The sequence below is a fragment of the Aedes aegypti genome, unplaced genomic scaffold, assembly GCF_002204515.2.
Source record: "Aedes aegypti strain LVP_AGWG unplaced genomic scaffold, AaegL5.0 Primary Assembly AGWG_AaegL5_hic_scaff_497_PBJ_arrow, whole genome shotgun sequence".
Classification (NCBI taxonomy): Eukaryota; Metazoa; Arthropoda; class Insecta; order Diptera; family Culicidae; genus Aedes; species Aedes aegypti.
In genome coordinates, this window is record NW_018736170.1 from 1 (window position 1) to 55,569 (window position 55,569).

The following is a 55,569-nucleotide window of genomic DNA, read 5'->3' on the forward strand; positions in this document are numbered from 1 at the left end:
GGCAATTTCAACGCACTCGCGATACTGCTATGAAAATTATATGGCAGGATTTGCAGAAAGAAATCAAGAAACGTTTTGCTCAATTAAGAAACAAAAATTTTGAAAATAAAATTTCTCAATTGGACCCTGGCTCTAAGCCCTTTTGGAAATTATCTAAAATCTTGAAAAAACCTCAGAAGCCTATACCGGCATTGAAAGAGGAAAACAAATTATTACTAACTAATTGCGAAAAAGCTCAAAAACTTGCTATGCAGTTTGAAAGTGCGCACAATTTTAATTTAGGACTTACTAGTCCAATTGAAAATCAAGTTACTCAGGAGTTCGAAAATATTCTCAATCAAGAGAACGTTTTCGAAAATGCCTGGGAGACTGATTTGGAAGAAGTGAGAACTATTATTAAAAAATTCAAAAACATGAAAGTCCTGGCGAATGATGGAATTTTTCCTGACAAATGGAAAAATGCTAAGGTTGTTCCAATTTTAAAACCAGACAAAAATCCTGCAGAAGCTTCTAGCTATCGTCCAATCAGTTTGCTTTCCTCCATCAGTAAACTTTTTGAAAAGGTTATTTTGAACAGAATGATGGCCCACATCAACGAAAATTCAATTTTTGCCAATGAACAGTTCGGATTCCGCCATGGACATTCGACCACTCATCAACTTTTACGTGTAACAAATTTGATCCGTTCCAACAGAAATTGAAGGCTATTCTACTGGTCTTGCTCTTCTAGACATAGAAAAAGCATTCGACAGTGTTTGGCATGAAGGTTTGATTGTAAAATTAAAAACTTTAATTTTCCAACATACATTGTTAGAATAATTCAAGTTATCTGTCAAATCGTACACTTTCAAGGTTATTATCAGAACTCCAGATCTGAAAAGACTTTTCTGTAAGGCTGGTGTCTCAAGGCAGCATTTTTGGGACCCAATATTTTACAATATTTTCACATCTGACTTACCTGAGCTACCTCAGGGATGTCAAAAATCTTTGTTTGGATGACACCAGGCCTCTCCGCCAAAGGACGAAGCCTGCGTGTCATCTGTAGTCGATTGCAAAAAAGTTTGATATTTTTTCTTCATACTTGCAAAAATGGAAGATTTCTCCTAATGCTTCCAAAACTCAACTAATAATATTCCCACATAAACCTAAAGCTCTTTAATTTGAAACCTTCAAGTAGACATGTTGTCCAACGATGAGAGGGGTTCCAATAAATTGGTCCGATGAAGTTAAGTATCTAGGGCTCATGCTAGATAAGAATTTTAACTTTCAAAAAATCACATTGAGGCATTCAAGCCAAATGTAATAAATATGTAAAATGTCTCTATCCCCTTATTAATAGAGAAATCAAAACTTTGTCTTAAGAACAAGCTTTTGATATTCAAACAAATTTTCAGGCCAGCCATGTTGTATGCTGTACCAATATGGACTAGCTGTTGTAATACCAAGGAAGAAAGCTCTGCAGAGAATTCAAAATAAAATTTTGAAAAATGATTCTGAGGCTTCCTCCCTGGTATAGCACCAATGAGTTACATAGAATATCCAATGTTGAAACATTGGAACAAATGTCAAATACAATCATTAATAATTTCAGGCAAAATCGTTACAATCTTCTATTGCCACGATTAATCGCGTTATATGTTTAGGTTTAAGTTAGGTTAAGTATATTAAAAACGTTTTTTTTTTCTCTATAAGCAGGTGAAATCAACTCACCTGTAAAAAACTGAACTGCTACGGCAAATGAAATGTAAATGTTGTTAACAAAAGTTTAATTAAATCTTAAATTTGTTTTACCAAATTAGGATGATAGTGTTGTCAAATAACACAGAACACCTAGATATAAGAAATGGATGTAATGTTTGGAATGATACTAATAAAGAAAAAAAAAAAAAAGGCCAACTGATTGAGTACACGAGTAGCGTGATAAGGCGACCGAGGTAACGGATGTTGATGACCGTAGAATCAAAGCTGGCTGTTCTGTTGGTGCGAACAAATTAAACTTAATTGAGCCGATAAGCTAGAATCGCACGGAAGTGAGCAGCTTCACCAGACGATGCATCGAGTACTTCTTAAAGGTATGGGTGGACGAAAAAATGCCTACGAATTCTGCATACAAAGTCAATTGCTGATTCTGCATACAAATCCTGTTAAACAGACTGAGAGAAATCTCAGATCAACAGAGAGCTGGTTTTTATGAGAACCGTTTGACAACGGATTAGATGTTTAACTTGAGAATGATCTCAGATAAAATCCGAGAATATAACATGCAGACTCATCATCTGTTTTTTTTTATTTCAAGGCAGCGTACGTTTCACTGAATCAAAATGATCTATGGCAGTTAAAATCTGAACATGGTTTCCAGGCGAAACAATTAGGCTTTTATGTGTTACAAATCAAAATTTCGAATTTCAGTTCCTTCACCACATTTGAAACAACTACAGAGCACTGGAGGAGGCCTAAGTATGAATAGCCGAGACAGTGAACAATAATTCCACCAGAACGAAGTCAATGTTTCAGGTACAGATTGTGGTGCATAAAAATTAGGGGGATAAGGTAAGGATCAAACTCTACTCATAATATGATAACTCTATTCTATGACAAAAATTAAACAACTTCATATATTGCACAGCCTTCAAGAGAATATTATTTTTAGCTTCTTATTATTCAGAGAGTCAGAGCCTTGGTTCCATGACCATTTGACCGTTAGCCTGTTCCATGAACAACTCCACACTTATTAACGGAGCAATGGTGCAGGTGACCTTGTGTTTCTCCGAGATAATCGGTCTGCTCTTCTTCAGTCTCAAACCTGAGGCTAAATAAGGGTGGGAATTATAAGGATGTTGCAATTTAGTTTAAATTTTCACCCTTATGGTTTCGCATTATGCGTTTTACACAGTGTATTCAGTTGGGGCAGCAGGGACGAAAGTCCAGGGGCTTAACGAAACCACCCCCCTCCCAGGACCTCTGCGAGTTGGGGAGTTACCCAGGATGTGGTGGAGTTTACAGTGGGCTTTATGAACCTTCATAAAAAACCACAATAATCCGAATGCAACTGTGTCTCAGCGGCGTCATTCTACTCCCTACTAGCGTCGGGTGACACTGGTTTGAAACGGCGACTGGGTTAATGGCGCAGGCTGCCCCGTCCCGTAAAAACCGTGGCAGGCCTGTAGAGTACGTTCCAAATCCGTTCGCTGGTTGTTCCAACGTGCGGGAGTAGGCTCAGATGCATTACCTGACCTGCGCCGATCCGGCTCTGAACATAGTTACCCCATAAAGACTATGTCAACCCTAGCATGGCCTCCCTGCTTGCATAGTTAACCATGGAATTATAAAGGCGACAATTCCAGCGGGATGGATAGCGGCTCTTAGGGGGACCGAAAGAGATGATCAACCAAAACAAACAACTATCGGAATGTGAAGGAGAGGCTTCTGGAACCTATCAGTAACCGGCTAAGGTTCCCGCCAAGGAAGGAGGGCGACCAACATCAACTTTAGTGGAACAGTAAAGACAAAACCCTAGATACTGTGACGACGGCAGGCACTGGCCGCTCCAGAGCAATATGTGAGGTGACCAAATGGCGCGGACTAATCGAGGCCATGAATAGCAATAGGGAGTACCTAAAATGCAGGTAGCTGCTGAGCAACTTTGATGTCATCATCGAGTTTATTAAGAGCAAAAGCAATATCAGCAAAGACTTGAAAACAAGTCTACTGAAATTGCGACAATCAGTCCTAGCTGCAAAGCAGGAACTACGAGAAAGCCAAGGAACAACTTGGCAAGGTAGAAGGCGAAAAAGACACTAGGTCGTGTCAGACCGAAGTGTTTTCCTTCACAGGCAACGCGAATATATCTGATGATATTATTCGATACGCGATGCGGCAAGAGGGGACCTTCCGGGGATGAATACGTGGCGAAAGGACGTATGGTTGCTAAGAGAAAAGTGACCTACGCGGCCGTCCTCCAGGGCGGAAAAGCTGGCACGAGCCAAGCCCCGCGATCAAGCTAAGACCAAGAAAGCCAAGAAAAAGAGCCAAGGGATAACCCGAACCAGTCAGTGCATCCACAGGAACCACGGCGCAAGGTTCTAAAATATGGAGGACCAATCTGGTCAAAATCGCTTAGAACGAGCAGAAACCTAAGCGGTTGGAAAGCACGTACAGGATAATGTGCTTAAGAGTAGCAAGTGCATACCGGACGGTATCTAAAAGGCCGTGTGCATCATAGCCGGGATGGCGCCCAGCGGGCTCATCATCAAGGAAGATGTTCAATGCTTCAACCAAAAGAATACCAGAGGAGTCCCGCGACACGTGTAAAAAGGAAACGCTCAGAAGCTGGCAGCAGGAATGGGATAACTCCACTAAGGGTAGATGGACCCATCGGCTAATACAAAATGTGTCAGATTGGTATAGTAAAAAACCATGGGAAGTGAACTTCCACCTGACGCAGTTTTTGTCAGGACATGGTTGCTTTAGACATTACTTGCAAAGGTTCGGGCACTCAGAATCTCCTGCGTGCCCCAATTGTGCTGGTGTGGAGGAAACAGCGGAGCATGTCGTGTTCGATTGCCCCCGTTTCATTGTTGTGAGAGGTCGCATGCTCACTATATGCGGAGGGGACACGTCCCCCGACAATATAATAGAGAGAATGTGTGCGTATGCGAGAGCTGGAATGCAGTAACTACGGCTGTCACTCACATTATGTTAGAATTGCAGCGCCTATGGCGCGCCGACCAAGAGTTGGCTGCAGAGAATTAGCCCTGCCGAGGCTGGTCCCTTGTAACATTGTTTAAGTCGGCTAGGGAGAAGCAGTTTGCCTAGGCTACTTCTGCTACACGTGTTGTGGTATATGCACTGGTCCCTCCCGAAGAAGTACCGTAAGGTGGTTCCGGGGAGATAAGGGTCTGAGTCCAAGGGTCATGTCGATGCACGGTTCACCACTTGAGCAATTCTAAAAGAAGCAGGTCGGCGTTGGTGCGTCATCCTCAGCATTCCCTGAGTTACCTTCTCAGGGGATCTGTTTGCAGATTCCCCTCTTGTAAAAAAACACTTATTAACTGAGAGCTATCTTTGCCTGAGTTGTCATGATTACATTGCATGTCCAATAAAGTCAACGAAATTTCCATTACGAAAAGATCCTAAACCAGTTGGAAGAGCACAAACGCTGTCCGGCCATTTGGCACAAACTAACGTAACATATAGGATATAATCATCGCCATGGATTATGCCGATAAGAACCTAGAGTGTTCTAAGAGCACAAGCTCACCCTATATCCCACATTGCTCATCAACCAGGAGTTCTGATGACGATGGTCTTACCAGTAATCTCTGAATAGAACCGATAAAATTAAACACATTTTCCTGCCATGAATTCATTGGAAATTTGTGCCTCGTATGCCGTCATCATCGGTTTCCTCCTCCGATATGCCTCGTTTGCCGATGCCAGACACGTAAACGCTGTTGGTGTTACTCGATGCACGTGCTCTATTCATAGCACCGAATATGATGTCAGAATTCAGTTACCGACAGTCCTAGTCCTATCCGAAAGATATCAGTTATTTCTGTCCTCATTTAGAGCTTTACTTGAATAAGCGGAACTACGGTTGGAGCTCTCCCAGCAACTTTCCAAGTGGACAGCAGATTTTCCTCCCTCTGTCATCAACAACTTGTTGAGGATAATGAATCACTTGAATTCGAGATTTTTGCGGTAAGCTCAGAATTAATGTTCCACTGATATAAAATGCGTGAAGTTTGACGAGTTTGTTTAATATCACTGCACACATATAGATGATTGCCACATTAGCACGGTAATGATTGAAGTTTCTGACAGATATTAGTTTAAAACATCAATCTCTCGCCGTTTATTCAATCATCGCTAAACGACTGAACACGAGAAGTGTTTTAATTATGAAAAAGCATTAAATTTCATTATGAACTTTGCTTCCGTTGTCTCTCCGTGCGCAACAACAGATGATGGACTTCGGTCAATGGCAACGCGGTGACAAAGTTTTCTCATTTTCCGTTTCATTTTGTCCTAACCGCAGCGCAGTTGATGTGCCATATAGATTGTAAAAGTGCTACTAAGTGTTACACTGTTGTTCATCAAGCTCCTTTTGTGGATTCAAGTTTGATTCTGATTTTTGCTCTGTTAGTTCATTAGGTCAAATATTGATAAAATTATTGATTTCCATCGCTTATTCCTGGAAACAGCAACTTTTTCAAATTATAAGCTTTTATTAACATTTGGTCAACAACATATTACATTTCATTTGGTGTAGCAGTTCAGATCGTTTACAGATTAGTTGATTTCACCTGAGAGAAAAAACTAGAAATAACATTTTGAATTTGCTTAACATAACTTAACCTAGATATATAACGCATTAATCGTGGCAATAGAAGAATGCGACAATTTTTGTCTAAAATTATAAATTATTCTATTTGACACTTGTTCCAATGTTTCAAGAATCTATGACAAAAGGTCGAAATACAAAAGGTCGAAATGACAAAAGATCGAAAGACAAAAGGTCGAAAGGACAAAAGGTCGAAGAATAAAAAAGAAGGGACAAAAGGTCGAAAATCTGTTTTCAAAGAAGGAAAAATTTCCCACCATGCAAATCATTTTCGAGCTTTTGTCCTTTCGACCTTTTGTCCTTTCGACGTTTTGTCTTTCGACCTATTGTCCATAAACCTCCCTAAAAATTAGTTTGAAGATCAAAAGCTTGTTCTTAAGACAAAGTTTTGATTTTCTATTAATAAGAGGAAAAATACATTTTACATATTTGAGCAATTCTCGTTGAAATCAGGCCGCCATCGGCACTCATCGTTAGAATTCCAATTTTATGTCACTGATCGCTAGTTTTTGATAAAACTTAAGGGTGGTCCTTTCTGTTTTCTCAAATTGGTGGACCCTTCGTACGCCAGCTAGCTAAACAGTTTACAAAAAAGCCCATTTTTTGATAAATATAGGATATTTCTTCACGTGATATGTCTCATGTTTCGCTTGGAACACATAGCAAACTTAGTGGCATCGAATAGAAAAAGGATATAGCTTTCATTCAAAGTTAAAAAAATTTTGGCGGTCATTTTGAATTTTGTTAGAAAAATCGTTTTTTTTTTCACCATTAGCGCACCGCTTGTTTTAAATTCTGAGATCACCATCAGAAAGCTGAGGAAAAATTGCGTAAGATAGGCTACAGAAACTAGGTGAGCAATGGTATTTACCCTATGAAATGAACGATTTTCTAAATCATGTTCTACGATTTTGACGTATATGGCGAGTACAATCAATGCAAACATTATTTTTTGAACAACAAAGAAACAAGTTTTCAATCGTTAGTGTTTTATTCGAGTCAAGTGAAAAATAAGAGTATTATTTTGAGTGAAAAAATCTAGCGGCCATCTTGGATTTTGACGCCATCTTGGTTTTAAGTAGTAGAATGAGTTTTCACCTTATTAGCACTCATCATGTTGAATGTTAATGCTACCGTTACACTTACTCTTCTTCTTGTTCTTCTTTTTCCTGACATTACGTCCCTACTGGAACAGAGCCAGCCCCTCAGCTTAACTAGTTTCAAAAACAAATTATCAAATAGGATTTTTTAACGCTCATTTGCTATCTGAATGATTATTCTGCATATCTTCGATTTGAAAAACAGCATTAATTCTTTCATTTATTTGGTATAAAACCTATGATCGAAATGAACAATAAGTTGAACAGCTGAGATTAGATAAGAAATAAAGAATCTGATGGTTTTTTTAACGGAGGCCTTATAATTAAATTAATTGAGATGGTAAAAATCATTCAACTGCTAAAAACTAAGATGGCGTCTAAATGCAAGATGGCCACCATATTTCCCAACCTCAAGATGATACACCTGCGTTTCGGCGTTACGTCCACATTAGAACAAAGCCTGATTCTCATCTTTCAATTTCGCTGTTTTTTGGGCGGTATTAAAAACGATACTACATGGTTCAGAAAATCAAGGATTTTTTTTTTGCTTAAAAAATTAAGATTTCTATTCTTAATTAATGCACTTTTGGCAATGTTTTACGTTAAAACTACAGATATTACCACAAAACCTACTAATGTCCAAACGCGCAATTTATAAACTTCATTCAATGACAAAAATGCATATGGTAAAAATATGTTTGTTTATTTCAATCAATGTTATGGGACGGTATTTATTCAATAAATTTATTTATTCATTATTACTGAATTCAAAAAAAAAGATTTATCGAAGAATTATTCTGACATTATAAATCGCATACAAAAGAAAATTCCTATTTAATAGTCTGTATTTATAACTAATAAAGCTGAGTACCAGGCTCGGTTCCGGTAGGGACGTAACGTCAGGAAAATAAAGAGTAATAAGAAGAAGAGTATACGTAACCTTTTTTTAGTGGTAGCCTCTGAATTCGACAGGCTACATGTGCTATCAAGGTGAAAAATTCATTCTACTAACTAAAACCAAAATGGCGTCAAAATCCAAGATGGCCGCTAGATTTTTTCACTCAAAATAATACTCTTATTCTTCACTCGACTCGAATAAAACACCAACGATTGAAAACTTGTTTCTTTGTTGTGCAAAAAATAATGTTTTCATTGATTGCACTCGCCATATACGTCAAAATCGTAGAACATGATATAGAAAATCGTTCATTTCATAGGGTAAATACCATTGCTCACCTAGTTTCTGTAGCCTATCTTACGCAATTTTTCCTCAGCTTTCTGATGGTGATCTCAGAATTTAAAACGAGCGGTGCGCTAATGGTGAAAAAACGATTTTTCTAACAAAATTCAAAATGGCGGCAAAATTTAAAATAACCGCCAAATTTTTTTTTAACTTTTAATGAAAGCTATATCCTTTCTCTATACGTTGTCACTGGTTTGCTATTCCAAGCGAAATATGAGACATATCACGTGAAGAAATACCCTATATTTATCAAAAAATGGGCTTTTTCGCAAACTGTTTAGCTAGCTGGCGTACGAGGGATCCACCAATTTGAGAAAACAGAAAGGGCCACCCTTAAGTTTTAACGAAAACTAGCGAACATAAAATTGGAATTCTGACGATGGGTGTCGATGGCGACCTGGTTTCAGCGAGAATGGCTCATTTGTTACATTTGGCCTGAATGCCCTCAATGTGATTTTTGAAAGTTAAATTCTTATCTAGCATGAGCCCTAGATACTTAACTTCATCTGACCAATTTATTGGAACTCCTCTCATCGTGACAACATGTCTACTTGAAGGTTTCAAATAAAGAGCTTTTGGTTTATGTGGGAATATTATTAGTTGAGATTTGGAAGCATTAGGAGAAATTTTCCATTTTTGCAAGTATGAAGAAAATATATCCAAACTTTTTTGCAATCGACTACAGATGACACGCAGGCTTCGTTCTTTGGCGGAGGGGCCTATGTCATCCACAAACAAAGATTTTTGATATCCCTGAGGTAGCTCAGGTAAGTTTGATGTGAAAATATTGTATAATATTGGTACCAATATGGTGCCTTGAGGAACACTAGCTCTTACAGGAAGTCTTTCAGACCTGGAGCTCTGATAATTAACCTGAAGTGTACGATTTGACAGATAACTTTGAATTATTCTAACAATGTATGTTGGAAAATTAAAGTTTTTCAATTTTACAATCAAACCTTCATGCCAAACACTGTCGAATGCTTTTTCTATGTCTAGAAGAGCAAGACCAGTAGAGTAGCCTTCAGATTTGTTGGAACGGATCAAATTTGTTACACGTAAAAGTTGATGAGTGGTCGAATGTCCATGGCGGAATCCGAACTGTTCATTGGCAAAAATTGAATTTTCGTTGATGTGGGCCATCATTCTGTTCAAAATAACCTTTTCAAAAAGTTTACTGATGGAGGAAAGCAAACTGATTGGACGATAGCTAGAAGCTTCTGCAGGATTTTTGTCTGGTTTTAAAATTGGAACAACCTTAGCATTTTTCCATTTGTCAGGAAAATATGCTAATTGAAAACATTTGTTGAATATATCAACTTAAAATGATAAGCTATTTTCTGGAAGTTTCTTGATGAGGATGTAGAAAATTCCATCATCGCCAGGAGCTTTCATATTTTTGAATTTTTAAATAATAGTTCTCACTTCTTCCAAATCAGTCTCACAGGCATTTTCGAAAACGTTCTCTTGATTGAGAATATTTTCGAACTCCTGGGTAACTTGATTTTCAATTGGACTAGTAAGTCCTAAATTAAAATTGTGCGCACTTTCAAACTGCATAGCAAGTTTTTGAGCTTTCTCGCAATTAGTTAGTAATAATTTGTTTTCCTCTTTCAATGCCGGTATTGGCTTCTGAGCGTTTTTCAAGATTTTAGATAATTTCCAAAAGGGCTTAGAGCCAGGGTCCAATTGAGAAATTTTATTTTCAAAATTTTTGTTTCTTAAATCTGCAAAACGTTTCTTGATTTCTTTCTGCAAATCCTGCCATATAATTTTCATAGCAGAATCACGAGTGCGCTGAAATTGCCTTCTCACGTTTTTAAGACGGATCAAGAGTTTAAGATCATCGTCTATAATCACGGATTCAAATTTTGGAATTGCAATGTTCCTGGCTTCAACAATGGAATTTGTTAAAGTTTCAAGAGCATTTTCAATATCAATTTTAGTTTCTAAAGATATGTTAACATCAAGATAAGAGTCAATATATATGGAATATCCAGTTGGCTCGTAAATAATTGAAAGTGGAGCTGATAGGATTGAGAATCGCTTCATGCGATATTTGAAATGTAACAGGGACATGATCAGAATCAAAATCAGCATGAGTAATCAGTTGGCTACAAAGATGACTAGAGTCGGTTAAGACCAAGTCAATCGTAGATGGATTTCTAGAAGAGGAAAAACATGTAGGGCTATCAGGGTATTGAATTGAGAAATATCCTGAAGAGCACTCATCAAATAAAATTCTGCCGTTGGAATTACTTTGAGAATTATTCCATGACCGATGTTTGGCATTAAAGTCATCAATGACAAAAAATTTTGACTTATTGCAAGTCAATTTTCGCAAGTCAGTTTGGAGCAAATTATCTTGCTGTCCACAGCATTGAAAAGGCAAATAGGCAGCTATGAAAGTATATTTAGCAAACTGTGTTTCAACAGAAACACCTAAAGTTTCAAAAGCTTTAGTTTCAAATGACGAAAACAGTTGATGTTTTATACGCCTATAAATGATGATTGCAACTCCCCCACATGCCCCATCAAGTCGATCATTACGATAAACAAAAAGGTTAGGATCTCTTTTGAGTTTGGATCCAGGTTTTAAATAAGTTTCGGTAATAACTGCTATATGTACGTTATTAGCTGTAAGAAAATTAAACAGCTCGTCCTCTTTACCATTCAGAGAACGAGCATTCCAATTTAAAATATTTAAATTATTATTTGGATCCATTAGAAAAACGTAATCCAACAACAATTTGATTTGTAAATTTTACACCTTCTTGGACTGCTTCAGTCATAGTGGTGGCTTTGAACATTGCATCAATCATAAGATTCAATTGTTCAGTGAGAAAATTAAAATCAGAGGCAAACATATCATCTGATGCATAGGTTCCCAAACTTTTTGGTTGCGCGACCCACCTGACTGTCAATTGTAATATTTGCGACCCACCAGAGAAAAACGGCAAGAAATAAGTTTGCATTATATAATAAGACCGTGGTTTTTAAGTATTTGTATTTATGTTTGTTTCTCTTTTCCCTCCTAAAAATTAGAAAAATAATTGAACACTAAATCATAGAGCTTCAACACTCTTATGTAACAATTATTGAACTTAAAAAAGAGCTACAAAAAGTTTAACATCTCTTTATTAAAACTCTCAAATCACCAATTTTTGAATAATTGATAATCCTGCAAAGGTTCCATCTGAAAGATTACACCAGAGTTTGCAAAATTTAATGATTATGAAACAGGAGTTTTATGATTTCTGGACGAATTTTGGGGATATGAATTGTAATCAAATTATTTGTTTTTAAAATTCAGAGTACCTAATAAGGCAGGAATTGGGACATGTAATTGGAATTTTTTGATGAAGCAAAATTTCCATCGGACGATTCCATGACTCTATATCAGCTCTGAAACAAAATTTAATGGCTAACTACGATGATCTCCACAACATGATTCCCAATTTTGTTCGGTTACTCGATAGTTCCATGAGTCATTGAAGCCTCCGACATTGACATATAGAGATTTAGCTAATCTAGTTGGTGATCTATAACACCAGCATACAATCATTGAAGCTTTCTGGTTTCCAAGATCCTTGGATTGCAATAAATTGATTAAAATATGACTGATGCATTTTTTTCTTTTATGTACGTGACTGTTTGAAAGGTACATGGAAGGGGAGGGTGTTATAAAAATAAATAAGGAACAAAAAAGTTTTTTTTTACGTTATTTTTGCACTTTTTTTTTCAAATGTCCTCTGGATGACGATTTTTAACCTTAAAAACTTCAAATACCTAACAAAGGTCAAGAAAATAATGGATTTTTTCTTCCCTTTAAAATATTCGACTTTTCAAACGTGGCATAAACGAAAATTATTATTTATACCAGCCTTCGTTGTAAAATATGCATTCATTACCGAAGAACATTTGAAAATTTGGGCGAAAAATAGAATATTATATTTTTTCTCGCGACCCCCTTGATACCGGCTCACGACCCCCTGGGGGTCGCGACCCACAGTTTGGGAAACTATGATCTGATGATTTCCCATTGGAATTTTCGGTTGACGAAGAAGCGGGGTAGGAGTTACCTGTGGCGGTAGAGTTTTTTCCATTTGATTTGAAACAAGTAGAATGGGTATTCATGGAACGAATAGGGGAAGAGTTCAAATTACCTGCTGCGATATCGGCAAAGGATTTACCGTGGGTAGATACATTCGAAATTGAAAGATTCGAACGGCTACCCGACGGATTAAAATTTGTTTGTGAATGAGCATGATTATGATCTTCCTGGTGGGTATGATTCCTAATCAAGCGATCGTTAACTGAAAAATGAGCATTGTTCGATACTCTACCAGGCAAATTCCGGAAACGACCGTTATCGTAATGGATATTATCCTTCATCTGCCTGGTACGAGCCTCAACGACTCTTTTGCGTGAAGGGCATTCCCAAAAGTTAGCTTTGTGAGGTCCCTTGCAATTGGCGCATTCAATCTTTCTGGTATCTTCTTTCACAGGACAGTCGTCCTTAGCGTGAGGAGAACCTCCGCAAATCATGCACTTAGCATCCATGCGACAATTTTTTGTACCATGACCCCACTTTTGGCACCGACGGCACTGAGTGGGGTTCTGGTAATTTCCTCCAGGTTTCTGGAAATGTTCCCACGTCACACGGACATCGAACATAAGTTTAGCTTTTTCTAAAGCTTTAATATTATTTAGTTCTTTTTTGTTGAAGTGAACTAAATAATATTCTTGAGAAAGCCCTTTCCGAACAATGCCAGATTGGGTTCTCTTTTTCATAATAATTACTTGGACTGGGGAAAATCCAAGTAAATCATTTATTCCATTTTTGATCTCTTCAGGTGACTTATAATCACTTGAGAGACCTTTCAAGGCAACTTTGAACAAACGTTCAGTTTTGTCGTCATAAGTAAAAAAAATGTGCTTCTTCTCTTCAAGATGTCTGAGAAGAAGTTCACGATCTTTAATAGTTTCCGGCAAAACGCGACAGTCTCCTTTCTTTGCGATTTGGAAGGAAACCTTGATTCCCCTAATGGAGTTCAAGATCTCCTGCCTAAATCCCCCAAATTCGGAACAACTGACCACGATAGGCGGCACTCTTTGCTTCCTCACTTGAATCAAAGAGCCTGGGCAAGAGGCTGCTTCGATTTGGTGTTCGGAAAATTTGTCTAGAGCATCGAACTGATTGCTCATTTCGATACAATTATTCATTTCACCCTTGGAAGAAACTACGCATTCCGGGGAAGCGTCCTTTCTTCCATTCTTGCCACGTGTAGTGACAGTTTTAAAACCCACTTTTTTGGAAGGAAGTAGTGAATTCAGAGATTCACCCTTCCTTTTGTTTGTTGTTGATACCATGTTTAATTAATAAACGACAGAAGACGTGACCTTCGAAAGGTTTTTTCCCAAGACGGTGTCCAAGAAGGATTACCACCGCTAGCTTTCGCCAACGGGTCCAACGAAAAATCGAAGGCACGGGTCCAAACAAGGATCGTAAAGGGATCAATAGTAGAAAAAATAGTACTGAAAAGTACTGTTTAAGTAGCACTGAAAAGTACCGTTTTTAATTTTAGCACTGAAAAGTACTGTTTGTGTAGCACTGAAAAGTACTATTTTATTGCTTTAGGTAGTTTTTAAGAAAACTTCCAAGAGCAGAGAGAATTCGTTCACGCACAGCACGAAGGTACGATGCGCACTGCTTTACTAGCACTGAAAAGTACAATTTTTTAGCACTTTATGTACTGTTTTATTGCTTTAGGTTGTTCTAAAAAAAACCGCCACAAGCAGAGAGAATTTGTGTACGCACAGCAGCACGAAGGTACGATGCGCACTGCGCCAAGAAACATCTTGTTCTTTCAATCCAAAGACATTTCCCTGCTCATCAATGCGGAATCTGGCAGTACTAATCCAGCATAGATCACGTAAAGTATTTACATCAACACGAAGGCGTCTACTAGTCCACCAACACGACTCCCTCGCAAGCAACTCCGTATCGTTCATGACCGACGGCGACAATGTGGACGAAATAAGCCATGGCACTGTGTTCTGGCCGTTCTGGCGGCCAAGGTCAATCAAACAAAGTGAATAAAAGTGTAAATTAATTTTCCGAGTGATTATTCATTCCCCTTTTGCCAGCCGGAAGAATTTCAATTAACTTTCTCCAGTGGTGTGGTAGGGTTGCTGTAGTATATATCTGCGGAGCGGCAGACCTGCGCCACATTATTATGCATTCTACCACCAGTCAACCAACCATCGTACCGCCTCTCCTGAGTTCTGCACGATGGTTGCAAACAACGTGGCGACACAGAAAAGCCATCAACGATTTGTTATTCTAGCAAAGCTGGCCAGTTGTGTGCTTCCTTCTGGATGGAGTTGTACGCCTAGCTAGACAAGTGGCACGTTGACCTATTCCGTGTCACTTTATGTCAACCGTTCGACAACATTGTCGCCATTCGCACTGAAGAACCTTACCAAGAATGTTGGCCAAAGTTTGCGACAGTAAATGGTGCTCAATAGAACACTAATCTGAGTAGCCGGCTTTGTCCCAATGGGGACGTTAATTCCAAGAAGAAGAAGAATACAGTCGATTCGAAATTGAATTGATATTTTCGTTAATTTTACAAAATACATTCAAAATAGTTATTTCAATGTAAAAATAGTAGAATTTTGACACATTCCCTTCCCTTACTTTACACCTTTTGAACAATCAATAAAAAATTAAAGTTCTATCATCCTGAAACAAGTTTTCATTATTTTATTTAGTTGGTGTTACATGTGGTTTAGTGGTTTAGTGGTTTAATTGATGTTTACATGTAATTTAAAGTAAGATTTATCATTTTTTTGTGATCTAATCCACCAAGCATGCAAAATAGGACTTCAACATTTATTTCAGACTAGTGGGCCCGGCAAACTTCGTCTTGCCATCAAGTAGGCTGTTGAAAAACGCTATGGATCGCCCCATACAAAATGACAGTTCCGTTCACGCTCGTGTTTTCCGTCTTTCCCGGTGAATATCCTGGGATTTTTATACACAAAAACACGTCGGAACACTTGACGAACAAAACGGAAAAATAATCATTCAAATCGGTTGACCCGTTCGGGAGCAGCACCCTGGGACATACAAACACCACTCCATTTTTATGTATATAGATATAATTTGGTTGAAATTGCACTATAACATTTAGATTGAAACGATTTTTTTCAACAAGCTTGCAGTCTCCATACAAAACACTTCGTTTCTCTTGTATGGCAAAATACAATACTTTTCTAAAACACCAAAAAGTATCTTTTGAGCATCGATATTATTATGAACCAGGTTGATAAGTATTGTTATACATATAAAGTTTGAATTATGTGGCAAATTAAGCAAATAATTTACCATACAAGCTGGCAAACTTGCATGCAAGTTGGCTTATATAGTCAAATTTTGCATATTCAACAGCAATATCTCAAAAACTAGACGTGCTATGATATTTTTGAAAACGGCAATGGATTCAGCAACCCTTAATGAAGAAAATAGCGGTATTTTGATGCTTAAGACAAAAACGTGTTCCGCAGTGTTATCAGCCGTTAACAAGGATCCGAGGTAAGCGAACTCATCAACCACCTCAAAAGTATCCCCGTCTAACACTGCTTGCTATGCGGGCTCTGTCGCGCTTGGTTCCGCCTATCAGCATGTACTTTGTTTTTGATGCATTCACTACCAGGCCGACTATTGTCGCTTCACGTTTCAAGCAGGTGTACAGGTCTGCCAGCGTTCCAAATGTTCTGCCGAAAATATCCATATCATCCGCGAAGCAAACAAATTGGCTGGATCTTGTGAAAATCTTACCTCGGTTATTGAACCTGGATCTCCGCATGACACCTTCTAGCGCGATGTTGAACAGCAGGCACGAAAGTCCATCACCCTGTCGAAGTCCCCGGCGGGATTCGAACGAATTGGAATGTTCGCCCGAAATCTTCACGCTATTCTGCACACCGTCCATCGTTGCTCTTATTAGTCTTGTGAGCTTCCCGGGAAAGCTGTACTCGTCCATGATATTCCATAGCTCTTTGCAGTCGATGCTAGTCGTATCATAAACCGCTTTAAAATCGATGAACAGGTGATGCGTTGGGACTTGGTATTCACGGCATTTCTGGAGGATTTGCCACTCCTCCGGCAGCTGTTCCGTTTCCCAGATTCTGACAATTGTTACCCGGCCGGTTGGACGGACCTGGCTCAAATACAGAGACTCTTAGGGTCGGCGTAAGCTCGTCAAGGGTTCAAGTAAAACGCACTCATTTTCTTTAATTCTTTTATTTAACTTACTGGGTGTGGTGTGGGTGTGAGGTGTGTCGATGCGGCCAGCTGGATGTGGAGCACGTGGGGGTTGATCGGCACGTTCTATGCTGAACACGAAGTCTACGGGGCTTGGATGACTTGGGGTAGCGGTCTCCGAGTTGGAGTTGATACCGGTACCTTAACGGGTTGCGCCAGCTTCCTAGGGCGTCGGGGGTTCCAATGGTCGGCTTCAGGTATCCAACGCTACCTCGAGATGCTGCGCGTATGCGGCGGCGACGTTCGGTTGGGCCAGTCGCGCTAGGTTATGCCGAGGCGGGCGTCGATTCCGTACATTGTTGATGACGGATAGTTTTGGGCGCAGTTTCACCATCACTAGATAGTGATCATAGTCGATGTTAGCGCCACGATAGGTTCTGACGTCGGTTATATCGGAGAAGTGCCGTCCATCGATCAAAACGTGGTCGATTTGTGATTCCGTCTGCTGCGGTGATCTCCAGGTGTACCGATACGGGAGGCTGTGCTGAAAGTAGGTGCTACGAATGGCCATGTTCTTGGAGGCGGCAAAATCTATTAGTCGTAGGCCGTTCTCGTTCGTCAGCCGGAGAGCGCTGAACTTTCCAATCGTCGGTCTGAACTCTTCCTCCTGGCCAAATTTTTGGAAAATACTTGGACGAATCCACATATTGCACGGTAAATGGCTGGGCATGGCGTACAATTGGTGCCTCGCGTACCTGCAGGAATAAAATAGACCCCTTCGTATGGTCCTTAGCCTGTTGCCCAGCAACTCCTATCCTTACCTCCTCGTGGTACTGGTCGGGGTACGAGTAACCTTAGGGAAGATCGGGTAACCAACCCTGTGGGTACATTGGTCGTATACTGGTATGCCGACAGCGAAGGGGGGTTTGCTTCAGCAAACCTGAAGCGTCTGTACTATATGTTAGGATCGGCTCACAACAGCGTATGTTTCGCATGTCAGGGGCGGCTGATCATCGTCCGAGTGCCAGAGAAGGGCTCCAAGCTAAACTGCGCACTATGGTCCTTAAGGGGGAATGGTCCTCCGGAAATCTAGGGGGTTGGTTTCAGGCCCTGCAAGCCAACCGTAAAAACACATCAGCACAGGAACGTCAACGAGAGAACACGGACCAGAACAATCGGCAAAGACCACAGCGACGGAAATCGACTAGCGATTGGATACTCGGTGCCTGGAACTGCAAATTTCTCAACTTCATCAGTAGCACTTGCACACTCTCCTATGTATTGAAGATCCGCCGTTTCGGCATCAACAGCTTTTATAGTGATGGGTGATATGCAATGGCGCGTGGTCGGGTGGAGGCCGAAGGTGATAGCTACGTGGGCACAGCGGACAGTGGAAACCAACCAGCTCCCACTATGGCGGAAGTTAAGGATGTCATTCAACAGCTCAAAAACAACAAGGCCGCTGGCAAAGATGGTATCGGAGCCGAACTCATCAAAATGGGCCCGGACAGCTTGGCCGTTTGTTTGCATCGGCTGATAATCAGAATCTGGGAAACGGAACAGCTACCAGAGGAATAAAGGCGTGGCGTTATATGCCCTGTCTACAAGAAGGGCGACAAACTGGAGTGTCAACAATATCGTGCAATCACTATTCTAAACGCCGCTTACAAAGTTCCAGATTCTCTTCCGTCGTCTATTACCTACGGTAAACAAGTTCGTTGGAAGTTATCAAGCGGGTTTCATCGACGGCCACTCGACAACGGGCCAGATCTATTCCGTGCGACAAATCCTCCAGAAATCCCATGAGTGTCAGATTCCTACGCACAAACTGTTATCGATTTCAAGGCGGTATATGACAGTATTAACCGCGTAGAGCTATAGAAGATCATGGACGAGAACAGCTTTCCCGGGAAGCTCACAAGATTGATTAGAGCGACGATGGTCTGTGTGAAAAACTGCGTGAAGATCTCAAGCGAACACTTCAGTTCGTTCGAGTCTCGGCGGGGACTACGACGAGGTGATGGACTTTCGTGCCTGTTGTTCAATATTGCGCGGAATGTCATGCGGAGAGCCGGACTTAACAGTCGAGGCATGATTTTCACGAAATCGGGACAATTTGTTTGCTTCGCGGACGACATGGATGTTATTGGGAGAAAATTTGAAACGGTGGCAGATTTGTTCACCCGCCTTAAACGCGAAGCAACAAGAGTCGGGCTGGTGGTGAATGCGTCGAAAACAAAGTATATGCTGGTGGACGGAACTGAGCGCGACAGGACCCGCTTTGGAAGCAGTGTCACGATAGACGGAGATACCTTCGAGGTGGTGGACGAGTTCGTCTACCTCGGATCCTTGCTGACGGCTGACAACAATGTTAGTCGGGAAATACGAAGGCACATCATCAGTGGAAGTCGTGCCTACTACGGTCTCCGGAAGAAACTGCGGTCAAGAAAGATTCAACCCCGCACCAAATGCACGATGTACAAAACGCTCATAAGACCGGTAGTTCTCTATGGGCATGAGACGTGGACTATGCTCGAGAAGGACTTACAAGCTCTTGGGGTTGTCGAACGCCGAGTGCTAAGGACGATCTTCGGCGGCGTGCAGGAGAATGGCGTATGGCGGCGAAGGATGAACCACGAGCTCGCTCAACTCTACGGCGAACCCAGTATCGTGAAGGTAGTTAAAGCTGTAAGGATACGGTGGGCAGGGCATGTTGCAAGAATGCCGGACAACAACCCTGTAAAGATGGTGTTCGCTACGAATCCAGTCGGAACAAGAAGGCGTGGGGCGCAGCGAGCTAGGTGGATTGACCAGGTGCACCAGGACCTGGAGAACGTGGGTCACAGTCGAGGATGGAGAGAAGCGGCCATGAACCGAGTGAATTGGCGAAATATTGTTAGCGATGCTTTATGAAGATAATTGATGTAAAGCCAAATAAGTAAGTAAATATAAAGAACAGCCTATTCTTCAAAGAAGGCGAAATTTATGATTAAACCGATAGAAGATTGGACGCCAAAAATAATCGCGGCATAATATAACGAAAAGACATCAACAATTGCGTTCAGAATCATCGGTTTCCCGAATACCAGTTCCCCGAAAAGTGGTGCAATTTAAATAGAAGCTATAAGGCTATCCATGAGGACTTTCTGCGATAAGACTGACCGCCAAGGATGGAAATCTAGTGATCATGACAAAACAAATGATGCATCGTGGTTGTTCTTTATCATGCGATCATAGCAACAACGATAAACCCCTAGTCGTCAAGCCATCACAACAAACTCCGCTCCGCGAAAAATGAATCGCTCGACCTGTGAGTTGACGATCAATTGTTCGCGAATCAAAGTCATAATTTTGGAGGATTTTTCTGTTTTCACTCCACGATTTGTCTCCTAGCTTGTCGTTTTTAATCTGAAAGTCAATCGTGCATGGTATGTGAGAAAGATTATCCGTGGATTTTAAATTGATTCGCATTGATCGCAACATGTTACAATATCCGACAAACCCTTTGTCCTACGACAAACAGTTCATCGGATGCTCGATATATCTATGATTAGCGCGCGTGGTGAGGTGTTGAAATCATGTTGCAGCAAGAGCGACGGCCCTCTTGGACCATTCATATAGGCCTATTCACATGACGTCTCAAATCAGCTGATCGGGAAGCACTTTTACAGTTCTTCTATGAAAATGACAGGCCCGTGTTAGCACCGGTCCTCCACCGATGTAAACAAATGCATAGACGGATCTGTCGCATGAAAAGGCCTATACCGTGTTGTTTGTCGTTAGAGCTGATTTTTTTCCATCCTTGCTGACAGCTAAAAGTGTGCATGCAACCAAAACGGAGGGGTAAACAAAACACGCAAATGTTAACAGAGCTTAACATTTTCCTTTGTGATTGAGCTGTCACTCCGATCGGCAAACGTCAAAGTCTCATGGATTGCCTTATAATAGTCTTCAGTGGCTGGATAAAGAACTAGAAAGAACGATAAGCAATCAAAAGAAGGAGGTATAGAGCTTAGTGACATTTGAACACACGTAGACTAGCATACGCTCGTCATATACAGTTTGTTTTTGTTTTCCTCAAAGAAACTTGCACACGATTTCCAGACTCATCAAAATGCATATGGAAATATTACCCAATTTGAAAAATTTACACCTGGATTCTGGGTGTTTTTCGAAACAGATTGCATATTGTTTTCCTCGAAAGATCACAACTACATCTACACTAGGGCACCCATACCATTGGGCGTGATAACCACTATACACTTGTTGGCAAAAATACTGAGGACGGTAATATTCGAAAGAACCGCCAATTAAATGCAGAAGGGTGCATATTAGATGGTTAGTTCGTTCACCTCCAGAAATGTATAAAGTTACGACAATTTTGAGTGCCAAAAACTTTTCGGTGACGTGGGCTTATCGGGGAAACGGGATATTCAGGGAACTGGCATTCGGGGAACTGGCGTCCAGGGAAACGACATTTGGGGAAAAGTGGTTGTGCTACTACGAAGTAACTGCACTAATCGATTTATCTTTTCGTCAATAACTTGAGCAGATCAATGTTATCGATTGCCGCCCTTCTGTCAGTTGGAAACAAAAAATATCTACAATATAGCTCCAAAAAAACAGCCTATGTATAAAAGAAGGTGAAATTTATTCAAATTGTAAATCAATACTCTTTATACCTATAATTATGGTATCATGTTTAAAAAACATAGAATGTTTTAAATAAGGGTAAATTTGTGCTAAATATATCAAAATCTTCAGAGCAAAAAAATATTCCAATAGCGAAACTAAAAAGAAGTATTAATATTTGAAAGAAGGGTAATTTCTGGATAAATAATAAAGTACTATTGGCAGCAAGATTGGCAATAACTTTCCTAATATGCTTTAGTTTATTCAAGAGCATATGATTGTTGAATAAAGTGTCATTTTGTTTCAATTGACTCCAAAACAAGCCTGTTATTATCAGAAAGATTCAATATAAACGTAAAAACAAATGTCATCTTTAGAAATTCTTGCTTTCAGACTCATTATGCCAAATGACCTACCACCGGCGATGCATACCTCTAGGCAGTGGCGCGGGAAGTGGATAGGACAGGTAGGACATGTACTACGCACGAAAACACTTGGGTAGGACAGTCAAAGAATTGTCCTACACTGAACGAAATCTCCCGCCACCAATTGAATGATTTGTAATTCACATGGCTACATATATGCATATTCCTCGTTTTGAATGATTTTTAAACACTATGATGCACCCACCGACTGCTAAACAAAAATCATCCAATTTTATGATGACTTTCAGTATACATCCGAATGATAATGTGTTGATAGTTGAGCTTTAACTACCCAAATGAGTAACATGTGCCTTATGATGGATTTTCATTTCTTCCATGTCCCAAATCAAAAATCATTCAATTATAGTCTGAAACTTCTCTCGGATAGCAAACGATCCTTGACTTGAAATCATCCTTGTCAATCTAAACAAAAACATGGCGGCAGCAGCGGAACTTGGCATTTCTTCGCGGATTTCACAGATAATTGCTCATTTTGATGGAAGTATTCGGAAGTATGTTTACCTGTAATTTGTTAATTATTTTCAAGGTGTCCAAGACCCAATAATCCTGACTCGATCCTGGGACATTGAAGTGTATAATGCGGACACTTCCAGATTGCTTCAAACAGCTATATTACAGGCGGCTCATTAGTGTGTTTATTGTTAATTGATTTTATATTGCCTATTATCAAAATAAATGATGACTTGTGGAAACCACCGATGGCCGATTACTTAGTTTCAATTCGATTTTTTTTAAATCACGAAATAGAATGCAATGTGGTTTGTTTACATGAGTGTGTGATAATCATTCAATTTTAAACATATTCTTCTTCAATATAAATCATTTTTCGACTGGATGATTTTCATACGATGCTATTTGTAAACAAATGATTTGGACAGCGATGAAAATCATCTTGTTTGTGTCTGAAAATAGGTATGGGGCTGGGATGAGGCAAAAATCATTCAATTGATGGCGGGAGATTTCGTTCAGTGTACCCACGATTCAACATAACAATACACTAGACCAGCAGAAACACGATCAACGTCGTAAGGTTTTTCATTGTATACTCATGCTTTGTAAAGTATGACATGGTTTGTACATGACCTCCAAAAGTTCTGGATCGTGAGAAGAACAATTGAGAACATCTGTAAGGAAAATCATGAGATACTTTCTGTAATAGTTGCTACAAGAAACTTCTTTAACCATTAGAAAAACAAATGGAACAATCTTCTATGACATTTCTGAATTAATCAATAAATGGTTTCTTAAATATATCTACGGCCAACCCTGTATATGTTCTGGGACAAATTGCATAAGCATTTCTGGAAGTAATTCTTGGGAAGTTTCTGGAACATCAATAGGTATATAATTATCAGCAGGTTATTGTAGAATCTTTGGATAAATCATTGGGTTAATCTAATACCAGTTGCATCGTGTTATAAACAGCACGAGTGTGTTGGTGCTAGCGATTTCTGAAATCCTATCTTTCTTGATACAATCTACCAAAGCATAGCTAAATCTCTTGACGATTTTCAGAGCAATTCCTATAGAACTCCTACAGCACACTATCTAGAAGTTTTTGGTTGATTCGGAAATTCCGCAAAATTCGTAAAAATTTCTGGAAGTAATTCTAATTTAATTCCTTTGAAATTATTTGATAAAATTCCTATTGATATATCTGGCATCATACATAAAAATATTTAGAGCAGATTATGACGATTTTTCGAAAGATTTTTTTTTTTGCAATTAAGGGGAAAAGCAGTAACACGGTGTGCCAGAAACCGTTATTAACAGAAAAAAATGTCCATGAATTTGACACCTACCATTCGAAAGATATACTATTCAAGCATCTTCTCTGTGAATTTGAAAATATTTTAACGAGGGAATCGAAAGTTATCGTGATTTGAAAGTTTTGAGCTATTTTGGAAGGGAAATTCACATGCTTATAAATATTTCCCAACGGTGCATCATTATTAACTTGTAACAGCCAAGTTATCACCAGCTTTGCATTAGGCATTCAAAACATGTGATATTCAAGCACCTTCTCTGTAAATTTGAAATCATTTCGTCAAAAAAATCTGAAGTTACAGTGCTTTGTATTTTTATGATTATTTCTGTGAAGTTTAAATTAGTGCTGATTTATATGCCTTTGTTATGAAAGTGTACGTTAGTTGCAAATCAAAATGTCTATAGGACTGACCATCGGCATTCAAAAAATATAGTAGTCATTTATCTTCGGAGTTAGTTTAAGATTATTTTATCAAAAAACAACATAACTAGAGTACTTTGAAGTTTTGGAGTCATTAAGATTTTTTTTCAATCGTCTAAAATAGTGTTCGCAACACGCATTTAATAATTTCGACACATATCAATGGGTATTTTTTGTGAATTTTGTTTCATTTCTGCCCGTTTTGCGGGGCAGTGTTTCGTTATGGCCCAAATAAGCATATTGGCGAACCTGAACAATTTGAAAGTGGCACCATGTTGCTCAGTCCAGGTTGGATTATCAACTAGTGAGATCGTATTATGCTAGTGTTTTAAATAAGTTAAATATGATGGTTCACATTTTGTTCATGCCGAGGACCTGGAATCGAATCCCATCCCCGAGATAGTCTTAAAAAAAAATGCAGTGACGACTTCTAGCCCAGGGCTAAAAATCTCGTTAATAAAAATCGAAAAAAAAATGTTCATGACAGCGGAGGGGATACGTTTATATATTTGTTTGTTCAATTAATAGTTAGTAGGAGTTTATTGTAGAAATTAACCTTGTTTCATGTTTTTTTTAAATATGTAAATGCAACAAGCCTTATATTTTGTTTAGTTTCAAGAATTATTGGATACTATAAGCGTCGACTTTTCCTTTAGATACTGATAAATTACTTTTTGGATTGATGCTACATGATTTGCATCATGCGAAATCTTTGAATAGTTCGTCATCAAAGGTATCGATTATACATTGATTCAGTCATGTTTTGTGCATATAAAAGGATTACTATTTATGTTATTTTATTCATTATGTTGATGACTTCATTATGTTTTAAGAGAGGTATAACAGGGTATAACCAGTGAAAATGATGTGATGATCCCTAAGACTATTGTAATTAAGCGTTTTGTTTACCAAGATCCCATTGACTTCTCGTGGAAGTGCAGAGGATTCCAACGGCTTCCTCAAAGATAGTATCACGTAAATACTTATTCCATAACCCCAATTGACATGTATTCGGACGCAGCAGGACGCGGTATTGCTTAGTACAAGGAATGAGAATTCCATTACTTACACACTGACAGTGCTGCGACTAATCCTAAGTAACATCTGTTGGTTCCTTGTGCATGTATAGTTGCTCTTGTAATAACGGAGAAGCAACAGTAGGTGGTCAATCACGCTATTAAATCACATTGATCAACATATTGATAAGAATTTGTTGCAATTAGTAGTGGTAAAAACAATGAACGTGGTAATTCAATACTCAAAATTTACTTTATTATAGGTCCAAAACTTCAAAGTACTTTAGTAGTGTTGTCTCTAGATAAAGTTTTCTCAGACTAGCTTCAAAGAGGCTTGAATAATCATCTATTGAATGCCGAGTGTCAGTCATGTGGACATTTTTATTTGTAAATTCTGTGCACTAATATAAAAAAGCCATAAAAAGCTCTAATTTAGACTTCATAGAAATAATGGTAAATATACAAATCACTGTAACTTCAGATTTTCTCGACGTTATGATTTACAGGGAAGATGCTTGGATATTACATGTTTTGAATGCTTAATGCAAAGTTGATGGTTACTTGGCTTGTTTACAAGTTAATAATGATGCACCGTTGAGGAATATTTATAAGCATGTGAATATCCCATGCAAAATAGCTTAAAACCTTCAAATCACTATAACTTTCGATTCCCTCGTTAGAATATTTTCAAATTCACGGAGAAGATGCTTGAATACTATATTTTTCGAATGGTAGGTGCCGAATTCATGGACATTTTTTTCTGTTAATAACGGTTTCTGGCACACCGTGAGTAATGTTCGACCCACAAAAAATCTGTATCAATTTTCGGATTTCCATACAAAGTAGGCCTAAAACGTATGAATGGATCGAAAATTAGTGCGCTCAAAAAACGGCTATCCACAGGGGATGTTCTTATCTATCTTTTTAACACTGGGGTTATTCTTATCTGACATTTCGGAAGAGACACGGAAAAAATACACCCAAAATTTGAGCTTAAAGCCTGATTTGCTGCTGGAAAGGAATCACTCAAGAAACTTCTCGCCGATTCCTTGCAGAAATTTTCTACACCGACTCCCGTTTGAACTAACATGTCTTTTCATCTGCGTACTGCGATCAGAAATAAAGCGCTTTCTTGATCGACTCCTTGCAGGAATTTCCCATGCATCGAGATAGGCCAAAACATTCCTTTTCAGCAGCATATCAGGCTTAAACCAAAAGGTGTGACAAAATCACAAAAATCGAGTACATTTTTTTGCCCGTAAACAAACAAGAAGCATCTAAAAATTGAGTAAACGTGTGTTGTTGGCATAAACTTGAGCGTTTGGCACTAAAATTGGGACAAGGCGTGATAACCGTATTGTTTAAGAAATTCCAGCGAAATATTGCAACCAAAACTGTATCTATTGTATCTTCCAAGAATTATGCTATTTTTTAGTTGAGCGGAAAAGTCACCTGTAAATATCGTTAGATCGTTTGGAAACAGAAGAATTTCCTCCACTCAATACCGCTTTATGTTTGAGCCCCTCGAATACAGTAACTTTCAATTTCCAGCCCAGGGTTAAAGCTTTTCTTAGCTTCACTGCACACAAAAATGCTAACGTTCGTCCTACCCATGGTTCCGAATGTGGTCGCGCCTTTGCCTCTAGGCATATAACGATGTATGGAAATTGCTGACTTTGATTACAAAAAAACCCCAATTTGTAAAAAAATGTTTCTTGCTACGAGGTTAGAGACTGAATTCACGTTTTATTTTAACTAGGCTTAACAAGGCTAAGTGACGAACTCCTTCAATCTTCATCAAATATTGATTGTAGAACAGATTGTTCGTATGGATTTCCAAAATTTTAAAATCTCATAAATTTCAAATATTTGACTATACAGCCTAAAATGTTCTCGATTTCAACGAAAATAACTCTGACATGAAGTACCATAAAATACTCTTTACCTTTGCATTCGATTTGCTTCACTGATTAATATGAATTATGTTATTTCGTTAAGTATTTTGTGGATCCCACACTATCAAAGTTACCCGCATTATCAAAGACACCCTGTACTGCACTGTATCAGTGAATTAGGTGATTTAATTTAGGTTGCCGAGAATAGTCGAAAGGAGTTGGAGCCGTAAATTACCCTACCATGATTCAAGATTCTCGAAATATAATTTAGAACGAAGATGTAATAGGATTCTATTCCAATGATTGAATGTCCAGTTAGAAATGTCCATCACTACCAGTGATGAATAAACCTTAATTGAAACGATGCTCGCCATATGTACCTAGCTCTGCCCCTCATTACAGTCTATTCAGCAACCCCATACAATAACCCAATCAATCCCGCACCCTTCTTTCGTTCCAGGTAGTGAGAAAATTTTTAGGATAGAAACGTCGGCCGTGGACCGGTCTTACTATCGCCGATCGGACACCAACCGGCAACGACTGATACACAAGGCCAAGATGAAATCCCTCCGAATCTCCGTCGTGATAGTGGTCGTTTTCATCGTCTGCTGGACACCGTACTACATCATGATGCTGATATTTATGTTCCTCAATCCGACCGAAAGGGTACGTATCCCCGGGTTTTAGCATTTTTTCCCTTTAGTAATAGTTGCTGAAGCATAACCAAACCGTAAAAACATCTTGCGGTGTGATTTACTGTACAACAAAAAGAGCGATGGCAACATATCCAAGGACCAAGGAGCTTTGGTAACGCATGATTAAATACAAATGTATCAAAATTTAATGGGAAGTTTGAATGCTTGCAGATATCTTTTTGCTGCTTGCTCAGTTTATAACAGCATTCAATCTATTGGCTTAAATATAATCATTTTGAGGTTCTCGCATTGGCTAAGCTAGAATTTCTTTCATGGAAAAGGAGGTCTGAAAATTAGTCAGCGTGTTTTGGAGTCAGAAATACAATATTCGTCGTAATGATCATCAAGAATTTCATAGTTCTGTGAAATTTTAGATACTTGTTCAGTAGTTTTCGAAAATTTATCGTTTTTAGCTGTGAATTCAATTTTATTTTTAATTTTTCAAATCCAAATTTAAATCCAATCCAAATCTAATCCAAATCCAATCCAATCACAATTCAAATCGTTTTTTTTTTTTTCTCCAATTGTTTATAAAGACACTTCTCTACAATTTCAATAGCAATTTTATTCGGAACTCCTCTTGAAACCCTTTCAGCACGCCTTCAAAAAATCTATTATGTAACATATAGGTACACAGAAAAAAAAAATCCGTTCTCGTATCCGTGAACAGCAGACGTGAACTCGTCAACACGCGAAAATACACCGTGAACTAGATCATGTTTATGCGTAAACATGATGGTAGTTCATGGTGTATTTTTGACAGTTCACGTTTTCCAGAACTCTTTTTTGAGCGTGTAGTTTCAATAATTCTTGGGAGAAATTCTTAAAATATCTTAAGAGAAATGTGGATGAATAAGACGAACCTTTTACTATATATTGCTACATTAATCAATTTCCTTCTGTAAATCTTTAGCTCTGTTGATATGCTGCCATTGCTCGATTAGGGCGTTAACTTAAAACTAGTCCACATATGTAACACTTTCCTATTTTCCATTCACAGCTCGGCGAGGACCTGCAGACGGGCATTTTCTTCTTCGGGATGTCGAACAGCCTAATCAATCCGCTCATCTACGGGGCGTTCCATCTGATACCGATCCGAAGGCGTCGCAATCAGTACAATCAACATGTAAGGTAATTGGGTGTAAATGCGACGTTCGGCGATAAAAACAGTCGTCGCGCGGCAATCGCTTTTTATCCTTTCATTATACGCGCATCAGAGAGAGTGGTCGTATTTTCGCAGCTTTTTTATTGATATTTTATGCGTGTTACATTGTTTATTGGCTGGCGCATGAACATCGTTATTATGTTTCTCCATGACATGGCATAAATTTATGATTTGCACGCATACGTTGGATTTGGATTGTTAGCGACACACACGAAACGCCATTCATAAATAACGAAAATTGATGGATGTCGTACCATACGCAGATTAGTCCTATTAAATGTAGGAGCCACATAAAAAATCAATGAGACTTTTACATGTGTAGTCATTTTAATTCAATTTAAGGAGATTTAAATGCACTGATTGCCCAGGTGGAAGAGTTCCAATGACGATTTAAAAATCCAGCGCCCACCGGCTAACAAACGAGAACGGTTTAGAGCTGATAGACTTCACCACCACCAAGAATATGACCATTTGTAGCACCTATTTTCAGCAGAACCTTCCATTGATACCACAGCAGACAGAATCCTAAATCGACCACATTTTGATCGATGGACTTCTCCGCAATTTTGTGAGAAACTCAAATGGATCATTAAAATAACCAAAACGGCCGCTATGGAAAGCATAGATAGCGCCACCGTAGCCTTGTGTGTTTGACAGAACAGCAATGCTGTCACAATGTTAAATCCCATATACAGTGGCGCCTTTGTTTTGATGCGGTGAGCACTACCTTCAATGATCCATTCTTATAACTTACGATTGAAATTGTTCATGCGTTAGTTGTCAATCACGTAACTAACTCAGCAGTCAAAAAATCATGAATGAGTTGGCTCATCTGTTTAACTCATTGTCTTGGGGCCCTATTTTATAAGTCGAGTCGATCAAAGTGACTCGACTGGAGTCACTGTCGACCAAAAAATTTGCTCGACGCGGCTCTGTCACTCGAGTGACTGGATTACTATGGACCAATGCACGAGTTCACGAATTTGACGTTTGAGCGGTGCCGAATTCACTGGTTTCCATGGTCAGATAAATAATACGGCACCGTTAAAATGTCAAATAGTGAACCCGTGCCTAGGTCCATGGGAGTCGACGGGTGACATCTGAAATATGCATGCTTACTTTGATCGACAGTGACTAAAGGCGAGTCACATGAATCTGCTCGATTTACAAAATAGACCCCTTATATTTCCAAAGTTTACTCACACAAACCAATGATTTAACCCAATTTATAGTCTAGTGGAATTATAGTAATTTTTGTCTAAAGTAAACAACAGCATTCGTTTTTGCACAAGTTTTTGACGGGTCCATGTCTGAACCATTTTCGACGGCTTTAATGTGATTGAGTGATTTTGCACGAAACAACTCAAGCATGAGATTTTCGTAGCAGATATCTAATGAGTTTACTCTTGCGGAAGAGTGCATTGATTTAGATTTGAGTGTGAGTCTGTCACCACTGCTTCTCCGACATAACCGACATCAGAACCTACGGTACCGACGCCCACCTCGGTACAATCTAGAGGTATTGGGGGGCTTTTTTTTTTAAGACACTACACGTTAATGCTTCCAGTGGGCTGTTTGCCCTTTGAAGGAAGGACCACACTAGACAACGGACTAGCATGCAACGCCCAGTGGCACAGTCGGAAAACATTCCTCTCGAAAAGTTTTTGGCCTGAGGCGGGAATCGAACCCACACTCCTTAGCACGATGCGGCTAAATGCCTCGGTGACACTAACCGCACGGCTACGAAGCCGAGGCTTAGACCTCCCTAGAAAAGTTCAAGCCCCCCCTTGAAAATTTTAACTCTCATGCTAAGTATACACCTTACATAAGGGATTTTTTCGATCAGAAGAGTCAAGCCCCCCTCTAGATTTGAGTTCAAGTTACGCTAATGGGAAAAATTGAAATTTTATATATTTTTCTTAAAGGACTCCACCCAGATTTCTGAAAGTCAGCTAGCTCATGAACAGACCCTTGCTAAAAGTAGATGATAATGGCTGCTTTCGATGTTTTTAAACCAATAAAACTCATGTAATTGATTGATTGTTATCCCAGCAGCGAAGTTGAAAATATAAGGTTAAAAAATGAACTAAATTATCGCATGTACTTAAACCAGTGTATCTCGGCAATCCGCAAGTATATGCAAAAACTTTTGGTAGCACATAAAAGAGTGGAGTCTAGGCTTCCACCTCAAACTGTTTGGAAGTCAAATACGGTGGAATACTTTAACTTTTAAGTCGAACTAGTAAAAAATAGTAAATATTATGAGTACATTGCAAATACAAGGTGAAATTTAAAATTAAAATTGTTCATAAATCAAACATATAAAATACACTTAGTTTGCCTTCCAAAAACGTACACGCAATAATTTTTCTCGTCATTTTTTCCCCAAAAAACAAATTTTCTTAGTATAGGCTGAAACTCAAGTTTTTCAGATTAAACAAAATTGAACTCCATAAATTGCAATGATATAATGTAATAAATCAAATAATATTGTTGGTTTACAATCGCACATGTTCTAAATAATGAGAAATTCATCTCCATAATTCATTTTATTAAAAACTAGTGGTCCCGGCAAACTTCGTCTTGCCATCAAGTAGGCTGTTGGAAAATGTCTTGAAATCTTCCTTACAAAATGACAGATTAGTTTTCACCCGTTATTCTGACTATTCCGAAAACATTCCTAATTTTTTTTTCCCGCACGAACACGTCGCATCCCCTGTCGAATACAACAGTGAAAGAATTATGCAAATCTATACACCCGTTCTCAAGCCATTTCGTGACATACAAATACCATTCCATTTTTATTTATATAGATAGGTTTTTGGACTTTTGTCGCGAAATTTTGATTTCTGGTCCATAGTGCAATGGGGGATAATCTGCTCAACAAACTCCGGACCAAGGTCCGGGAGTGTAGGGTTGGGGACCATTTACTACATGCAAGCAGTAAACAGGACTACACCCCCTATCCACTAAACCATTCGAATGCATTCCCATTGCCACCAAACCCTTCGTCTCTCCGGGACCACCAAGAAGGCATTGCTTCGGAGAGGGGCTATTGCACATCGCAACTTTCCAGGTTAGCTGCGTAGCCATGCAGCAACGAACATCGATGACACGCTTAGGGGGGTCCACCAAGGTAGCATGCTGGCGCTTTGCCAGCTTCCCAGGTGATCCTTACCTCCCATTGTCCGCTGAAGGCGGGCAGGGTCGCCCAGCTGCATCGCAGGTATCAAGAACTGATACTGCGGGCTTCGCAATTAGACCTACTGAAGACTCAGGCCCTATCAGCTAGCACCAGCTGGGATTGCTGACGAAGGGGCCTCCACCTGCCCCGAACAACCAGAGGCTCGTACCCAACCCAGTAGGCCGGCGCCACGACAGCACCGCTACCAGGATGTTCTCCCCGCGGCCCACTTAATCGTAAGTAAGTACGAAACCCTATGCTGGCGGTCTTTGTCATCGTTTGACCCGTGGAAGCGTGAGGTAGGAGCTTGTGAGGACCAGAGCTGTGTTAAACGTTAAGAATACTCACGAGCACCTGAATGGCGCTGAAAGCACAGGCAATGAAGGGCGGGAAAACGGAGGAAATGCCTTCGTCAGTACTGCGGACGACGGAAACCAAACAGCTCCTACTTTGAGGGAGATTAAGGATGCCATTCACCAGCTCAAGAACAATAAAGTTGCTGGTAAGGATGGTGTGGAGTTTTCATGTCTTTTCCTTGACAGTTTTGTGATAACTATCCTCCAGACTAGGATGGCCTACTTGACAGTATGCCAAATCACCACATCTCCTTTTCTCTTGAATAACACGGGGCCACGTGACGATTCAGCTGATTCCGTGTCCGTCCATGTGTACCAATGCGTTTGGGTATTCTGTCCAATTGGCTTCAATGGACAAGTTGCGCTAGTCAGAGATGCCATGGGTCGCGTTCTAGCTCACGACTGTGTAGAGTTAATGACAACATGAAAACGAAGCTTCCGAAGCTAGATCACATCGTTGACTTCATGGAAGTTAATGACCTGAACGTGAACAAGTTATTGACAGCACCGTCCCCGTGAAAAAGATCTTCCTCTACCAGCGGTTCAAGACATCCCAAATTCGACTTCGAAGTCAGAGACTTCTTCATATTTGGAAGCCTGTTGGCCGTTATCTTGGCACCTCGATGCCTGAGCGAATCTCGTAGCGGAACCAACAAACCTTCCTGTTCACAGATCTACAACCTGTTCCACCCGAATGTTCCGAATCACTTCTGCTGAGTGCTCGCTTCTCAATGCTTGCACCCTTGAACGTCCCTCGATACGCCAAGTGCCTGCTCGTTAACGGTCAACCCTACCATCTTTTGGAACTTATCCAGTGTTGTATTTTAGTGATGGTCCACCACTGTGACGGCTCTATGACACCTCTATCTACAGCACCACCTCCGGGATGATCGATAAACGTCCGCTTATCTTGATCAACCAATTCCACCAGTGCTGGTGGGGTTCGATACCAGATTTTTCAGGAATATTATTTTCAAAAATACTGAAATTTCTTGTGTAGCTTTTTACTGCGGCATATGGTTACAATTTCGCGTGAATGTACTTCTGCGGCCAGATTTCATTCAGATTGGCCACAATGGTCGTGGTCTGAACTCCATTGCATCGAGCACCTGTTTTTCAACACTCGTTATTGACGCGTTTTTTATACTTTGCCAACAGTAAGTTGAGTTATGGTTGAGTCCACCTCTAGGTCACCTAGCTCCTATCCTATAACGAGCATTATCTTCATCCGCCCGGACCCAACGGATAGAATCCGTTGCTACGGCAGCCCCTTATAAGGCGAGCTTGGTTTTTTTTCCGCCGTATCCAACAGGTCTAAATCTGTTGGTACGGCAGCTCCCTATTACGGCGAGCTTTTTCGTTTTTATTTCGCCGGACCCAACGGATAGAATCCGTCGCTGCGACAGCCCCTTCTAAGGCGAGCTTGGTTCTTTTTATCGCCCGGACCCAACAGACCACATCTGTCGCTTCGGCAGCTCCCTTATAAGGTGAGCTTGATTTTTTTTTCCGCCGGACCCAACAGATCAAATCTGCCGCTACGGCAGCCCCCTTCTAAGGCGAGCTTTTGTTTCCGCCGGACCCGTTGGATAGATCCGTCGCTACGGCAGCCCCACCTTTGGGGTGAGCTTGAACATTTTTCGCCGTGGCTACGGCAATCCGTTTTTCAACGAGTTTTCATTGTAGTTTCAACTTACACTATTTTGAATTGTTTTATTTTTAGGCGACAAGTTAGATTGTGAGAACTTTCGAGCGATCACCATTCTAAATGCGGCCTACAAAGTATTATCCCAGATCATCTTCCGTCGTCTGTCACATGTAGTAAACAAGTTCGTGGGAAGTTATCAGGCCGGCTTTGTTAACGGTCCCAACGCATCAGCTTTTCATCGATTTCAAGGTGGCATTACGATAGTATCAACCGCTATGGAAAAGCAATGGACGAGAACAGCTTTCCATGGAAGCTCACGAGACTGATAAGAGCGACGATGGAAGGTGTGCAAAAATTGTGTGAAGGTTTCAGGCGAACCATTCCAGTTCGTTTGGATCCCGCTGGGGACTACGACAAGGTGATGGACTTTCGTGCCTGTTGTTCAATATTGCGCTGGAAGGCGTTATGCGGAGAGCAGGGGTACGATTTTTACGAGATCCAGTCAATTAGTATGCTTTGTGGGTGATATGTCGGCCGAATATTTGAAAAGGTGGCAGACCTGTACACCCGCCTGAAATGCGAGGCAGCGAAAGTTGAACTGGTGGTGAATGCGACCAAGAGGATGCTATTGACAAAGTACATGCTAGCTGGTGTGGCCGAGCGCGACAGGACTCGCCTAGGAAGCAGTGTTACGATAGACGGGGATACGTTCTAGGTGGTCGACGAGTTCATCTACCTTGGATCCTTGCTGACGGCTAACTATAACGTTAGCCATGAAATACGGAGGCGCAACATCAGTGTAAGTCGGCCTTACTATGGTCTCCCCAAAAAGCTGCGGTCAAAAAGATTCACCCCGCACCGAATGTACCATATATAAAACGCTCATAAGGCCGGTAATCCTCTACGGGCATGAAACGTTGACGATGCTTAAAGAGGGATCTGCAAGCAACATGGAGCCTTCGAACGTCGGGGTGGTGTGTGGCGGCGAAGGATGAACCACGAGCTCGCTCAACTCTACGGCGAACCCAGTATCCAGAAGGTGGCCAAAGCTGGAAGGTACGATAGGCAAGGCATGTGCAAGAATGCCGGGCAGCAAACCTGCAAAGATGGTGTTCGCTCGGATCCGGTACAAGATGGCGTGGAACGCAGCAAGCTAGGTGGGCGGATCAGTGCGGTATCGATTTGGCGAGCGTGGGGGCTGAACCGAGAATGGAGAGATGGCGGCCTCGAACCGAGCATAGTGGCGTGAATGTTGATTTGAATAAAATGAAAATTATTAAGTTATCACAATAAACTACGCTCTGCGAATAATGCATCGTTCTACGAGTGCGCTAGCGAATAATCGTTCGCGAGTCAGAGTTTTAACATTTTTCATGTCTACTTGGTGATTTGTTTCCGGATATGCTGTTTATGATGCTAAAATCATGTGGACCATGGGCTGCACTAAAAATGATAGCGCAAAGGCAGCATGTATCGAGTTGATCGCTACCTGTAACAACATGCTTCATATAACGGGTAGAACGCGCGCTAAGTGAGGTGTTCAAATCATGCTGCTGCAAAAGTGACGGCCCTCTACGACCGTTCAAACACTGTACTGTTTGTCGCTAGAGACAGTTTTTTTCGTCCTTGTAAATATACGAGCAAATCAATGTAAAAATACAAAAATCATACAAACATGAATCAATATAACGTATATTTCAAAAGCACTTCATGTACCAAAACACGTCCCTGGTAAATTCCAAGTGTATCTTCTGTAGAAAACTCAAAAGGTTTTCTTGAAGAAGTTCTTGACAAATTCCTAGAGATGTCTCAAATTCAATTTTGGAGAGAGTCCAGAAGAATCTCATGAAAGATTTCATGAAAGAGGAATTCCAAGGAATTTCGGAATATCTTTGGAACCAGATGACTAATGATCAAAATCGAAACGGATTTTTAAAATAGAAGAAATTTGTTGATAACTTGTGTAAAAACTGGTATAAAATTTTGATAAACTACAGTTTTAACAATTACCATAACAATTGAATATTTTTTGTGGAATAGTTGGGTTAAAGTGGTTTTATTTTTGATAACGAACTTATCAAACGTTCAATCACCGCCAACTTGATCACCGTTCGAAGGGTGGTGTCAAACAATGGTCATACACTGGAAGGGACCAATACAAAATTTCTCTACGTCAAAGTGAGCCGAGATTTTTCTGTCACGAACTGTCACTGTGAGCCCGGATCTTAAACAATGGTCAAACATGATAAAAGCGCGTAATAAATCAAAGCACATTTATGAATTTCATCAAAGGTAACAAAAATTGAATGAGATCAATTCATGCACATTCAAAGTAACGTCACGTGAGCACCCATTATTATAATTGAATATAATGTATTGGAATATGCATCTTTTTACTGTTTTCAATAAAAATGAAAATTAACACACAGAAAACTGTGGCCCTTTTTTAATGGTTTTCCAGAAAAATCGAAGGTGCACAACAAATGAAAACTAGCGATTTTCACCAAGCCTGCCTTGATTGCCAAACCGGAGCTATCTGCAGTTTGGAAAAACTGCGTATCAAATTTCGTGTGTAGTATCTGTGCCTCCCTCCCAGGTCATAGTCTTATTTTGAGTGAAAGTATAAAATTTCAATTCATATATTAGATGAATGCATGTTATTTCTGTAGTACTACTTACTTCAGGTAGTACAAAATTTCAAATAATTGTAGAACTTGCTTATTTTGAACAAAGCTATGTAAGCTTTTTAAACACGATTCTTATATGCCAAAAATATCTAACAAAACTATATTTTCACTGCTATCCCCGCAGGGAAGGATCGGTCTATTTTCAACGGTCATCTACCTGCAACAATCAGAATGGCAACCACCACCAGCAGTTGTTGCAGCAGCCAGCATCTCCGCCACCAGTTGGAACTCCATTCGCAGCACCATCATCATCACCATTCCCACCATCATCAGCCGGTGCAGCCAAGAAACAGCTATCTCGCCGCTAACCACAAGATGTCTCACTCCCACTCGAACCTGGCGGAGGAAATCTCGCTCATGGCGCTGGAGAAGGATCTCAAAAGTCTGGACGAAAACGTCAACCAGATAAACCTGAAGGGCACTCTGGCGGAAAACGGAGCTTGGCGCGGGAAATTCTACTCCCTCAGTCAGCTGCTTCGCCGGACGCGGCCTACTAAGCTGTAAATATTGGCCACCTGTTTTCTCGGTGTGCAAACAGCCAGCGCTTACTTTGCTTCATCCCTTTAAGAAAAAAAACACCTGGCACGCTATGTCCAAGGGAGGTTATTATGCAAATTCATGTACTTCAGATCTTCGTTCGCAGAATGTTGCTCTTGGTCGTAAGAAACAAGCTAGTGAATACTTTTAAATTATCATTTATAGGTTTTACGGCTAACCAGCCGAGTGGAAATTTGAACAACTACTGACTGGATTATATGACAAAATTGATTAGAAATTTGCGTAAAAGTAACCGTCTTCTCGGCGAGAATCGAAATTCATGACTACCTGTTCACTAGATAGGGCATGTTACCCTACACAGCGAGAGGACTCATGGACGCAGAAGTTAACCTGAATTCGATTTCAGCTCAATAATCACATGGTCCTCTTTCGCAAAGCGCACTTCTTTCGGAATAATTAGATGCCCATCCATCACAACGCTATCTATTGTATCGTCCTTAGCGTATACATCATTGTTTTAGGTTTATAAATAAAAAAGGTGGTACATTCGAAACATTCCTTGTTTTTTCAATATATAAAATACTATGAAGCAACTATACGAATCTTCAAGAGAGGATTTCTTAAAAAATCAAAGATAAAATATTTTGCGGTTTTCACTAGCTTTGTTTTTTGAGAACGAGAGCGAATTCCTATGAAACAAATCTGAGGTACATTCATCATTCAACATAATAGTCCACACTTGGCATAGCTGTACCCTTCCCTAGCTTTGGCATTGTGCAAGTAGAGGGAGGAAACTACTCTCGAAGAATGCTCAATATAAATGACAAATGGAACGAAGAGAATGAGGATTAAGCCATCCGTTATGCTCCAAATAATTTAAGTATTACTGTATATTTACACAAAGTAGACACGATTGCTTTAGAAAACGAATTATTGCTTCAATAGGCAGACGGCGTAACCAGGTGAACAATTATTTGTTGAGAAGCAAGACAAACCCTAGACAGCGAATAACGAAGAAAAGTGTATATCACTGTTATGAGATCTGATGTGTTTAAGATATTTTAAGCCAAGCGGCATTGTTGTATAATAGTTTCCAATCAGTGGATTCAAATCAGATTTTAAACGAAAGCAAAAAAGTCGTATATTTTAATATAAAACAATGAAAACGAAAAACATCGCACCCGGCTGTCTATCATTGATTTCACATTCCCATAATTATATCTTGTACGGCTTACAATGTTATTCGACTCATCCCCATCCATCAGACGCGTGCATATAGGAGTTTCGGTAGATCCGGTAAGATCTGACGGGCAACATCAGAAGTTTGAAATCTCACGTGTGATAATCGGTTCGCTTCCCGCTAAGTTGTTAATTGCCCCGCATGCACTGTACATTTATCATGAGAAAATTTGTAGATTTATGGATGTTATGTGCCAGCCTATATAAATTATTGCAATTTGTTTCTACAAATGCATAACATGTGGTAATCACACATAATACGATGACCTCTTAACTATTTGAAAAGAAAAAAATACATGAGGAGTTTAAATAGAATAATATTAGGCTTCGGCATCAAGGATTTTTATTGTGGGCAGACAGTTTTTATTGGTCATATTTTTTTTTTTATATTCGATCATGATTATTTAGTTTTGAAACAGTTATATTTAACAATGACAAAATAAATACGTAGTAGTCGGGCTCGAAGTGGTTATTCCTTGTAGTAAGTATACACTCGGTACTCAAGTGGTGGCAGATCGCATACGTTTTGCCATTTTGTCATTCTGATCTTGATCTATTGATATGAAATGTTGACAACTGCTGATCTTGGACCAATAGTAAAAAAAAATTTCAAGATTACAATGATGGTCCCCCACAAACAGCTTTTCAAAGTTATTCAAGTTGCATTACTCGATATCTGAAGGAGCTATCGACTTATGGAGGACATTTTTCATTTTTTATACCTACCTTGTACCTTGATGGCTACAGCGCACAGAGGAGCACCTCCCGGTCAACCAGTCAGTGATTTTCGATAGCGATCGATATAGATTTGTTTTGAACCGTTAGCGATCGCCATCGTTGGTTAAAGATCTATACAGAATTATGAAGACTGGTTGGTCGGGCTAGAACAAATTCGTGGCCATAATTTCGATTTTGAAAATTGAGATTTTTGACCCCGCTATATATTTTTAAGATAGCTAATAGTATGCCGCATGTTGTGGCTGCATTGAAAAGACGTCAAACAGCTTTGAAAAAAATGTCAAAAGAGTTCAAAAAAAGCATATTTTTAATGGTGTTTTCATTTCTTTTTTTATATAATCAGAATTATTGTTTCCATATGGACATTTTTTTCCAAAATAAAAAAATATTTGTTACTGAACTTTTTGTTTATAAATACAAGAAAAGCTTCTGCATAAAATTTTCCAAAAAATATTTATTATTTGTTCATTTTTAAGGCAATTTTGCTCAACAAACTTTTAGTCATTTTTCGTAAACTTCAGACACAATGGTGCCCTGGTTTTAAACTCCATGTCTTTTAAAATTCTTCTTCTTATTTTTCTTCTTGAAATCACGTCCTCACTAGGACAGGGCTTGCTTCTCAGCTTAGTGTTCAATGAGTACTTCCACAGTTATTAACTGAGAGCTTTCTTTGCCTAAGTTGCCATTTTCGCATTCGTATATCGTGTGACAAGTACGATGATACTCTATGCCCAGAGAAATCAAGGTCAACTCGATTATCCGGAGACTCGATTATCCGGGATTCGATTATCCGAAATTTGAGTTTTGATATTCTTATTTTTTAATTTTTATGCATAAATCTGAGATAATTTGGTATTGCAATATACAATATGAATGATTTTGCAGTTTAGAACAGTGCTGGGAATGGTAATAGTAGTAGGCTTGATTTTTCGCGAAAATCACGTGGCTCTCCCAGTACAGTAGTTCAAAAACGTGAATCTCATCAAGTAGCCTCTGTTGGGTGCACGAATTTTCTAAATCATGAGTGTCATTGAAGGCTCTAAATGCGGGAAATGCAGCGGGAAATAGAACATTTTTCTACAGTAATTTCGGGTTGCCCTTAGAAACGGGTGTTTTGCAATTTTCAAGGCATTTGTCTACAGCAGCGATGGGCGTGAGTTTCACTGGCTTCGCTGACTGTGATTGGCTTTGTTTGACTACTGTAGAGTGAGTTTCAGATTTTTTCCCAACCCTGGTTTAGAACGTATTTAAGAAAAGGGGGGTTTGAAAACGTGTTTTTTTGTGTATGCTGGTCAAAATTTGTTTTTCCTGTAAAGACTCCTACTGTTCCTAGAAAAAATTTCTGGCTGCGCCACCGCGTCATATAAATAAAATAACGAAAAAAAGATAATATTTAAATCCCTTTATCAAAGATTTCAATTTTTTTCGTAGTGATTCGATTATCGAATCCCCCGGTTCGATTATCCGGAGTGAAAAAAAAAAAATCCATACTCCGGATAATCAAGTCCGACCTGTACTAATAGATCCTGGACCGACCGGAAATCGAACTCAGACACCTTCAACATGGCTTTGCTCTGTAGCCGCGCACTATAACCACTCGGCTAAAGAAGGTCTATAAAACTATGCAATTTAAATATGAGAGAGTTTGGAGTAACATTAATAGGCTTTCAGAAATATCGTTATTTCGGTTGAAATTAATCATTATTCCCGTTTTTTATCTGTTCTCTTTAATGTTGACAATGCCAAACAACTAAATACAGGAAAACAAGTACGACGGTAAACCTCACTGGCTCATGTACAGAAATTTTCTAAAAAATGTGGTGCTTAAAATAATCTCTAAAATAAAAACTGGGGGATTCCATTTCGGGGTGAAATTGATCACTTGTCAATGCAATTATTGTGAGTTTTTGAAATTACTCTACATACTGAATTCCGGCTCCCTGAATACGAATATGCTTTCCAAATTTGAAAAAAATCAAGAATTTCGCGGAAAATGCCTCAATGTAGGCAATTTAGAAAGGAGTTTTCTGATGTCTAACAGATACTGAATTATTTCAACAAAACGATACTCATTGGTTGTGAAATCTGGTTTGTAATTTAGGCATCCTAGCAAACTTTCAGGCTGTTTTTGAATGTTTGTCAATATCGTACCGTACATGATTCTTGAATTTTACATTATTTTCATAGAAATAAATATTCTTATACGCAAAAAAAAACTTCACAACACTCGATCTAACAATAGTCAACAATGTTCGTGCACGCTATTGTCTGAAAAAAATGACAGTATTATACACATAAAAGTCCTTTTAATCGAGTTTTATGGTTCCAAATTTCAGAAATGACGTATCTAAAGGATTCTCAATAGACTTGAAAGTTGTGTATGAAAATGGGATGAAATAACCAATAAATATGGGCCTTCCTTAACCGAGTGGTTAGAGTCCGCGGCTACAAAGCAAAGCCATGCTGAAGGTGTCTGGGTTTGACTCCCGGTGGGTCCAGAATCTTTTCGTAATGTAAATTTCTTTGACTTCCCTGGGCATAGAGTATCTTTGTACCTGCCACACGATATACGAATGCGAAAATGACAACTTTGGCAAAAAAAACTCTCAGCTGTTTATCACTGTGGAAGTGCTCATAACACTAAGCTGAGAAGCAGGCTCTGTCCCAGTGAGGACGTTAATGCCAAGAAGAAGAACCAATAAATAACATGATTTTATATTCATGGGAATAGGAGTTGTTCCAGTTGTAAAATGTTTGCCTACTTTTTCATTAAAATTTTAAAACTGATGGGCTTAGGCTGACTCCAAGTTTCGTTGACGCGATTCACATTTACAAACTATAGACTATAGATGTCAAAATAATCCGCTCGTGATACATCTTGATATATCTTGAAATTTTTGGATTCGATTTTTTTTTGTACAAATGAGGCATACATATTTTTTTTTGCAAAAGGCATGGAGAAAGCGTTTCAGATAAAACATACCAGTCAATTTTATTATTTCATCAACAAGAAATGTGATTTTATGAATTCCAAATGCAATATTGCATTATATTTTTTTAGAAGAAAAAGAATATCTGAAAATAAATTTCTGAGCATACTTACAAAAAATGTTTGAGCTGGAATATCCAATAACTGTTAAAATTCTAATTATTCATCGATTGCTTACTCTCTTGGCGAGCTAGAGGCGCATGTTGCCAGAATATTCAAACGATTGGTCATCAAAAATAAACTCAAAAACTATTGGTCTTCAACGGCATTTTTTTTTATACTAATACTTACTGAAATGTGGATACTTGTCCTGAAATGGTTCGAAATTAATCCTAACTGAGTTATAACAGTTTTTTAGTCAATAATCAAGTATGAGCAGATCATTTAGGGGAAAAAATAATTTTGGCCACGGCGACTTAATCGCTGCAGCGCGCTGTAAGGGTCGATTTCGACCGTAGGGCACCGGTATGACCTACGTAGCCGACTGCGAACCCTTGGACCACTTGTGGTTTAGTGTCTGCACTAGCCACTCCTCAAGTCCACTCGCCACCTCCTTTGTAGTTCCGAGACGATGTGGGTGATAGCCGATAAAACGGCATTCCAGCCAAACTCGTCTTCACACATCCTCTGAACCAAATTGTCCGGAGTCGTGTCCCGATCGCATGTGGCAAACATGCGGTCACGCATTGTGCGGAAAGGCGGGCACACGATCAAAACGTGTTCCACCGTTTCCTCTAAACCTGCACAAACTGCACATTCGGAAGAACCCGCATGACCGAAACGGTGTAGATACTGTCTAAAGCAACCATGGCCCGAAAGGACCTGTGTCAGGTGGAATGTTAGTTCCCCATGGCGCCTATGGACCCAGATATCTAACCTCGGAATCAACCTGTGAGTCCACACTCCCTTGGTGGAACTGTCCCACGCACGCTGCCATGGACTTATCCACGGTCTTCTTTTATTGTCGATTTTCTTTTTCTTTTCCGCTCTAAATGCGGGCCGTGTTTACATAAAATGACATCCGGACCAACATCCAGTGAAGGAATGTTCAACGGATGAACATTGCGTGGAGGAATGCGCAGCGAAATCGTTCATTTTTTGTAAACACGGCCCGCAGTAAAGGTTTTCTTCCCGCTGGAAGTTGCAGCGTGACGTCATTTGACCATCGATGCTCACCCTTACTCACACTTGAAAAGTACTCTTGAGTGACTCGTCCGAACAAAACAAGTCTCGCGGAGTTTTGATGGCACTCTATTTTGATGGAAATTTCCTCCGTTGTGTTTTGTGCCGCATCTTCCTCGCTAATTTTTCGTTGCCTCTCTGCTTGGCATTTTTACGTTCCCTTACAAAGAGGCAAAGGCAGCACGAGCATTCTAGAGCATTCTACCAAACTCGGGTGATGTTGAGGAGTATTATCAAGGCTGCATATATTTATGAAAAAAAGGAATCTTTTGAAAGAAGGCATATGATTCGGGTTATACCAAATGTTCATTATGCCAAGTGACCGTTATGCCAAAATGTCAGAATCGATGTTAGCACTACAAAAAGTTCTCTTCACTTCTTTCAAGGTTCTCCTGGTCACTTTTTCACTTTTGGTCTCTCCAAGTACACACTTAGATTTGATTACCGAAGTCGGTAAAATTTTACTGGGTTTTTGAACAGCAACTCAGTAAAAATATTGCTACCGAAAACTCCGTAAAGCGAAAGATTCATCCACTGTCAAAAAATACCGATTTAGTAACTTTTGCTGCATACAAAATGCTGGCTTTTTCGGTAAAACTGATTCGCATAAATTTACTGACTTCTTCAGAATATAAGACGGAACCCACAGGATTGTTGCCATTGTTGATGTTTTGAGAGATTGAGATCACGTAACCTAGCATCAAGATTATATTTCACGCAGCGAACTGGACTATCGAATTTCATATATTTTGCCTTATGAAAGGTGGAACGATTATTGCAATACGAACGCTTTATGTACACTCAAAAAAATCCATTGCTACGTGAAAAATCACGTAGATCATTCCGAATTCATTTTACCTCCACTTCACCTGACTAAGATAAAGATCACTAAATAGTGATCCTAAGATGGCGCCCGCTTGATTTTAGAAGAACTTCAGAAGCTGCTGCTGCTTTAAACGCTGTGTAAGCTTGATTTCATGGTAAATATGCTTTGAATACCGAAGAATCCCTGCATTACTTCATATTTTATACCTGATTTATAATCTCTATCAATTATAGCACGCGAAGGCTACAACAAGACAGACCAAACTCACAAAATTGGGGAAACAGGATTCAAAATGCTCAGATTAACAATACAATAAAAATATCACAATCTTTTAAGTTTGTTTACATTTTCCAATTGAGAATTAGTTTTCTTCCAAAGCCTATTAGAAATAAGATTGGTCTTTATTACAGTTAAATTTAATGCAAAACCATCTAAGTCCGCTTCGGAAAATCCACGTAGCTCTTACGTATAGCGCCGGTGGAATGGACGAAGTTCAAAAGTTCATGCGTTCATTCTGGGCTACCTTGGATTCACGTAAGAGCTACGCGGAAAGTGCGATGGAAAAAAATCACGTATGTTTTCGCACAAGTTTTCACATAGCAATGACGTTTGGATTATTTTGAGTGTATCATTTTAGCATCACTCCACACACTCAAAATAATCCAAACGTCATTCTTACGTGAAAACATACGTGGTTTTTTTCCATCGCACTTTTCACGTAGCGCTTACGTGGATCATAGGTACCACTGAATGAACGCATGAACAAATAGACCTCATCAGTTCCATCGAAGTTTCACGTAGCTGCTACATGAAGTTTCACGTAGCTTCTACGAAGTGCTTTAGTGGATCCTAGATGATATTTTTATTGATTTTTATCGGTATAGTTAAATGAGACCCAATTTTGCTTTGCATTGGCTTTGCCAATTAAGAAAAAAAGTATAACAAACAAAAATAATTCAAGTATTTATTGCATTCAATCGTTATTGCGAATATAATGTATTAACATTGTTTTCAATTGATGGTGTGAATCAATGTCCAATACCCACTGACCGACACGGTGGCATTCATGGTCCAACTGCATTAGAACATACACAAATTTGTTCGGATTTGCTGTTCTATGTTTCGTAAGCTATGAAAGATATAAAAAAAAGCTATAAAATATTGATATTCTCCAGTATCTAACACACAAAATTGAACTGAGAATGCACGCGATGTCAAAACAGAGAATGAACGCGATGTCAAAATGAATTTAATTGCCTACGTGATTATCACGTAAGTGCGACGGGTAGCTTCGGTAACAATCACCCGGACTCTTGGTGATTATATATGCTCTAGTAATAATTACCTTGGTCAGGTGAAGATGAGGCAAAATGAATTTGGAATGATCTACGTGATTTTTCACGTAGAAATGACGTTTGGATTATTTTGAGTGCATTAAGGCGTCGATAGGCGCGTGGTGTACGCTCGGGTCCATCGATCGCAAGGTTCTTGGTTCGATTCCAGGTTGCCGCGGAAACGTTTTTTGTTTTCAACTTGTGGTTTCATAAGGCAAATTTATGAATTTCAATCCGATTTCTTGTGGCGAATTTTCATAAGGGGTTCCTTTGTTTATCGATAGTCCATTTGCCTGAGTGTTGGAGTAGGATTTTAATAAGGGTCTACCACAAAAGGCCGAATCACAAAAGGCCGAATCACAAAAGGCCGAATCACAAAAGGCCGAATCACAAAAGGCCGAATCACAGAAGGCCGAATCACGGAAGGCCGAAATTTTAAAATAAATTTTAGTGAAAGCCACAAACATTCAGCACATTTTTCTACAATATTATGGACATTTTTACAGGGTTAGCGGGACAAGACGCACAAGTAACATTACTAGCTAAATAAGAGTGTATGGTTAGTGTTTTTTGGGTGTGTCAACTGGTCTATTCTTAGCTGACACACCCACAATAAATTCTATAATTGAAGCTTAAGTAGTCGCGCTGTTGTATTTTGTACAACATAAGTGTAAAAACCTCGCGAAAACTGGAAGGGTATACAGTGCCTGTTCGATTTTGGCAACATGTCAAAATTTTTCATGTTGCCAAAATTGAACCGTTCCAAAATTTGATAATTGTTTTTATTAAAACTTGTATCACCGTAATAATGACCACAAATTAAATTTCTTCTTCTTCTTCTTGGCATTACGTCCTCACAGGGACAAAGCCTGCTTCTCAGCTTAGTGTTCAATGAGCGATTCCACAGTTGTTAACTGAGAGCTTTCTTTGCCAAAGTTGCTATTTTCGCATTCGTATATCGTGTGGCAGGTACCATCAGTGCCCCAGTATCCGCTCATGCTCCAGTAGCCCGCTCACACTGAAAAAAGAGAAATTTTCACAAAGTAAATTTGAAAACTTTAGTCGCTATACGGTTCAAATCGACAAATTGAATCATACTGTGGACATTTTTTTGAGTATTTACTCAAATTACTTTACTTTTTAAGCTCGTGAGCGGACTACTGGAACATGAGCGGCTACTGGTACGTTGACGGTACGATGATACTTTATGCCCAGGGAAGTCAAGGAAATTTCCATTACGAAAAGATCCTGGACCGACCGGGAATCGAACCCAGACACCTTCAGCATGGCTTTGCTTTGTAGCCGCGGACTCTAACCACTCGGCTAAGGAAGGCCCCACAAATTAAATTTACCTATTTTGAATATGGTAAGCCTTAAGAAGGCCCACAGAAACATTGAGATTGACATGCTTTGTGACTGACTGATCCATTTTTGTGTACATGGATTTCCGTGTTGCCAAATTCAAACTGAGTCAAAATCGAACGGCACTGTACGGTTAAAAGTATTCTTTGTAAACTTAGTATTCTTATGATCACTTAAACACTTGTTATACCCTATCTCAGCACACTGAACGAAATCTCCCGCCATAAAGTGAATGATTTTTGCCTCATCTCCGCCCCATACCTATTATCAGACACAATCAAGATGATTTTCATCTGCATGGAAATCATCTGTTTACAAATAACACCGAATGAAAATCATCCGGTCTTGAAACGATTTTCACCCTTCAGATAGATGCCTGAAATTGAATGATTATCATATTCCAAAGTAAACAACCCCCATTACTTGTAAGTTAAAAGTTAAAACAAATTCAATTGGAAAATAAAGAATCACCCGACGATGTTGGTTTTATGTATTTTAGTATTTATTTGTATATCAATCATCACTATTACAATTCTCGAGAATAGATCCCTGGATGCCTTGTGATGCAATGCTCCTCCTCGATGAACAAGTGATGCGCTGCTCCTCCTATTCTATGGGCACCACAGCTTCAACTCCATAGAAACTGTAATGAAAAGGTGCTATAATTAAGGATAATTGTGGATTATTCCATGTGAATAGCACACTTTCCTACTGATGTCGCCATGTTTACGATGCGGTTTGCAAAGATAATTTGACATATTCAATCATCAGTTTTCCATCTGGTATTTCAGACAACTATTGGATGATTTTTGGTTTGAGACATGGGGAAAAGAAAATCTACCATAAGTTGCACGTTAGTCATTTGTTTTATTATAATTCAATTATCTGCTTATAGTAGCTCAAATCTATAGTGAACGTCATCACATAATTGGATGATTTTTGTTCAATGGACTGTGGATGCATCATATTGTTTCGTACTCATTCAAAATTAGGAAAGCAAAGATTTGCAGCCATGTGAATTACAAATCATTCAATTCACGGAAGGAGCTTTCGTTCAGTGCAATCATTCTCCTACTTGTTGCGTAAAAGACTATAGAGCTTAGTGACATTTGAACACACGTAGACTAGCATACGCTCGTCATACACAGTTTGTTTTTGTTTTCTTCAAAGAAACTTGCACACCCTTTCCAGACTCATCAAAATGCATATGGAAATATTACCCAATTTGAAAAAAATATAGCCGGATTCTGGGTGTTTTTCGAGACAGAGTGCATATTGTTTTCCTCTAAGGTTCACAACTACATCTACACAAGGGCACCCATACCATTAGGCGTGAAAACCACTATGTTGGCATTATACCGGGCAAACGCTTGCTGTCCGAACTCGCTGTCACTCGTCGGACCTAAAAATGGAAAAACATCCTCTGTTTGCATTATACCGGGCAAACGCCTGGATTTGCTATTTGCATGACACCGAATAGATGCTATACACAACCATCGGATATCGGAGACTTCGGCGGCCTTCTGCCGCCTCAGTTCCTCTATCCTCAATGTGGCTTCGCCGCATGTAAGTTTTGCACTCTTTACTGACATGACTGCATTTAACAAAGCATGGACTTGTTCTTTTCATATCCAAGCTTTATTTTGTGATTTGGCTTTTTGTGATTCGGCCTTTTGTGATTCGGCCTTTTGTGATTCGGCCTTTTGTGATTCGGCCTTTTGTGATTCGGCCTTCTGTGCATTCGGCCTTTTGTGGTAGGCTAGAAGGTATTCGGCCTTTTGTGATTCGGCCTTCTGTGATTCGGCCTTTTGTGATTCGGCCTTCTGTGATAATCCCTTTTAATAATGTTATCAAATAAAAATAAAACAAAGTTTAGGTCAAATTTTATTCAGCAGATATCATGACTCTTATACAATCGGCACTATAGTATTAGTTTCACTTGTGATAAACTTGAACATTCCATTCCCACCGGCGAGGTAAACCTCCCGGTAGTCAATTTTTCACCTGGATCTTTTAAATCGCTATGTGGTATTCCAATATGTATAATAATTTCGGTTAGTTGAATGAAGACAGAGTTTAGTCTTACAGCTAGATATTTTCCTTCTATTCTAAGACATAGTCCATTAAAATATTACGCTACCATATGAAAACGTATGTTCACAACAAGAATGAACCTAATCCGATCCTGACCCAGAAACGGACTTTCTCGATATGGGTGAAGCCTGGGGGCTACCTGACCCGGAACGGGATGGGGAACGACTGCCCGAACGGGATCTGGAACCCGAACGGGAACGGCTTCCAGACTTGGACCGAGAACGGCTCTTTGAGCGAGATACCGAACGGGAAGCACTGCGACTGCGGCTTCCGGATTTCGAACGAGACCGCGATCGCGATCTGTCGGAACCACTTTCCGAACCGGATGCGATTCTCCGCTTGCGCTTAGTCGCTGGTCCGCTGTTACCGGAACCTGAATCGTCACCACTGGCAATTTTAAGACGACTTCTGTCACTATCGGATTCGCTGGTCGAAACGGTGGCTTTGGAAACAATTCTGGATTTCTGTTTGGATGATAATCCGTCTTCCATTTGCTTTTGCTTTTTGGCACCCAGGGAACCCTTCTTGCGGCCACGCTTCTTCGGTGCTTCATCTTCGCTATCCGATCCGGATCCCTTGGGAGCTTTCTCCTTCTTCTTACGCCCAGCGCCTGGTTTTCGCTTCTTCTTCTCGCCCGGTTCTTTGCGTTTCCGTTCCTTCGGAGGCCGATCCTCTCCACCACTGCCAGGTGGTCCGGAAGCATCCGAATCGGAAATGTAGTCCTTCCTCCCACGGCCGGCTTTCTTCTTCGTGGGATCCGGTCCACTTTCGACGAAGAACAGAGCATTCTTGGTCTTTTCCTTGTATTCTTGACGCCTGGCCATCATATCTTCGTGAGCCTTGCGACGCATCTCTTCCATGCGTACACGTTCTTCCCGCTGGCGACGCTTGAATTCTTCGCGCTCCTGTTCCTGCTTCTGGCGCAACGATCGCTCTTCTTCGTCGATCTTTCGGGCGCGTGACACGTGATACTGTGCCTGCTGGAGCAGATCCTGACATTGGCTGGCTTCCGAAGCGGCCAACGTGATATTGTAACGCGTCTTATCTCCATGGATCGACAGATAATTGAAATATTTGTGAGCGAGACCCAGCTCGTGAACCGCCTGCAAGACAACACTAAGAACGGATTTCTCATCCTTCAGAACCATCATGGCCAAACGCTGCAGCACCAGGGCAATGTTGAAAAGCAGAACCGTATCCTGCGGGGCGACACGACGTGCCTTCAGCAGTGTCATTTTGGCCTCCTTCAGTTTGCCGGCACGGAAATATGCCCTGGCCAGGTATTGCATAACGTCTACGTTGTTGTGCTTGTAGAATTTCTTCAAGCAGTTCTCGTACATCTGAATGGCGCTGATGTACTGCTTCTGCTCCACGTAGATGTGTGCAATGTTCAGCCATACGTCGCAGAAATCGGCCGTAGCTTCACGAACCTGGAATGGAAAATTGGATTTGAACCTTATTGAGGACTTCAGGACCCCTAAAGGAGCTCGCATAAAAAAGTTACAAATAAGAACTCACGGCCGTTTTCAAAAAGAATCTTGAAAGCTTACAAAAATCAGATTGTTGGTCAATTTAACCTTTAAAAACCTGTCACTGTGGCCACTGGAAACCTGCTTCATCTGGAAAAAGATCCTTTGGAGACCCACGTTATAAGAAAACCACTTCACTTCACCAAATTGTTTCTGATAATCGTGTTTTCGAAAACGACCGTAAGTTCTTATTTGTAATTTTGTTGCGAGGTTAAATCGAATCAAACGCTTTCGTCTTTACTCACCTGAGCAAAAATGTCACGCGCCTCGATGATACAGCCCTTGTGCGCCAACACGGCACCAATACCGTTGGCGGCCCAAATGTTTTTCGGATCGTTTCGCAGGACCTGCTTGTAAATGGCCAGGGCCTTTTCCTGGTGCTTCTTCTCCTTTTCCTTATCCTTGCTCGGCTGGTGTAAACTCTGCAGCCAAAAGTTGCCCAGCGCAATCAGCGAGTAGGCGTCACTTGAAGTGGCCGGATTCTTTAGAATCGTCTCGAAGTTCTTCTGCCCGAGAGTCCACTGCATCTTGGCCAAATGGAGATTACCCAACAGCGAACGCGTGTCCGGATTTTCCATGTTGATTTTCAAGGCATCCTTGAAGAAATCGGAAGCCACGAAGATCAATCCTTTGTCTCGGGCCATGCAACCCAAGCGAAGATAGCAATCGATGTAGTTGGGATGTTCTTTGAGGATGTCCTTATAGAGCTTGTCCGCCTTGTCAAACGAAGCCATCGCTTCGTTCAATCTGGCCAGGTTGTATGTCATTGTCACGGAAATCGAGTCGTAGTACTGTGAATCATGTTGCGCTTCGATTTTGGCACGCTCAATGGCCATCTCCAACTTAGTCATCGCCTCATTCAGATTACCCAAACGATAGTGAAGCGCGGCAACGTTGTTCAGAATTTCCGGCGGAATGTCGGCCTTGACCTTGTCCGTAAGAATATTGGTAGCTGTTGCGTAGGCTTGCAGCGAACCTTGCAGATCGTTCTGTTCCAAGATCTGAGCCAACTCAATCCATGCTTCGACATCGTCCGGGAACTGCTCGGTGACCTTCTTCAAGTGGTTCTTGGCAATGTCGCGCTTCGATTGTGACGAAGAACTGGCATACAAAGAGCCGAGAATCTTCATTGTTTCGTAGTTTCCGGGTTGGGCTTTCAGCACTTTTTCAAAACATTGGGCAGCCTGAAAATACAGATGTTAAGAATTCAGTTTGAAACTACCAAAAGTAATAAAACAGTACTTGTCAGTGCTACATGTTATATCTATTGGAACTAAGTGAATTAAAAAACATGAATTGAAAAGAGATCAAACCAGAAAAACAAAACCAAAATCAAACGAGAGCAGATAATAAGAGTGTACACAACGATTTATCTGAGAATCCGATCTGGCATTTAAGTTTTCAATTCCTTGTATTAGCTCGTATTATTATATCAGGGTGTCCATTCAAAATAAGTTTTCCAATTCCCGGAGTTTTCCCGGATGCCTAAAAATTTTAAACCGAACTACATCAAAATCCTTCGACTTGCTATTTTTCCGACCTTTGTTAGTAAGTGCTGATATTTGATTTGACTTTCAAAATATTCGTTTTCAATTTCGAAAGATTTTTCATCGGTAAAGATTTTTATACTTTTTGATAATATTTGATCATTTTATTTTCTTACATAAAGATTGTCAAATATTGTAAAAAATAGCTATACCATTGCAGTTACATGTTAGATTAAATAGAGTAAAGGATTTAATAGGTATTGAAATCTAATCTAATCATATTATCAGGGTTTTGTAAATTCTGCAGCTGTTTGCTCTAGCATGTTTAGTAGTTCAGAATTAGGTAGAAATTATTGCCACTTTTTCGTTTTGTTTTCATTCCATTAGTGCTAATTCGGAGGACTTGATCTAAGTTATTTATGAATTGTTTGAATGATATTTTTAAAATTCTTTGGGTTTAAAATAATATTGGTTTGAATTCCGCAGGAGTATTGGACAAACAGATATCAAAGGTTTATTGTAAAGTGCAAAAAAAACAACATTGAAGATCTTTTCAACAAACATAAAAAAATGTCAGAACTAAGAAACTGCTGCTTAAACTATTTCTCGCATAATCTGGGATAACGCCCTAAAAGCCATTGGTAACCACGTGTGTAACTTGTTGTTTCTGAGCAAATGAATGGGTAAGCATTCAAACCTATATCACTGGCAGGTAGATAATGATCTTTTCTTCACCATAGCGTTGATAATAACGTGTAACTCCATTCAAATGCTCAGAAACAATGTAGCTCGTGGTTACCAATGGCTTTTAGGGCAAGATCAGAAATTATGCGAGATTTTTATACTAGGTCTTTGAACGTTTTCTTTTAAATAAATTCAAATCGTTGATCAAAAAGTCCCTTAAAATTTTAGAATCCGGTGAAAAAAGTATTTGGCACGGCGGAAATAACCTCCCAAGCCATCAAAAGTTCAGATTACACTTTATTAGTGAACTCATAAGTTCAAACTTGGTCCGGAATTAGGTTTTTGGAACTTTTTTGCTGATTAAATCGCTTATGATGAACTCGATTTGAACTTTAGTATCAAGTTCAATAAAAGCACTAAGCACACCTATAATGAACTTTAGTTTGATATGGAAGTACACATTAAGTTCAAATGGTAACTTTGAAGCAACTTGGAAAGGATAAAGTTGAACTGGTTTCAAACTTCGTACAGTAAGTTAAGATTAAGTAATAACCGTACCGGTTTGGAACTTCTTTTGAACTTTGGAAAAGTAAACAAAGTAGAAGAAAAAAAAACTTTCACTAAGCGCTTGAATTCTACTGAGAATAAAAAAAATCTTTTATAAATCTTGTTTGTAGTGTTATAAGCTATCCACTACTCAACTTCCAAGTTATTTTCCAAAGCACCTTCAATTACCTGGTCAATTATCGCATAGATTCCCGTAAGAATCTCATCAAAAAATATGCCATGAATCTTTATTTAAACCTATCAAGCATCTCACCTAGAAGCTTGTCGGGAATCACTATGTGTCCTTCTACAAATTTTTCGAGGATCTCAATGATGTTTAACGAAATCTCCTTTGAATTGGCTCAATATCTTGACGCCAGAAATGTTTAAATCGTCTCAAAAGAAATCGGTAGAAATTGATACAAAAAATGCCATAATCTCTTCAGGAAACCAACGATTTTCGTTAATAAGGATCACTAGAAACCATTTACTATCCCTCGAGCATCGCACTAAAAGTTAATCTTAATGCGAAGTTTGAGTTGTCAGTTGTGTATCTTGTGGCAAAATTTTTCAGTTTTAAAATTGAAAACAATTGATTCACTTATATTCGGAATACATATTTTTCCCGATGTGTTCTACAATTTCCCGGTTATTTCCCGTATTTTTCCCGGCCAAATGAAATTCCCGTGTTTTTCCCGCTTTTCCCGGATTTCCCGGATGGATGGACACCCTGTTATATGCATTTTTTCATGATGTTCTCTTCGGAATTTCATCAACATTAATTCAGGTATTGCTAAAAGTTTTCTTCAGAATTCCGAAGATATTTGTAGGAGTTCATGTAGGTTTCATTACCGGATTTACTAAGGAATTCCTCTAAAATTTCGTTATACTCTCACTAATTGAACCTTATTTTTTTAAGAAGAACCCCAGAACCAGTTCAAGAAAGCTTCCTGAAATTCTTAAAGATCCTAGATCTCTTTGGGATTCTTCAAAAATTCCTCAAAAAAAATCTAAGTTCTCTAGGAAATCATCCGGTGTTCCCTCTAATAATTCGTTTAGGGACATTACTAAGAATTAACCAGTAATTTCACCATAGATGCCTCTTTTCATATGATGTCCTCCTAAATTGTCGTTCAGAGTTCTCAAAGATTTCAAACAGCAATTTGTTTGAGGATGTCTTTCAAAATTACTCCGGAGATTCCTCCTAAGTTTACTTCAGGACATTTCTCAGAGTTCTCTTTGAGCAATGAAATCCAGCAATTATTTTAGGTAAGTCTGCAGGGAATTGTCTACTTCTATCTTTAATGAACTATTGAAATAATATACAGAAATTTTACTTAAAAAATACTCCAGAAATATTCGTAAGAAATGCTGGAGAAATACTAAAAAAAAATTGGAGCTACTTCATGGTCGAATTTAATGAGCAATTTTTTTAAAACTTCCTCACACGGTAATGTCTAAACCAGTAGATTTTAAAATTGAATGTACATCGGATTTTTTTCACTAGAGTATAGTATTTGGGTTATATTTTCATAATAGGTTAAAATTTCCCACCGGTGAAATTTTGTTTTTTCTTTCCACTTTTAAGCTATTTTTCACATTAAAACCCATGAAAAAGTTTTTTGACGCATTTCAGCCCATACAAAATGAATGGGAAATTTCCCCGATACAATATTTTAAACCTTCCTTCTCTAGCGAGAAATATACGATGTACATTCTATTTTTTATATTCGTCTGGTTCAGACATAGCGTGCCTCACATATTTTCCGGAAATTATTTCCGAATGATATTTTAAAACAGGTTTTTAGGGAAACTGTAGATGTCTAGGAAACTGTTATAAGCTCCTAAATAAATTCACTTAAAAATGACAAACGAAAACTAAAAAAATCGGCATAGAACTTTTGGCGGATTGTTTTTTAGTATTTGTTTAGAAAATTCCCTAAACAACGAACTAAAAATACGCTGGTATAACCTTTATTGAATTCCTATGGGAATCTCTGAAGCTCTTCAATTCGGAGTAAGCCCATTGTGGAAATTACTGGCATCAGAAGATTTACTGGATTTTTTTTTTCAAGAATCCCTTGTAAAATCGCTGGAAGTACTTCTTGAAAAAAAAAACCCTGATATTGTTCCCCGATGAATCTGGGAAAGAAATTTCGGAAGAACCTGTGGAATAGTCATATGAGAGTCTCTG

General features: G+C 39.5%; 2 protein-coding genes across 2 annotated transcripts; one reads left to right on the top strand and one right to left on the bottom strand.

The window, feature by feature from the left end:
- Positions 1-27,498: 27,498 nt before the first annotated feature.
- LOC110681161 (gonadotropin-releasing hormone receptor-like) lies at positions 27,499-37,239 on the top strand. Its single transcript, XM_021856929.1, has 4 exons — positions 27,499-27,511; positions 27,596-27,801; positions 28,831-28,961; positions 36,992-37,239. The coding sequence occupies exons 1-4, from the start codon at positions 27,499-27,501 to the stop codon at positions 37,173-37,175; spliced, it is 534 nt and encodes a 177-aa protein (XP_021712621.1). The 3' UTR covers positions 37,176-37,239.
- An 11,667-nt stretch (positions 37,240-48,906) lies between these two features.
- LOC110681160 (RNA polymerase-associated protein CTR9 homolog) lies at positions 48,907-51,868 on the bottom strand. The gene is made up of 2 exons (XM_021856928.1): positions 50,904-51,868; positions 48,907-50,559 (listed from the first exon to the last, which is right to left on the bottom strand). Exons 1-2 carry the CDS (start codon positions 51,786-51,788, stop codon positions 49,210-49,212), a joined length of 2,235 nt encoding a protein of 744 aa, XP_021712620.1. The 5' UTR covers positions 51,789-51,868; the 3' UTR covers positions 48,907-49,209.
- Between the last annotated feature and the right edge of the window lie 3,701 nt (positions 51,869-55,569).

Excerpts from the sequence above, each read along its gene's own strand:
- LOC110681161 (XM_021856929.1), top strand. Across the intron at positions 27,802-28,830 it reads TCCTCAATCCGACCGAAAGG|CTCGGCGAGGACCTGCAGAC; the intron begins GTACGTATCCCC and ends TTCCATTCACAG. Across the intron at positions 28,962-36,991 it reads CAGTACAATCAACATGTAAG|GGAAGGATCGGTCTATTTTC; the intron begins GTAATTGGGTGT and ends CTATCCCCGCAG.
- LOC110681160 (XM_021856928.1), bottom strand. The coding sequence starts at position 51,788 with ATGAAGATTCTCGGCTCTTTGTATGCCAGTTCTTCGTCACAATCGAAG. Across the intron at positions 50,560-50,903 it reads CGCGTGACATTTTTGCTCAG|GTTCGTGAAGCTACGGCCGA; the intron begins GTGAGTAAAGAC and ends TTTCCATTCCAG.